This window comes from Megalobrama amblycephala, linkage group LG10 (genome assembly GCF_018812025.1).
Source record: "Megalobrama amblycephala isolate DHTTF-2021 linkage group LG10, ASM1881202v1, whole genome shotgun sequence".
Lineage (NCBI taxonomy): Eukaryota > Metazoa > Chordata > Actinopteri > Cypriniformes > Xenocyprididae > Megalobrama > Megalobrama amblycephala.
In genome coordinates, this window is record NC_063053.1 from 35,819,673 (window position 1) to 35,891,761 (window position 72,089).

General features: G+C 37.9%; 2 protein-coding genes across 3 annotated transcripts in view; both read right to left on the reverse strand.

The window, feature by feature from the left end:
• Nucleotides 1–2,756: 2,756 nt before the first annotated feature.
• fam83b (family with sequence similarity 83 member B) lies at nt 2,757–45,782 on the reverse strand. Its single transcript, XM_048205912.1, has 5 exons — nt 41,881–45,782; nt 31,478–31,968; nt 11,677–11,841; nt 7,290–7,414; nt 2,757–5,789 (listed from the first exon to the last, which is right to left on the reverse strand). The coding sequence occupies exons 2-5, from the start codon at nt 31,919–31,921 to the stop codon at nt 3,746–3,748; spliced, it is 2,778 nt and encodes a 925-aa protein (XP_048061869.1). The 5' UTR covers nt 31,922–31,968; nt 41,881–45,782; the 3' UTR covers nt 2,757–3,745.
• Nucleotides 45,783–61,708: 15,926 nt separating this feature from the next.
• LOC125277503 (muscular LMNA-interacting protein) overlaps nt 61,709–72,089 on the reverse strand; it is a 54,936-nt gene continuing 44,555 nt past the window's right edge. For both annotated transcript variants that reach the window (XM_048205913.1, XM_048205914.1), the window contains exon 12: nt 61,709–64,513. In XM_048205913.1, coding sequence (XP_048061870.1) covers nt 64,334–64,513 — 180 coding nt within the window. In that variant the 3' untranslated portion in view covers nt 61,709–64,333. The remainder of the gene's footprint in view (nt 64,514–72,089) is intronic.

A 72,089-nucleotide genomic window follows, 5' to 3' on the forward strand; every position in this document is an offset into this window, starting at 1 on the left:
ATAAATACCCATTTAGCACATACCAACCCAAGTAAAGGTAAATATCACATAATAACTTTACCAAATAAACTCAAACAAAATGACAAAATCACAGAATATATGCTACCATACCTAACATATTACAGTCATTTACCTAGAATACATGAAAAGAAAATACTCAAACCAACAAAAAGATTGAATGACATAACAATATAACATAACACAAAAGATCCCCTCTAACTCAGAACATGATGGTTCATTATCCTCTCTAACTCAGAACATGACACAGTCCAACTTCCTCTGACATAGCACAAATTAGGGGATTGAAGCACCGCCTCCCCCTTTGTCTGCTGCCACATAGAATGCGGCCGCCACTCCATGGACTCAGGTAATCTAGGACTCGGGTAAAGTTAATCAGCAAAGAATATAAGTGTGCACCCTTCTGTACATTCAAGATGTTAATAAACTGTTAACTTGTTAAATGTGTCTTGTGTTTTTCTTGTAATAAGGGGATTCAAATAAAAGTAACAAACCATATTAAATTAAACTAAATTAAACATAAAATCAAACACAATGGTAAGGCTAAACATGTGAGGTGGGCTATGCACCCGTCACAACAAGTGAGTGAATTCAGACACTGAGTGCACCAGAAGGGTTGCTGCTTTTGCATAGTTTGTGCTTGCTGTTTAATAAGCATTGCAGCTTCAGTAGTAATGAAAAGATTTATCTTGAACTCTGTCATGAAAGATAGTTATACGCATGTATAAACCTTAATTAAACAATTTAATAATCAAAGGAACTTATACCTGTATGATATTACGCTGTGCCCACATTGGACTACAGTTTTGGAAAAATGAACGGATGGATGATTCAGCTGCGAGCTGAATAAAAAGGAAAAATATATATTACTAGTGTGAATCTTGAGACAAAACAATGGCAGTGACATATTTTAAGATACATTAAAGGGTTAGTTCACCCAAAAATGAAAATCATTATTTACTTACCCTCATGTTGTTCCACACCCGTGAGACCTTCGTTCGACTTCAGAACACAAATTAAGATATTTTTGATGAAATCCAATGGCTCAGTGAGGCCTCCATTGACAGCAAGATAATTAACACTTTCAAATGCCCAGAAAGCTACTAAAGACATATTTAAAACAGTTCATGTGACTACAGTGATTCAACCTTAGTGTTACGAAGAGACAAGAATACTTTTTGTGCACCAAAAAAACAAAATAATGACTTTATTCAACAATATCTAGTGATGGGCGATTTCAAAACACTCCTTCATGAAGCCTTATGAATCTTTTGTTTCAAATCAGTGGTTCGAAGCGTGTATCAAACTTTCAGTAAACGAGGCTTTGTTATGTCTTAAGTGTTTTGAAATGTTTAGAAAATTGAATGGTTCACATGACTGATTTGAAACACAAAATTCGTAGCACTACAATTTGGTTGTACAATTTTTGTATGCTTAAAAAAAATGTAGAATTAGCTTTTTCCAAATTATAATTTAAATGAATACTATGGGGAACAGAATAGATACACTTTTCTTATTAAAATGTTTTACCTCTGAAGAAATTAAAAATAAATTTGGTAGGTGTATTTAACTACTATGTGCTAACATTTAAATTAATCATTTGATACAATGCACTTACTGTGTACATACATGTTTTTACATTGTACTTATATTTGTAATTTCTGTAATTACACCTATAACTGTAATTTAATCTCTCCCAGTTTGAATCTAGATTAAAGACTCATCTCTTTAGCCAAGCATTCACATAATGCACCTCATAACCTTGTACTCCAGTTATCAAATGTGTATGACTATCTATTGCTTGAAATGTTATGAACAGGATCTACCCTAGTTATTTTCCATTTGCTTTTCTGTCTCTACCTCGGGATGCTCATCCTGAGGTAACTAGAGATTACACCAGCTCCAGTTGGGATCCAGCCTATTGCGAAGATGACTCAACACCTGTGAAGAGATGATTCCAACCCCTGCAAGAATCAACATGCACCAATGCTAAATTATCTATATATTGTAATCATTATGTTCATTAACTTTTCATAATTGCTTTTAATTAGATCATTGTTTTGTTCTTAAATTAATACATGATTTTAGTTAATAGCATGATTTGTATTATCTTAGAATTGTACATTTCAGACATGGACACATGCACACATTCACCTCTGATAACAGATTACAAGTTGTAATGTAGAAACATTACTTTATCTGTAAAGCTGCTTTGAAACGATGTGTATTGTGAAAAGCGCTATACAAAGAAATGTGAAATGAATTGAATAATTACACTGTTGACCTTCCCTTACACCATAACCCACACTCAAACCTGCCCATACCACCAAACCTGTCTCTAACCATACCTGTATCCACCCTTAATAGTGTACAATTGTAATACAATATGAACACAATAATAATAGTAGTTAAAGACTCCTAATAAAAAGTGTGACCATAAATTTGACACATATGCTTAAACTTTCATGTGCACATGAGATGAAGAATAAAAGCTGTTTAGCTTTTGGCGTAAATCGTCTAAGTGGATTGTCACATGACCAGCCGAATCTTGGTAACTGGAGACTTTTGCGTTTGTGTGATGTTGTATCCTCACCAATAGGTGCCAGTATAAAATCCAGGACATAATTTTACTTGTTTGCCGGTCAACTCAAATAGCTAATAAAAAACTAAGTAAATGCATGTTTATCTTGTAGTAAAATGGCAGTATTTATAGTAAAAGGGAGCACTTCATAAAACAGTTTCAAGTTAAATCAATTTCATGTCCATTCATTTATTTCATACCCTGTTAGGTTACAAGCAACAGTGATCAAAGGAAAAAAAAAAAAAAAAAAAAAAATGGACCTGACATTGTAAGAGAACAGCATTTTAATATTTTTTGTCCTTGATATACTTTACTATACATGTGCACTTTGTGAAATTAGAGCCATTAATTAACATATCTTAAATACAAAACAATACAAAGACAAACAATACCATGACCTATAGTGCAAAGCCAGTGCAGTATATGCCAGTATGGTTAGTCACCCTTAAAGATACCTAAGCACCAATTACCCACAAACCAGCATTTATTTATCTTGCATTTGTTCCAGCATTTCAATGTCAATTTAACCATGACAATCTGGGTTATTTTGGGAGAGCTTTTTTACAGGCTGAAGTGCAATTTAAGATTGTATGGATGGTTTACTAAAGCTTTTAATCAGACCATATTAGACGTTTCATCCTCAGTTAATGTTTTATAATTGCATTCATTCAAGTGACAGAGATTATAAAGCCAGTCTGCCCATATCCCCACTCAAGACATCCTTTGCCCTTAAGACAAATATTATTATTAAAAAATACTAGTACAAAGAAACAGTGTAATAGTCTTTGCAGCATTTTCCACCAGTTATATTGCAAACCTTCAACACTGGCATTAGCAATAATGCATTCAAGTAAACAGCACTGTTCTACTTTTTAAAAGCCAAAGTGTCTAACGTTTTGGATCTGAAAATACTTTCTCCTGTTCAATTTAATTATGCAGAAACAATTTACACAAACCATTTAAGCATGAGCATCTCAACTAGTCTGACATAACAAGCTTGGCTTAATCAATGGCATAAGTTGGAGGCAGAAATGTCTGACCAATGGAAGGCGGATGGTAGTGCTTGAGAAAACTGTTTGAAAACAATTATTTGTGCAATTTTTGCATATCCATTTGGTCAGTCTAGTGGTGCAGAAAAGGCACATTTCAGTACTTATTCTTGTGTATTAAATTTCCAACCCTTTGCATGAAACGGCCAAATCTGTTGTCTTGTCCCTGTGTCTGCTGGTTTGTATAAGTGTTATGGTTATTCATTGGTTGTCTTCTTAGAAAGACAGTATTCCTTGTTTTCTCATTTGCGTGGCTCTGCGCAGACACATAGGCAGGCTGGCCTGCTGTGGGACGCGTGCTTTCAAATGAGCAAAGCGGCTCAAATCTGCTATACAGCCTGTTTGCTGATACTTGTTGCTTTGGCAACAGATCTGATCTTGGTAGTGTTGAGTCTGTCTTCTCTTTCTGAGCAACAACCGAGGATTGTGCCTGTGTTTTGGAAGCCTCTGCACTTGCAGGAGGGTGAGACGGATGAAGCTCTTCAGTGCTAAAACGAGGCGCAGATGTTTCTCCCACCAGGCCGGGAGAGTGATTCTCAGCTCCAGGGATCTTCCCATTAGCTCGCTTCAGTCGGCTGCTCTCAACAGACTTGGTGGAATTGGCAGTGCTGCCATGGTCTTTCTTGTCATCATAATCCGAGAGAATGGTATCCGTGCTGCTTCCCATTTTGAGACTTTGTGCATTCTTTCCTTTCGGTGAGCTGTCCCCCTTCTGAGGGATGTTTAGAAGGGATTTTATTTTCTTAGTGCTCCTTTTCAAGAAGCGTTGTGATGATTCACTGTTTGGTTTCGAAGGCTGACTTTCCTCTTGGTCCAGAAGCGATTCTGACACAGTTCTCACAGGAGGCTCTTGCCATAAGTTTCCTGAGGTAGTTGTGTTCTCATCTGCCTTTTTGAAATCATCATGTGAGACGGACCTCTGGTCCTCTTTGAAATTCGGAGTGTACGCTCCATTTCTGGGATTCTCGTTTGCAGGCACATTGCAGTTTTTCTGTCTTCTAGGTAAAGATGCGTACATGTAACTGGAAGGCCCGTTCATGTCACCGTTGTATGTATTGCACCTGGGATCGGCCACACTGTGCCTCTTGTATCGGTCCTCCTGCAGGTAGTCACGCTCCTTGTTTCCAAATCTACTTTTGGCTCGGTTTAAACTTGCATATACCGAATCCCTTCCGGAGCTATATGACATGTTACTCCCTGAGTTTTCTAAAATCTGTAAACTGCGCCTCTTTAGCATGAAGTCATCATGCTGTGCTGTCTGATTCCACTGTGTTGAAGAATATATCTGAGCATTTGACTGAATTCGTGCTGGATCGTGATGGGAGGACGCTGAATTATTGGAGTAGCTGTTCGTCTCTGGTTGTTCCGGTATGGTGGACGTGAAAACAACCGATGACCTGAGGCGAGAATGTTGTGGAGGAGCCAATTTATTCTCCTCGTATTGGTCTAGATAATCGTAGTTCTCTCCATAAGGTGCATCGTTGTCGTTGTTGAGGTAAGACTCTATCCTCCATGTCCGAAGGAAAGACTTAGAAGTACTTGCTAAACTGGGCAGGTTTTGCCTCATGTTGAGAATTTGTTTGTCATGGCCATGGTACGATTGGCGCATGTTTGAGCCTCTGAACATCGGGTTGGTGACGTAACTTTCATACTGGTTTTCCGCATTGTTGGAGAAACCGCCGTAACGACTGGTCTCTGCTGCCACATTCCAATTGCTACAGCCATACTTGGACAATTTCGACAGATATACAGGCTCCTGGCGTTCACCTGCGTAGCTGTGTCTTTTGTAAAACTCTGATGTGTCTTGAAGGAATCGAGCATGCGGTGTAACAAGCGGCCTTTCTTCAACCTCTCTCAATGTCGAAAATCCTGACCTCCTTTCACAGGCTTGCCGGTAAACAGCGTCAAGTGTGTGCCTTAAATGATCTTTCCTTTCAAAGGGGTTGGTGGAATTAATCAAATAGCCGTCCATTTTGCCATTGGGCTTCATCTCACACTGGTTCACGCTGGCAGTCTGAAACGGAGCTGGGATTGTCGATCGAGCGTACAATGTCCGGAATTCCTCGTCATAAGTCTCCACTAATTGGCCAGTTATAACCTGAACCATGCTGAGGTTGATCTTCTCGTAGGACCACATGAAGCTGCCAAACGAGAAATGAAGGTAAATATAGCTATTAAATTCATTCTTAGCAACATATGCAAAAGTTTTGGAATGCAGTTTATCTTGGGCAAGGTATACTTGATTGTTTGTTGACATGTGTTGAATGTTAAGTGCTAAAAGTTTTTTGAAGTCCTTATAAAAGTGGTCCAAAAAGTATTTGGTCACTTACACACCATTTATAAATGGCTTAGGATTATATAATCATTTCAAATCATGTGTGGTTTATTTTAAAGAAACCAAATGCACAATTTTTTAACAAAAAACCTTTTGAAGTGGAACTATGGAAGCGCTTCTGCTTTAGCCAGTGTCTGAAGCACGTGTTAACACACGCCAACCTAATGGCCAAATGTATGGATGCCGTGATGTAGTGTAGCGGGTCACCAAGTCCATAAATAGATGGCAGAAATGCATGTCTATATCTTCTTTGTCTTCAGAAGCCATATGTTTGAGCATGTGTCTGCCTTCAATCCTGTGTGTTTGAGTTACATTTGTCAACATGTCAGGGTTAACACCGCTCGGGCCAGTGGAGAAGATCCTCACAGCTTCTGGAATGCTTTGGTGGTCACAATAGACGTAATGCAGTCACCAAGCAGCGCATTTCGCATTGGATTATAGATGCTATTACCCACACTACTAGGAGTGTAGCATCTTCTAAAGTTCTTGCAAGGGGTGGACCTTCACAGGATGTTTGTGTTTGCAGCAGGCTGGTGCTTTCCACACACATTCATCAGGTTCTACAGTTTGGATGCGGATTCAATCCCAGGATCTCGAGTCCTTCAGGGTTGACCCAAGTCTAGTCTGTGCTTAACAAGCGTCTGTGTTCATACACAGCCTTGTGGGCAGGCTCTGTTACCTTGGGCTTGGAGACATTGGTACTGAAGTTCCCAAAATGTCAACGTCATGATGCAGTGTCGAAGTTCCACTTCGTACGTCTCGGGTTACAAATGTAACATGGTTCCCCGAGAAGGGAACGAGATGCTGCTTTGTGTTCCTGCAGTTTACACCTGTGCGTCTTCTTCAGACAATTAGAATCTGTCAATGTGCATTTCTGCATTCTATTCATGGACTCTATGATGCATTGCACTACATCAGGATGTCTATACGTTTGGCCAGTGAGATGTGTAGACGTGCTTCAGACACAGCGGAAGCGTTTCCATAGTGTCAACTCAATGTGAAATGTTAGCAGAAAAGATCCTTAGTTAATTAGGATGAACTACAACTGTGATTATTCTTCTAGGGCATCTGAACCTGAGGCGAACTAATGTTGATTTTAAAACATGAATAAATAAATAAATTAAACAATAAAAAAACTACAAAAGCAAAGATAGTTCTGAAGAAAGTTCTAACATCAATATGCAACTTGGTTTGATTTTTTTTTTTTTTTAATCTAATGCAATGTAAATGTGACATTTATTATGACAATAATTTTTTTTTGTTGTTGTTGTTGTTTCAGCTAAATAAATAAATAATGCTGCCTCACCTGTATGATCCATAAAACACTTTTTGGCAGTCAATAAGAAGAAATTTCTGCTCCATTGCTCCGTGAAACTTTACTCCAGATCTGCAACAGTATTCTTGTCCTTTCACTGTGCGGATCCTCATATTCTGCATTCAAGAAAAAAAATGTTTAGATGCATTTCAGCAAGAAAACAGGCAAATATATAAATATCCTTAAATCTGAAACAACATCTTAACTTTTTTAATTCAAATTCCTATAAAAAAGCATATTACATTTTGGTTATGAATGGTTACGAGGACAAATAAGTCAAGTCAAATTTAATTGTATAACACATTTATGAGATATATCAGTGCCACAGCCTGTATGTTCAAATGCAATTTAAAAGAGATTTAAATATAGTCTTGTTCAAAGAGAGTTCTCAAATTATTAATTATTAAAAAAGTATTAATGAAAATATGATTGGTTGTGTACATAATCAGTTTTAAAATTAGTTATAGTTTTCATCAAATCAGTTCCCTGTGGATAAAATAAAGTCCCACCCTACATTTTTTCCCCCACTGAATATCCTATATTATATTACTCATGCCATGTTTGGCGTTTCATGTTGATTTAAAGAGAAATTACACAGAGATAGACGCTGTCATGTCTGTTTTTATCAAAAATAAAGCGAAAGGCAAACAAGCCTCTTTACTGCTTTGCAAACAAAGATAATGTCAGTAGTTCTGTCTGTTGAAGCCCAGGGTTAGTTCTTATCACTGCTGCTAAAGCGACAAAGCTGTTAAAGTTTATATGTCCCATCTGTTTGACTACTGTACATCTGCACACCCAAACCACACTGACGACAATGGGCATGTCATGTTGTTCAACTGTAAAATTAAAGTTTATTGGGTCTACAGTAAGGAAAGTCTGTTGGGCAGCTGTGAAAATGCCTCTTGTTAGAGTGAGAAATTGTATAGAGAAATGTAAAGCTTAAAAATTAAATCAACCATAGAAATCAGGATCTGCTTCAGTAGCTGTTGCTGCTGTTAAGTGACCTTTGAATATACTGAGGAGACATTTAAAAATGACAGTAGCAGAAAAATGCCTTGATGATGGCACGTAATGAGGTGTGGTGAGAAAAATCATAATTGCCACTTGTTTTTCACATAATAATAGTTCAAATGCTCTGGGAAGAAGTGGGAGGGACAGTTTGCAGTTCATAGCTTCTTTATATGGCTCGTCATCAGTGAATAATTCAAGGCATCATCACATTAGACAAGAAAGTGCATGCGAATGAAGCGTTAAGAGATTTGCTTACAAAGATCAAAAAAAGTATTCAATAGAAATCAATCATGTAGAAAATATTTTATAATTTCCTTTTGGTGGTTATGTATGTTTAAGTTTATCAAAGAATGACTTACTGAAAACAACTTTAGTGTACTAAACAAAGAAATAAAAGAGAGATAGAGGAGGGATCTGTGAAAATAACAAGAGCAGAATGACAGGTTTGTAGATTGTTGTTGACGTTTTGTTTTTCTGGTTATGCGTTCTGCCAGTCAAATCTTTAAACTGACATCAGCCTCAGCTATCAGCCTTAAGGAGAATATAATGCAGATAAATGAGAAATCTGGTCACACTCTGGAATCAAATATATATATATATATATATATACAGTATATCTAATAACAAAAATGTTGACCTTGATACTTTGACATGTATGTCTGTTTTTGCGCCATGTTCTGTTTGTCACATGTTCTTTGTTCTTATTTATGCTAATAAGCAACTAGTTATAGTGAGAATTTGATCCTAAACTAAAGTGTTAATGTATAAAATATTCTCTATGGCTCTGAAATCTGTCTGAATACTTAACATTCCCAAGATTTAACAAAATTCTTTCAATTTTCTTTTTTTTTTTTTTTTTACTTGGCAGAGAATCAGGTCTATATATATATATATATATATAAATTTCTAGTCACACTACTTGAACTACAAAAATCAGCTTTAAGTGGGCTGTCCATAAAACGTGGCAAATACTCACATATAGACAGTGCACAGATCTTACAATGACAAAACACCATCATGACAGTGTAGTATTTGTTCATGTGCACTCGTCTCATAAATAGGGATTAAAGTGAGTCAACTCAATCAAGATAAACCTTTCATGCACAGCTTCATGCATTAAGCAGTGCCTCAGTGGTGAACCTTGATAGAGGTGATATATTTGTTCTCGTGAGCAGAATCAAAACAAGGGAATGAATTAGTACAACATGGCCACGATTTCCTAAAACAAGGGAATGGATTAATAATAGTGGAAATGAATTCTTAGTGGCCATGATTTAAATAAAACAAAGGAATGAATTCTTAATTAGTGGCCACAATATATAGGGGGAGAGTGGGGTTAGATGAGCCAGGGGCAAGTTGACCCACCCCCTGTATCTTGGCAAATGTTGCATTTGTATTGTCATGTGATCATATATTTTGGAAGCACCCATCATTTCTGCCAGACTGTGAAATGGAGAAACACATGGAAGGCACACATTTACTTTAAAAACTGTTTTTGGCTTGTCAAAGTAAAATTTTCGCATAACAGATGTTACATCAAAGCAAATTTATCCAGGTCTAAAAATATTTATGATGCATATTGGCGATTTACCAATGTATAAATCCATGCAAATCATTTAGTTAAATATTAGCCTGAATTGTTAAGCAAGGTATTTTTTTTCTTAAATGGCAACTACGGGGCAAAGTGAGCCAAATGCTGTGGGTAAACTGATCCAGCGGTTCAATGATATCCCATGATAAGGCACTGGAGTTAATGGTGTACTCATTTTTCCTGCATAACTTCCTGCATAGTTACATAGTTAAAGGTTTACCAGTTTATTTGATTTGGGACAGTGTTTAAGTACACCTCTTATGAGAATTAGAAGATGCTTTGCACCAGATTATAATCATATATTTTTTTTTCACCTGTAGTTCCTAATGGTCTAACATGTTCAACAAGCTATCATGGCAAGAATCGTTTGACTAAAATGTTTATTACACAGCAAAATCCCCAGAGTTAAATCGACTCTGCTCAGAGAACATATGGTCCCTCTTTACATAGAGTTAAAATAACACTGAAGCAGAGTTAAAGTTAATGAGATAATATGCTGTTTGTGGAGTTGTTTAATCAGATCCTGAGAGATTTAATGTCTTTTATTTTCAGTTGATTTCATCTAAGGCTGTGGCTGGAAGTCATTTGTAGTTATTAGTAACTAATTTGTAGTTAGCAGGTGTTCATCACTAATGCTCAATCATAACTTAATTAATCACTTAATTATCTCATTAACTTGAAGTCTGCTTCAGTGTTACTTTTTCACTATATAAGAAGGGACCATATGTAATCTGAGCAGAGTTGATTCAAATCTGGGGATTTTGCAGTGTAATTTCAGTGACTTTCATTTTTATTCAACAAACTCTCCGTTTAGTCTGTTTTTGCAGAGGTTATAACTTTGGTGTTCAACTAATTGTTTAAGAAATGCAAACAATTAAATTCACTGAAATTTAAACTTCATTTGTTCGGTTTTATGTGTTTTAAGTTAACTTTAAGAAAAGAAATGTGAGTATTTGTAAAAAGAAAACTGATTATTATATTATTTTTTAAAAGAGGTAAATTATCTTAATTTCACATGGGTTTGATTCAGATTCAGTTAGACGGTCAGTTTACACCCAGATGGTGCAACTTACTCACTGACTTGGATTACTTACCCCTAACCTGGGGCAAATTGAGCCACAGGAACACTTTTTGAGAAGCCATGTTTTTCGAACCCTTTGTCATAGATGCATTCTGATCATTTAAATTGATAGGAAACATCCTGAAATTAGGATTGATATTTTCATTGTACTTCTGCCTCATTTTCCCTTATCTTGAGAACCACATAAGTTAAAAAAAGGGGCTCATCTTTCCCCACTCTCCCCCTATATATTTGTCCATATGGGGTCATTTTGTTTTCTAGTAAAGATGAATGGAGTAAAACTGTTAATATATTAAATTATGCTTTTGATAATACTTTATTTTGATTTTCCATTTTGAAAATAGTAACTTTGCAACTACATGTCAACTAGCAGTCATTAGAGTATTAGTAGACTGTCTGCTTAATATCTGCTAATATCACTTTATTTTGTTGCTCCCAACAGACTAAGTACATGTCAACTTATTCTACTAACTCAAACCAAACAATTTAATACTCTAATAAGAATAAGGTGACAAAGTCAACTAACCTATAGTTAGCAGAATGTCTAATGTGGACTATATTGATAATCAATCAATCAATCAAATAAAGTGTAATCGTGCTTTTTTTTCCTTGGGATGGAGGGCAGTTTGATTCTGACTTGACTTGAAGCAGCTTGTGACCTGTGCATTAATATACAGTAGAATACAGACACTTACCCTGAGTTTTTGGAGTTGGATGTCTTGTTTATCTATCATAGTGAGAAAGCTTTTGAAGTGTTTATGGTCGAGGAGAATGTAGACAGGAACGCCCCTGACTGAGGCGTCTACCAATTCTTTAAAGATGTCCACATCTGTGAAAATATCCATTGCGATTGCTATGACCTGTATAGACATAAAAATGAAAACATAATAGAAATGTCAGCCTCTGAGAAATTCTGGACATTACTTTCAAAAGCAGTCATTCTCTTTCTTAAATCAATGACATCCCTGTCTGTTACACAGAGCTGAACAAAGCAGAGGTGTGAAGCAGAGGTGTCAGCCCAGAAGCTGCTTTGCGTTATTAAAACGGCACCCTTCGTTTTTCTGCATATTCAAATAAATCACATCTAGGTCAATTTCAATAACTTTAAAGGTGGCTTTAATGAACCCGACAGGGTATATGCATATTCTTGGGCACTGTGCCCAATATTAAACAGAAGGAGTCGGGGAGAAGACTTTTCACTTTGTACTATTAAAAGATTTAGTAATTTGTCTTTCAGGAAGACCAGCATTCCACATTTCAAGACTTGACAGGTTTAATCTGTTCCGTTAAAGCTAAAGGACAGTGAGTCTTAGCATAAGCTGCATGTCACCACACCCTGTAGAACATGCACTGATAAACAAATGATTAAATAAGAACTTCTACAGAATTTGATAAGACCATGTCAGTATGAACAATGTTGTATAACACACAATCTTGATCCTATTCTGACAGTTTTGCATTTCAAATAAAGCAATAGATGGAGTAAAACAGCAATATGTCAAATATAATCATGTTTTTCCAACAACTGGGATAAATAATTAGCATCGAATGAGTGAATCTCACAATAACATGTCCAGAGTGTCACGGATTGGCTGAAGATGAAGATTTATTTACAAAAACAAAACAGCATAACCCAACATGAAGATAATTCAAACATTCTCATTAGATTCTTATTATAATATTTACATGTATAGTTATACTGTAATAAGGACACCTTAAAATAAAGTGTAACTCAATGTACAAACATTTAAATGAATCATTTAATACAGTGCACCTACATACATTTTTACATTGTAATTATATTTAAAAAATATCTGCATATAATTGCAGCTGTAATTAATTTCTGTAATTGCATCTACAATTAGACTGCTGAACCTTTCTTACGCCTTAACCCACCCTTAACCTACCTATACAAGCAAACTGTCCTTACCCACATTCCACCTCAATATTGTTTTACAATATGTGTTCTGATTATGGTCTTGAACATAATATTTTATATAATCCTGATAAGAGTGTGGTTATGATCTGCAGAACTAAGGAGGATAGAAGTATAAAATTTCCAATTTTCAAGTTGTCTGATAAGAGTCTCACTGTGTGTGCAAAAGTAAAATAACTTGGACATTTCATCACTGAACGCATGACAGACTATGAGGATATTGAAAGGCAACGCCGTATGATGTATATGCAGGCGAATATAAGTACGTTTAGTTTCTATTTAGATGAGGTGAAGGTGTCACTTTATAAAGCATATTGTACAACAATTTATACTGCTCATTTGTGGTTCAACTATAGAACATCTAGTTTACAGAAGCTGCAAGTAGCTTACGATGCAATGAGAATTTTACTAAAGAAACCTCGATGGCATAGTGCAAGTGAAATGTTTGTGAATGCAAGAGTAATCACTTTTAAAGCACTGTTACGAAATCTTATGTATAGGTTTATCTGCTGGTTAAATGCTTCTAAAAATGATATTATTGTGGGTCTATCTATCTATCTATTGTGGGATTTGTACTACACGGTATCAGTCAAAGCTGCAGAGAAATTGGTATTGTATTTTGTATCTCTTTGTGTGGTAGATGCTGTGGGCTGTATATGTTGTCCTATTGTCTTTTTTTTTTTTTTGGACCTTGGGTCTGTATTAAAGATTTATTGATTGATTTATTTGATTGAATACATCAACACAATATGTACACTTAATTAACATTACATTTTTTTAATGTAGATACATTGCAAAGACATAGTGAAGTCTCCTAATATAAAGTGAGAACACATATGCTATAAGGTAAAACAAATATTGATATATTCAAACAAATATAGTCAGCATGGTTGAAAACAAGACGAGGTGAGCAGAATCTATTCGCAGCAGTTAGATTTTATTAACAAAGACTCAAAACAGGAACAGAACAACCATTTTAACCCGGCAAGAACAGACAGTCAACTGAAAGAAACACAGAGTACAAACAAACCAATTAACGAAATTAACAACAGGTGCGCATAATAATTAAATGAACAAGAAACCATAGAAACGAACAAAAACCCAGGAAACAGAATTGAAAAACCAATACAAAATGAACACAAGCAACATACAGGTGACAAAAGCAAAGTCCAACAGGAAGGAAGGGAGCTTAGGTTGAGAACGCAGGGCAGGCATGAGGGAAGACCACAGTGTGGCAAGCAGGGCGAGGCCGAAAGCCGTGGGAAAGGAGCGAGGCCAGTGGAACGAGTGCTAATGAGCGTCACCTGCGAGCCACACCGGCCGAGAGCCCCACGGAGGAGCTCTGGGCTGGATTTCCCGAAACCTTCTTAACTCTACGTCGTTCTTAAATTATACCTTAATGTTAATACATGTTTCCCGAAACGTTCTTAGTTATTTATACCTTCTGTAAGTCATACTTCCGTAAGGTTGGTCTGGAGCACTCTTAGCTATACCTTATCACTGTTGACTGTTGAATAATTCTGAAGCTGTAATACACCCAGTGTTTGATTAGGATTATGACAAAGAATAAAATGCAAAGATTCACTGCTAAATTCAAATGTGCTTTAGCGCTGATCCAGAGACAGACGCACGCTCCGCACTTGTCATGCATCACAACTATTCAGACATTTAAATACACATTTGAATTAAGTAGGCTACTGCATAAAAAAGACATTTATAGTTTGTTAAAATCAAATTCCATACACTGATGTCTACGGAAGCTGCAACAATAACCCTTTCAATTATATAATTTGACAAAGTGTTTTATTCATATCAGATACACATTGTGTATGAAACAATAAAGTTTACTCTATTCTTCTCCCAGTTCACCGGCCACATACTTTTATGTATTTCGGGGAAGATTTTGTAAATCCGACAACTCTGAATTGCCGTGCAACTCATCGCGCGATAAAACGGTTAGTTCCTGTCGTTGATTCTGATTGGATTCACATATAAATCACGGCTATGACCGCTTCACCCAACGGTTCAACGGTGTATCACTACACAACACCCTTAGCAACCACTCTTAGCAACGTAAACTGTATGAATTGATATTGTTCACTGAAGCTTACTGTATTATGTTGAAGAGTATTATGAGAAAGACAGGTCAGTCCTACATTCATAATAAAAAATCTGTTTAAATGTCTGATGTATTATCTTGTCCTTTTAACAGTTAAGGGGTTTTCCCGTGGCTGACAGCGCTAGTCAAAGCATTTGTCAGTTGCGTCTTGTTCCGTGTTCACAAAAATTTCAATGTAAAAGTCTTCACTACTTTCTGACACAGTTTTTGCCGCCATCATGCATTGATACATATGTTTGGCTTTAATATTTGTATTATGTGGTAACCGTTTTATAAAAGCAATAAGGTACTCGAGGCTAGTGCTGTATCGTGAATAAGTCACGGCTGAAGGGGTAACTCCGCTTCGTGTCATGCCTAACAATGCCCTTCAGCCGTGACTTATTCACGATACAGCACAGCTTCTCGTACCTTATTGCTTACTTATACCATGGTCTGTCTGAATACAAAAGGTTCACATACTTTTTCTTGCTACTGTATATATTTGAGGAAAGAAAAAAATGCACATGGCTGAAATGATCCATTTTATAAAATAAAGCAAGCCCTGAATTTTGCTCATTCTGTACGCTCTCACATTTTTCAACCTTTCCTAAGGATATCCTGTTTATACTTAGACACACAACAATAACCCATGTGTTTTGCTACATGTACTTTTCATTTATGGTTCACATCGAGGGGACTCTCATGCATTATTATTCAAAGTGCCTCCTCTCATCCTGCACCTTAAGGAGCCATTCAGCCTTTCTAATGTACTTCTTCATGTGTCATTGAGATACTGACAAAGCATCATCACTGCCAGGCACAATCAAAGCTATTATATGTTTACTGCTTTAAAATTCCTCTGAAAACACACGTACAAGGAAAGCGTTTCCAACTCTTGGAAATAAAAGTACACACTTATTATTGCAATTATCATGATTTACAAAGCTTCCAGTTTAATTTTTCACACCTGTTTACACTCTATTATGCAAAAACACATCAACACATTTACTGAAGTAGTTGGTAAAACTCCTGAGAACTTCACAAAACACACTGCTGATGTGCTGCTGACATATTCAGTTGCATAATGTTACATTCTATTGTCTATAAATAAAACCTTTAATTTCATTGAAACTTGGCTTGGCAAAGGGTAGTATATCAATCGATATCATTGTGGCACTGTAGATGAGAACACCCTCCCCCCCCACCCCCCACCCCAAACACACCCTGAGAAGATACTGTATACATCCTTCAAGTGTTTCATTACTCTAGGGAGAACATGTAATCAGAACGCCAGAACCACACGAGTCAGTTCATTCAACACACTGAAATTGGTTTGATAAATCCACTTCCCCCAAGAGATCTCCTGTGTCACCTATTGTGTGTGGCACTGCACTGGAAATAATGACTTGTTGAAAAGTGATCCACGATATACTAAGACTTCCGACTACACGCAAAATGCCTTGCTTCTTGCAATAAAAAAAATAAAAAATTATTTAACATCACTTATGTACTGTATCATTCATATCAACTTTAAATTATACCAACAGAAATCATTTCAACTCACAAGTTACAGATATTCAAAATCACCACATAATGAATTAATTCATTTAATAACTTGAATTAATTAATGAATTAATAATAAATAATGAATTATACTACTACTAAAAAGCCAAAAAGTATAAAGCACTCCACTGTGCACAAGATGGAGCAAAATGCGGAAAATGAAGTAGGTTATACCCGGTGGATTTAGTATTTTACATACAGTACAGACATGTAAATGTTGGCGATCTCATCTGCTTGATTCTTTATATCATCTCAAAATGTAAACAATAACATCACTCAGCAATATATTAAAAGTTGTATATATAGTACATCCAACCTTGCCTGCAAACATACAGTACACTCACATAAAGCCATATAGCAAATATGAACTGCGTGATTGTTTATATCATCACAAAATTTATAAAAATAATAAATTTTGATATATAGTACATATAACTTTATCCAAATAAAGTATCATTTAGGGCAATGTATGATGTATTCTATAAAGAAATCTGGTAAAAGTTTACAATACGGTCCATTAGTTAACATGCATTACCTACCTATACCTTCACTAACAATGAGCAATACATTTGTCACAGTAGGCTATTTATTCATCTTTGTTAACATAAGTTAATAAAAGTAGAACTGTTTATTGTTACTTCATGCTAACTCGGGTCCATTAAATAATATTATAAAATGGTTAGTTCCTGTCGTTGATTCTGATTGGATTCACATATAAAACACGGCTATGACTGCTTCACCCAACGGTTCAACTGTGCATCACTACACAACACCCTTAGCAAGCACTCTTAGCAACGTAAACTGTATGAATTGATATTGTTCACTGAAGCTTACTGTATTATGTAGAAGAGTATTATGAGAAAGACGTGTGAGTGAGTTTATTACCTGCATTTGAACTTAGCATTTTCCTTCAGGTCAGTCCTATGTTCATAATAAAAAATCTATTTAAATGTCCGCTGCAATATCTTGTCCTTTTAACAGTTAAAGGGTTTTCCCGTGGCTGACAGCACTAGTCAAAGCATTTGTCAGTTGCGTCTTGTTCCGTGTTCACAAAAATTTCAATATAAAAGTCTTCACTACTGACTGACACACTCATAAAGACAGTCTTCGTCGCCATCTAATGATGTAATAATGTAACTTCTTTTGCTGTTCACGGTCAGGGACTATTTTTTCCGGTGGAAGGAAGCCTTTTAGTGAAAGTTTACTTCATGAAAGTTGCATTGATACATATTTTTGGCTTTAATATTTGTATTATATGATAACCGTTTTATAAAAGCAATAAGGTACTCGAGGCTAGTGCTGTATTGTGAATAAGTCACGGCTGAAGGGGTAACTCCGCTTCATGTCATGCCTAACAACACCCTTCAGTCGTGACTTATTCACGATACAGCACAGCTTCTCGTACCTTATTGCTTACTTATACCATGGTCTGTCTGAATACTCAATTCTGATTGGCTGGAAGGTGTGCAATAATTCCAGTCAGTTGAATCACTGTTTCCATTGACACGTACACACACATACTGTATGTTACTGACTTGCACACAGAGATGTGAGATCACGCTGCACACACACAGAAACAGAAGCACAAAAACTTGTTGTCAATTGTGCCCCATGGCTTTTATTTAAAAAAATTAACTTTGCTACTGAATTGCTATATTATATTACACAGCAAGGAGGTTGTAACGTCGCTGTTTTTGAAGTAATTTAACCTTACTAAATAAAAGTTAATAAATGTAACCTTAGCGCACTACTTTATCTCTGTCTCTGATTCAAAGCAGATCTAACGAGTCGTAGTGGATGAAAATAGCCATCGTTTTAACTCTTCCAGTCAGATTAGTGCTGCAAACATCAATGATAGCTTTAACTTGCCAGTGCTGACAGATGACCATGGTATGAACGGAAAGATAATTTAATGTACAGCAGGCCATGGATTATTCCTTACTTAAAGGATTAGTTTAATTTCAAATGAAAATTAGCCCAAGCTTTAGTCACCCTCAAGCCATCCTAGGTATATATGACTTTCTTCTTTCTGATGAACACAATCTGAGTTATGATCTGAGTTATCCTGATGCATCCCAGCTTTGTATTGGCAGGGAGTGGGATCAATGAGTATGAGCTGAAGAAAGTGCTTCCATCCAAATCCATCCATCATAAACACACTCCACACAGCTCTGGGGGTAAATAAAGGCCTTCTGAAGCGAAGCGATGCGTTTGTGGTAAAAAAAAAAAAAAAAAAAAAAAAAATCCATATTTAACAAGTTATGAAATAAAATATCTAGCTTCTGCCAGACCACCTTCCTTATTCAAATTACAATATAAATAAATAAATAAAAACAGAACTGGCATCATGTCAGTTAAGCTTTTTCTGTAAGTTGAATAGGGAAGGTGTAGGACGTAGCATAAGCTTTTTGAACTTTGAGAGTTTAACACTTTCTAAGTAGAATACAGAAGGCGGTCTGGCAGAAGCTAGATATTTTACTTCATAACTTGTTAAATATGGATTTTTTTTTTTTTTAAACAGATCGCTTCTCTTCAGAAGGCCTTTAATAACCCCCTGGAGCCATGTGGAGTACTTTAATCATGGATGGATGTAGATGGAGACACTTTCTTCAGCTTGCTCACTGCCATTTTAAAGGTCAGATATTTATTAATATTTCTCTGATTGTGTTTATCAGAAAGAAGAAAGTCATATACACCTAATATGGCTTGAGGGTGAGTAAAGCTTGGGGTAATTTTCATTTGAAAGTGAACTAATCATTTAACAGACTTTTATTTTTTTTAATTATGTATTAATAAGTGTTGAAATTAACATCAACAAAGATTAATAAATGCTTTAGAAGTGTTTTTCATTTTTTCATTTTAACTAATGTGTTAATAAATGGAACCTTATTAATGGTTAGAGATAACAGCCTGGGTACAGCCTACTGTTTAGAGAGTCAGACTTGTACCCTGAAGGTCATGGGTTTGAGTCTCAGTGCTCTCTTCCACTCTCATTACCCACAACTGAGGTACCCCCAATCACTCCCCTGGTGCCGCAGCAAAAATGAGTGCCCACTACTCAGTGTGTGTGTGTGTGTGTGTGTGTGTGTGTGAGCACTTGGATGGGTAAAACGCAGAGCACAAATTCTTGGGTATGGGTCACCATACATGGCTATACATTGACTTGTCAGCAGTTATGGTCATAATTATTGGCACCCTTGGTAAATATAATCAAAGATGGCTATGAAAATAAATCTGCATTGTTTATCCTTTTGATCTTTCATTCATAAAAAAGGCAAAATCTAAAATTTCATTGAAGTAAAACAAAGAGGGGGTGGGAAGGGGGGTCACATTATGAAATAAATGTTTTTCTCTAATACATCCTGGCCACAATTATTGGCACTCCTAGAAATTTTATGAGCAAAAATATCTCTGTAGTATATTCCCATTCATATTTATATTTTTTAGCACACCAGGGTGACTAGGAGCATGAAATTTTCCAGCCATCCTAGTTTCACAGGATTTTAAATATGAGGAAACACAAAGGCCAAATCCCCTTAATCATTCATCACAAGGAGTAAAACCAAAGAATATAGTTCTGATGTGCAGCAAAAGATTGTTGAGCTTCACAAAATAGAAAGTGGCTGTAAGAAAATAGCTAAAGCATTGAAAATCCCCATTTCCACTATCAGGGCAATAATTAAGACATTCCAATCAACTAAAGATGTTACAAATCTGCCTGGAAAAGTGTCTATAGCGTCCTAATGTGCGGTGAGGAGGAGAGTTTGAGTGGCCAAAGACACTTCAAGGATCACAGCTGGAGAACTGCAGAAAATAGTTGAGTCTTGAAGTCAGAAAGCCTAAAAAAATATCAAACAGCACCTTCATTACCATAAGTTGTTTGGGAGGGTTTCAAGAAAAATCCTCTGCTCTCATCCAAGCACAAACTCCATCGTATTCAGTTGTCAACTGGAACTTCAAAGAAGATTTATATGGTTCTATGGTCAGATGAAAAAAAAAGGAAAAAAAGAGCTTTTTGGCAGCAAACTTATCAGATGGGTTTGATACACACAAGGATAAAAGGTACCCCTAAATATACTGCTGGATTTTTAATCTTTTGGGCCTAGTTTTCTGCTGGACATCTTGTTCAGATACATGGCATCATGGATTCTAGCAAATACCAATAAATATTAATATATCAGTACATTCGATACTGGCCATCATGTTTCGATATATATATATATATATATATATATATATATATATCGAAACATGATGGCCTCTGCTAGAAATCTTATGATGGGCCCTGGTTGGATCTTCCATCAAGACAATGATCCAAAACAAACCTCAAAATCAACACAAAAAAAGTTTCTGCCATGGCCATCCCAATCCCCTGACCTGAACACTGTAGAAAATGAGTGGGGTGAACTGACAACGAGAAGCACCAACGTGAAGCTGGAAATCTGGAGAGATTCTATATGGAGGAATGGCCTCTGATCTCCAAACTCATCAGGCATTATAGGAGAAGACTAAGAGCTGTTATCTTGGGAAAAGGAGGTGGCAACATTTATTGAATAAAATGGTGCCATTAATGGATTTGTATTTGAGAAAAAACATTATTTCATAAAGAGATTTCCCCACATTTTAAATTCTTTTACTTCAATGAAAGGTTAGATTTTCTGTGTTTTTTTTTTTAAATAAAAAAATCAAAATGATTAACAGTACAGATTTATTTTCACAGGCTTCTTTGTTCATATTTACCAAGGGTGCCAATAATTCTGACCATGACTGTATGGAAGCTCGCAATTCAGCAACTCGTTCAAAATAAAATCGTTTGTTCAAAAAACTCAGTAATTTAAAAATGTTTTAATACAAATTGTAGATTATCATGGTATAGAAAATAAAATGTTTAACACATATTGTATTCATTATGAAACCTTTCAGAAAGCAGATGTCTCACTCACATACTGTATGGATTGGGAAGAAACTCAAATTATTCAATTATATAATGTTTAAATTAAATTAAATTATATGATCACTTTGTTTTTTGTCATTTCTTGTCAAGAGCATAAAGGCTGGTCAGCGCTGCATTTATGAGATCACATGCTGATGATATTGTACACATCTATCTCAGTCCATCGGTGTGTCATGTTCAACAGAAGCTATTAGATGTGCTCTCTCATTATTAGAGCCAGAGCTTTAATCATCTATCATAATCCAAATACAAAGAAGATTGTATTGCCCAGAAAGAAGACATTGCAATCTCACTTATAACTAATGAGCTCCACACCCCAGTAGAAGAGCTTTCTTTGCAAGACAAAATGTTTTTTTTTGTTTTTTTTGTGGTAAAGCTGGCTTCTCATGGGCACACCTAGATGTTCCTGGCACTCCTCTCTCATCAACTGCGAAGGGAGCAATCATTTCAGCATTGCATATTGCACAACTCCTTTCATTGTTTGCTCTGTGTTTGTTCAGCACGGATTAGCAGCCACTGTTGCTGGGGAAAGACTTGTGTAATTTGTACATGAGTGAGAAAATGATGTACCTGGCCTTATCACTTCTTTAGCAAGAGTTCAAGATGTGTGGGGCTGCTTTCAAAAGCCGTGACTTAAAGGAAATCAATCTAGAGTCTTCTCTGTGATTATGAGGGATTCACGGGGTGAACTGGCAGGGCAGTGAAAATGGTTGGCACTTTTCCTATACTCATGTGACATTGCACAGGTTCAATTCTCTGACAGACAACAATGCTGGTGAAAAAAAAAAAAAAAATCAAATCAAACATTCACTACATTGGTTTCAGAGCCAGTTTAAGGGTTTAAATCTAACCCGAATTAAAAAAAGAAAGAAACAAGAAATTATATTTTTTTTACATTGTGACATTATTTTCATGACAATTAAGCATTCAACATCCAGTGCTCATTAACGTAAATCACTACCATGCTCATTACCATAAAAAGCACATTATTTCAGTCCTGTTCTGTACGTGCATACTATGTAGTCAATACAGTAATTACAGTAACTAATGTCGAACTGTGATAAGTCAATGTAGTTTATCTATATTACTCAGCACTTTCTTGTGTAAGTGCACAAGTCCACTTGTGTAAAGTGCAACAAAAAAAATCTAATTTGCATTAAAGTTGGTAAGAAATGGAAATTCATGCACACAATCTAGTGTGTGTGTTTATTATTATTATTATTATTATTATTATTTAATTTAGAAAGTGTTTAACCATTGTATCAGAAGTCACCATACTACCTTTCATAAATAAATGTATAATTTTTGATCATTGTGACAATCTAATATCATCATGGAGAACAATGGGAATAAAATTAAAAAAAAATCAATCTGCCTAATTGTCATGAAAATGAATTATGACCATTTTTTTATTTTTTTTTTTATTTATTTTTTTATTTTAGAGTGAAATCTAAGCTGGACATATTTTCTGTCACCGTCTCTCACTAACAGTTACTTAGCAATGCTGGGAACAAAGAATATTGAAGTGTAATCAGCTGAATATAAGGACTTAATTCTACAGGTCAGGCTTGCCAAACCTTAGCTAAATATATCCAATTGATAAGATAGAAAACAATGTATCTAAAAATGGATTTTGTTTCAGCAACAGAGTACTCTAAAGCTCTGTTTTTTTTTTTTTTTTCATGAAGTGTACCAACATATTTTATTTATAAAGACATGTCTTTAGGGAAAAAAATCACTTTACTTTCAAGGTAGAAACTGTCTTCTAGGCTGAAATATGTAAAAAAAAAAACATGTTTATATGATAGGTGATTCCAGTGTAGATCAAAGACATACAGTTTATCTCTAAATTTAAAAGATCTTTGCTTATATAGCTTTGATCTGTTACTATTAGACCCTGAAGAAAAACAGCAAGCTACAATAACAACTCACTCTCTAGATGATGGCAAGAGACTTTATTTGAAACGATTTAAACTAACATATTACATGAATTGTTATGACCAGCCTAATGGTTAATAAATTCAGCATTTAGCTTTTGTATTTTGTGGTGGCCCCCTTTGTTACTACATTTATTCTTTTTACCATTTTTTTCCCATAGGCATTAAAAAAATTACCAAACCAAACATGGCACTCATTCCATGATGTAATCAATAACAAACATTAACACAATTGACTTTAAAGGGATACTTCACCTCTGGCAAATTGGGCTTTTAATAAAACTTGGCTGCCTATACAGTAGAAAGGCAGAGGGGGAATTTGAAATTGACTAAAGAACTGACTAAAGAAAATAGACAAAAAGGCTGCTGTCTTCCCTTTTGACAAATAGGTAGGAAAACTTAACCCAGCACCCATAATGTACTGAGCATGTTGTCGTCCAAGGCCACTCCAACCGGTCTGCTATGGGTACACTTACCAGAGTCAAATACCACCCTGCTTTAGTAGGAAATAATTCTTAGCAAACTTTTAGTCATAATGGTATTGACTTGTATTGTTCCCAGGTGGAAGAATTCAAAGAGTAAATGCTTAGCAGGAGTGAGTTACTTTCGGTTTCAGTGAAGGATCCAGCGAGTTGTAGGCAGTGGATAAAGGCTGCAAAGAATTGTAAATATGGAGAGAACACTGTGACAGACAATCTGAAAAACCTCCTTGTTTGCTGTCAACTTCAAACTAGATGACCACAAACACAGTGTTTTAGGCCAAAGGGAGAGGAAAAAACTGAAATAAACTGCCATTCTGTCATTTCCGCCTGAAGCGAAACGCTGTCACATACAGGTAACAAAAGCTGTTGCCATAATGTTCCATTTTTACCATAATGCTTTTTAAAGAGTAGACATATTAAGATACAATTTTCAGTGGTAAACCTACCTTGACAATAATTGTTCTCTTAATAACCCTCTGTCGATCTGACTGTTCGTGGCGGGGTTTCAAACATGTGGACATGTAATCTGCAGTTCCCTTTCAAGGGAACTTGCGCTGCATTGTCATAACGACACTTTGGGGAATCCCTTCAGTGTAAGCTCTCCTGAAGGCGTGTGCAACTTTAGTCCAGTTCTGATTGGTGCTACGTCATCCCGTGACGTGTGGCGGCGGAACGTGGAAGCTATAAAGGAGTTGGCAACACAGCTGTTTCAGCTTTCTGTCTTCAGCAAGTGCTCTGTGTGAAACTGTCTGTATTATTTGGTGTTGTTTGTCCCATAGGAACTTGAAATGGGGGCAAGGCATGCACAGTCAGCTCCTGAGGGTGCTGGCTGAGTTCAATGAGAAATACCTCGACACGTACAGTTGTGCCCTTTTTGGGTGTTTCAGCCTCGCGCCTGTTGACTTGCTTCTCGAGGGAAGAAAGCCATATGTATTATAACAGCTCGAATCTTGCATTTGCCGAGGCAATGTGTAGATTACAAGACTTATAAATAAGCAGCTTAGATTGGTGTGTCTCTCTTCCCTACACTAAAAATACATTTGTGAGATGACGCGATCTATGTGTGGTTGCTTAGGAGCATGCACTTTCGATAGTTTTAGGTCCTGTTGACTCTCTTCTTGAGGGAAGAAAGTCTTTTGGTGGGGATCTTGTGCTTCAGGGGAGCGTTTGAGATGGCTTTGGCCCTTTCTCAGCTCTCAACCACTAGCTCCAGCACTCATTTTCAGGATCTGGAAGCCCGCTCTGCGGCTTCTTCCAACCCAGACCAGCTCTGAGGAAGTGGACATCCTAAGCAGCAATGCGGGTGACTTGGGTGACTCGCCGGCCCTTTCTCCACAGTATGAGGAGCTTGTGGAAACAAACCTTAATATTATCTGGCCGGCCGAGAACCAGGAAGCATTCAAAAAAAAAAAAAAAAGATAAGCAATTCCTGTAGTCAGTATTACAGCCTCTACATTGGGGTTTTGCCATTCTTTCCAGATCTCTGCACTGAAATGTTGAGACCCTGGAAGAAGCCTTCTCCTCATGTTTCCCCACAGTTATATTTATTCATCAATTGTGGGGCTCAAAGAGAACAGCTATGGGATGATGCACAGGGTTGAAGAGACATTACTTGCATATCTCTCCACTGACGCTGTGTCTTCCCTGGAAACCCTGATATTTCCCACCAAGCCTAGTCATATATATTTTTTGACGGTGGGCAAGGCGTATAGTGGAGGGCTGCTGCACCCAGCCATTTACGTCTGGCTCCTCATACCGGCACAGAAGGACAGTGTTGTTGCTCCCAACGATCTCAGGGGTTGAAACAACACTCTTAGCCGAAGCTCCCTAGGAGAAATCGGATCTGAGGACCGTTATTCTCTCTAAGCGGGCTTCGGGAAAGAGGTCCTGACAGTCAAGTCAGGCCTCTGAGGGAGCCCCTAGTGAACTATACCCGCTCCTCCGTCGAGCCCTCAGGAAATTGAATTGTCAACCCCGTCGTCTATGGCGCTTCCAGTTTGGGTCTTGTTCACCAAGGTTCAAACATATTTTGACTACAGTGGTGGCCCCGAGCAGGCACAGGTTATGGAGCAGGAAGTTCAATCTCTTCTTATGAAGGAGGCCATAGACATTATCCTCCCCCAGAGAGAAGCACCGGTTCTACAGCTGGTATTTTATAGTTCTAAAAAAGGATGGAGGGTTACTTCCCATCATAGATCTTCATCAACTCAACCGTCCTTTGAGGAGATTCAGGTTCAAGATGCTGACGATACCTCTTATCATGGGTCAAATCAAGTCCAAGGACTGGTTTGTCACATTAGATCTAAAGGATGCTATTTACATATCTCCATCCTTCCCAAGGCCCAGTGTTAGGAGCATCTTGACATCGAAACATTGCATCAAAAGATATGTCCTGCACAGGATGGGGTGTGGTCATGGAAGGCCGCTCAGTTCAGGGTCTGTGGATTGAGCATCATCTCTTGTGGCATACAATTGCAAGAGATGTCTCGTCGCCCAGTGTGGCTCTCCCTCTCTCATCCAGCTCCTTTGGGACTGGACACCATGGTACAGACGTGGCCGAGGCTTCGACTGTAAGCATTTCCCCCAGATTTCTCTGCTCCTGGGAGCTCTAGAAAGAGTTCGCCAGGACAGGGTCCGTCTACTGCTGGCTGGCCCGAGTTTGGTTTTTGGACCTGGTAGCCCTCCTTGACAGCCTCCTGTAGGAGATTTCCATCAGGAGGGACCTCCTAACACAGGCGGGGGGCTTGATATTTCACCCTCGGCCGGGAATGTGAAAACTGTGGGTCTGGCCCCTGAAGGGGATCAGTTCCTAAATTCAGGTATCTCTACTGAGGTAGTAGAGACCATACTCAACTCTAGAGCTCTCAAGTGGAGAGTATTATATGGTGCAGGAGGTTCAATTTGTCCCAGTCAACTGCCCAGTGGCTTCAGTGCTGGAGTTCCTCCAAGAACTCTTTTTCTCCCTTGCCATACTTCCTGCATGCCTGGGAGCTGCTTGCTTCAGATGAGAAAGCTGAAACAGCTGAATTGCCAGCTCCCTTTATAGCTTTTAGATTAAGGGGTAACACTTTATAATAACGTTCAGTTATAAGTCATTTATGAATTATTAGTTAATGATTAACAAATCATTTAGGAAACATGGCTATACATTCATAAATGATTCATAAGTGATATGTTAATATTTTATGAATGTTTTATTAATTCAGTTATGAGACACGTGTTATGCTAACAATTTACAAATGTGTTGTAAGTTATCTTAAAAAAATGTAAAATCATGAAATAAATGAAACAGATCATTAGTAGATACATTATTTATCACTTTTAAATCATTGAAGTATTTATGACAAAATTGTTTTAATATCATTATCTCAATAAACAATTGTTAATCATGAACAAATGATGAACAAACTATTAGTAAATGATCAGCATATGATTTATTGATGAAGTTGTAAGCTGGGCAGTGTTCAAAAGCACAAACATGCAGGAATGCTAAAGCACTATTTTTAAGAAGAGTAATGTATTTGTTTTGAAGTGGATGAACATTTATAAATGCCTTACAGTCAGGTGATTATATTAGTACAGTGGATTATATTAAATCCTTTCACTCATCAGCACAGACTTGTGTTCTGTGTGGAGTGTGTGGGATCTAGTGATGAAGTCAACCTCTGATCCGGATTTACCTTCCACTGAAGCTCACATCAGGTGCACAGCAGTTAAACACTCCATGTGTGTCTGAGAAGACAGCTGTCTATACCCTCACCAGTCAGCACTTACACTGCACTACACACTACAAAGTGTTCGACACCTGTTATGGATGATGTGTAAAAGCATGAATAAATCATTTACAAAGCTTTCTGCATCCCCTATTCTAAAGTGTAAACTATTCTTCACTTGTAAATGTGTTACATATCATTTCATGTAAATGTGTTACATACAGACATTTCTTACCTGTTACAAATTATTTGTATATGTATACAAGTCATTTATAACGCTTGATGGATTCATTTATAACGAGATGGATCATGTAACAGGAAGATCTGCAAATGATATGTAACACATTTACAAGTGATGAATAGTTTACACTTTAGAAAGGGGATGCATAAAGCGTTATAAATGACTTGTATACATATACAAATAATTTGTAACAGGAAAGAAAGGTCTACAAATGACACGTAACACATTTACAAGTGAAGAATAGTTTACACTTTAGAACAGGGGATGCAGAAAGCTTTGTAAATGATTTATTCATGCATTTACACATCATCTATTACAGGTGTTACACACTTTGTAGTGTGTACTGCAGTGTAAGTGCTGACTGATGAGGGTATAGACAGCTGTCTTCTCAGACACACATGGAGTGTTTAACTGCTGTGCACCTGATGTGAGCTTCAGTGGAAGGTAAAACTGGTTCAGAGGTTGACTTCATCACTAGATCCCACACACTCCACACAGAACACAAGTCTGTGCTGATGAGTGAAAGGATTTAATATAATCCACTGGAATCTCCTGACTGTAAGGCATTTATAAATGTTTATCCACTTCAAAACAAATAAATTACTCTTCTTAAAAATAGTGCTTTAGCATACCTGCATGTTTGTGCTTTTGAACACTGACCAGCTTACAACTTTATCAATAAATCATATACTGATCATTTACTAATAGTTTGTTCATCATTTGTTCATGATTAACAATTGTTTATTGAGATAATGATATTAAAACAATTTTGTCATAAGTACTTGAGTGATTTATAAGTGATAAATAATGTGTCAATTAATAACTTATAAACCATCTACAAATGATCTGTTTGATTTATTTCATGATTTAAACTTTTTGTAAGATAACTTACAATACATTTGTAAATTGTTAGCATAACACGTATTAATCATTTATGAATGTATATTATCATGTTTTGTAAATGATTTGTTCATCATTAACTAATAAATTATAAATGACATAACTGAATTAATAAAACATTCATAAAATGTTATATCACGTATTCATAATTTATGAACATATAGTTATGTTTTGTAAATTATTAGTTTATCATTAACTAATAATTTATAAGTGACTTATAACTGAACATTACTATAAAGTGTTACCAATAAAACCATTAATAAAATAAAATAAAAACTGGGGGGTGAATCCAGAATCCCCCATACTCTCAGACAGGGCTCTCCAGGTCCAGGATTCAGAAGCAGTGAATTAGGGTAATTTCATGTGAAATCCAGCTCTCCTCCACCCCTCCACCCTGTTGTCCACTCTCACTATGTCCATGTCTTCTTATAGTTTCTCCTCTTGCTCTTTCCACTACACCAGTGTCCTCCACTATACTCAGATCTTCTCCTATCCTCCTTTTTTTCTTCCTCCTCTCTCCTCATAAATGATCTCATTCTGTCTGTTCCACTCTTCCTTTCCTTCTCATTACACCCCTTCCTCTACCCACACCACCACCTTTACGCTTACACCTCTTTATTCTCTTGCATATTTTCTTGCTCTATGTATACTTTTCCCTATTACATAATGCAATTGTGATAAATGCGTAAACATTTGGGAAAACTGCATTTCCTGTGTTGTGTATAATTAATCAAGCAGATATCATTTTGGGGCTAATTGAAAACATACCATGTGCATTTGATAATATGACAAACTTCAGAGTTTAGTTTGTTGTGTTTGGACAAATGGTACATAAATGTTTGTGATTTGTGAAAAGCCAATAAAAATAGCTGTGACTGTTTTTTCCTGATATATTAAAGTTTTGGTTGGATGTATGAACTATTATGAAAACATCTGAGAATTTTGTGCATAGTGTTTTGAGAAAATGATTCACATGATTTGCAATTTGTGTGAAATGAATGAAAATTTACAATCTGTTTAGGACAATTACAAAGTGTTTAGATCACTGTTTTGAGAAAAGTAATCAAAAATTTGGAAAAACATGTCAAATCAATTGAGAAAAACTGTAATTAAAACCCATACCTTTTCAATAAATGTGTTTGACTTTATGCAATGCTGCATAGACAGAATTGGTGTATGACATCAAAATACAGCAACAGTGACTCAAAAGCACAGCTCTCGCGATTCTTGATGTCAAACGCCAAATGGTCTGTGCAGCACGTTGGCTTCTTTACATTTTTTTTTTTTTTTTTTTTCAACTGCTTACACACATTTTCAAAACTTTGCCTCTTTTTATCAAAACTTTATACACAAATCCAAGAATTGCACACACAAAATGCAAAATGCCTCACATCTCTTGCAAAATGAAGCACTGCATTCAAAATATCACAAACACATCTCAAAAACAAACACATGTCTTATTTTGCAAACACCTTTGCCATAATATTCTATTTTTGGATATATGATATACACATTTATTCAAAATCTAAAGCTCTTCTTTCATGAGCTCCTGTGTACATTACTGTACAAGACTGAAAGTAATTGGCAGAGAGATGTTAAAAAATTAACGGTAAACACAAAAGCAAGAATGAAACCAAACTATTTATTTGTTTACTGTAAGCATTTGCGGTTGTGAATACAGTATTACACAGTACGAAATAAAAGAAATACATCAACCATGTGTAGTTGGACAGACACAATGGTTGCGTTTGAAAAAGGAAATCAAGATACTTCCTGTTAGATTTTTGTGCATTACATAGAGAATTGTGTGTTGCGTTTTGCAAAAAGTGTTTTCATGAAACTGAAAACTGAGTTGAAGGCCGAGAATTGGTTCCGGTGTTTGAGGATGTTCCTCAAACTGACGAATAAGGATTATTTGTAGCGCAAACTTAAGTTTTGATATGTTTTGTCTTTTTGAGTGGAACTTCCCCAAAACAGTAGCAGTAGGTCAAAAGGTGGCTAGGTTGTTTGACAACAGTTTTTGCTTCAGGAATGTGGGTAGTGTCGGTCTTTTCAAATTAAACACTGGCTTGTAGCTTCTACAGAAGCATTTTTCCTCACTTAAGCCTTAGTGCTCATGGCAGGCCTGTCTTAAAAATGTTTAAACGTTATTACTAAAAATCAATTTCTCTATGAATAAATTGAATGAAACACCCTGTGCACTCGATTAGCATTTCAAAGATGTGTTAATTTATTTATCACATGCTCAACAGGGTGACAGTGAAACGATTTTTCTGAAGAGTGACCTTGTCAACATGCTGCACGATCTTTGATGGTGGAAATTGGAAGGTGTACATCTTACAGCTTATTACTAAAACAGTGTCCCTGAGGAAAAGGGCACGGATCAGCCCTTGTGGGCTTTGAACCCACACCATTTCAATTACCGAACAAGGCCGCATTTCAAAAAAGCATTGTAAGCCTAAGTAGATTTTACAACTATTGGCACCAATAATCTCTATGATCAATTTAGCTCACAATGCTTTTGAGAAACGCCTAAGCTATGTCTGCTTAAGCATGCAGCAGTGTGTTTCTGAACTCTTAGCTTAGTTCTAAAGCACATGATCAACAGAAGGACTGGTTTCAAAGAGGCGTTTATTTACACCCTTTTCAGCATGCTGTTTTATCAACATTACCTGCCTGGCATCCTGTATTTGTTTGCGGATCACTTCCTTGATAGTGGGGCTGTTTTGCCTCGGCGGGTGGAAGAGTAGGTCTATGCTGGTCTCGAGCCTTCGGTGCAGGACTTCTGGCCAGCCTAACTCCAGGTTTGGCGGATCAGTGTCAGAGTGAGTGGGCCAGTACGTACCCGTGGAGGAAGTGTCATCCTGTGGGCAGTCCAATTCCTCTTGGTTGCTTGCGGGTGGCTGTACAGCGCTCTGTGTAATATGGTTGATTTCGTCCTCAGAGAGGAAACTGCATATGCCTTCCTCTTTGATGAAATTTTGATAAGAAACTTCTCCCTCTTTGACTAGGCAGTCGATGGCTAACCGATACGCTTCCTTGTAATGCGGCTGTATGTAATCTTCTGCCTTGAACTCTCCCTTTGAGGAGGACAGCAGTGAAAAATCGGATTCCATCACGGTGTTGATTTGGATTCCTCAAAACGCCGTACAGCCTTTGCTACCTAAGGAAAAACACACACCGATGTTCAACTAAGACAGTTCTGTATATCAATAATATAACAACTTATCTAGGTGCATGTATAATAGTGTCTTGTATAGATAGTTTGTTGCAAAATACATTTTTGCTTGGAGGTTTTTCTTGGCTATTAAGGCCTGGTTTTCCAAGCTTTGCGCATTTTTAGCTTTTTGGTTTCAGCTGCGCTTGCACAGTGCTGTAGGGATAACATACTTTTGTAAGCCAAAACCCAGAAACTAGTTGCATTTTAGCTCTTCCTGTTCCATCATCCTGAAGTCAATGGATTTTGGGTTAAATGGGAATTTGGTTAAATGCCCATGCTAACTTTCTGAGAAAATGTTTCTTAAGAAAAGGAAGCTTAGTGATGGTGATGTTGAAGTCATGTATTGTATTGAGGTTTTAAAATTATTTGTGAACATTATTATGTGTAGGAATCATAAACTTTTGCTGGTCACATAGCTTATTTGCTGCAACAATCCAAAAGCCAATTATGTTATGACAACTTCAAATTAAAATTATTTTGGTAACACTTTAGTATAGGGAACACATATTCACTATTAACTACAACTTTTCCCTCAGTAATCTCATGATTTACTTCTTATTAATAGTTAGCAAGATAGTTGTTAAATTTAGGTATTGGGTAGGATTAAGAATGTAGAATAAGGTCATGCAGAATAAGGTATTAATATGTGCTTAATATGTACTAATAAACAGCCAATATTCTAGTAATATGCATGCTAATAAACAACTAGTTAAAAGACCCTAAAATAAAGTGTTACCATTATTTTCAAACTATGTTGAGTTAGAGGAATGCAATCTGTAACATTAAAAAATAACTTAAAAAAATGTGTTTAAGTTTTTGCACATTAAATACATTTTTAATACTCAAAAAATGAAGTCGCTCCAACTACTTGAGCCCTGGAACCAATTAATCTGATCTATTTCGGTTAAAATCCACAGCTATCATACCACATGCTTATTTTAACTTATTTAGCATGTATATTTAATGAACAATTAAGATATTACTTGTCACTGGCATTAGCGCAGTCATCGCTTATAGAGTCAATGTTTACCTTCATGTGTCTACTCTTCAGCACAATGATAACCACAAAAACTTACAACATAACAGATATGTCGAACATAACAGCATTAAACATTAAACCAGTCTTTCCCTTTACTAAAAAAACTAAACAAAACACTCATTTCAACATTCACTCTCCTTATCCAGTCCTATGCAAAGCATGCAGAGAATTAGAAATCAACTGGCCAATTTCTAAAGTTGTCAAGACAATTTTAAGTTACTTATTTTACTTTTTTTATTATTTGAGTTTAAATTACACACAGTATTAAGCTAATGATCAACATTGTCAACTAAACCAAACAAAATAATGTTTGCAACTTAAAAGGTTAAATTAAATCAATAAATTAGAATTTTTAATATGTATATGTAATTTTTAATATGCATTTTTAATAGGTCCCTAAATTATGCTTTACAGTGAAGTTTTATTCCATACAATAACTCACAAAAAGCAATATATGCTGTAGCTTTGAGCTTGAGGTCCTGTCATTTGTCCCAACTCTACAACCTTCATGGTTTCATTATTTTATTTCGTTATTTTACCATAATCATTTGGTTTGAAATGATGGATCCCACACATCAATACCATCACTCTGGACTATACTTGGGAGCTCTTTATATTGATGTGCCTTTAAAGACATAATATCATAAGCCTTTTCCTTTCTTTTGTCCAGTAAAATCCTCCCTCCCCTCAACACTGCATGAACCCAAGTTGCAGTAGAAAGTAGAAAATCATAGTTCACGTCTGTGAATATTAGGCCTTAGTCTGGACATACAGTATGTCATGCAAAGCTCCATGCTTCATTAGGAAATATGTCAGAATAGGTAAGAAAACTATGTTGGGCAAGCCATTACATTTGGCCTTTATATATGGTATTACTATTACTATTTACAAATAATTAGTAGGTATTATTAGTAGTAGTATCTCTATCAAATTGCAAGACACAGCTGGTTGTGTGATTTCAGCATGGTGGCCCTCACAAGGTAAGTATACATGTTCTATATTCTGTTCATTATGTGTCAAACTTTTGTTTAAATGAGTGCACATTTAAAAAGATAAGTTAATAAAGTCTCCAGATGTACCATGTTCTGCTGATGATGAAACTCTGAGTGACTCACTGTTTCTGTAATGAGAAAGCTGTTCTGTAATTACTTTTCTTCGACTGAAAATCTGAGAAAATGTTAACGTTGCATCACTCTGCTTTGTTACTGAGTCAGGGCTTCTCAAACAACATGAACATTCGTTTCCAACTCAGTAAGTTCTGTTTGCTGGGTGCAGGACAGATGACCAGTTGACCATCTTTAAATGTTGCCCACTAAGGAGGTCTATAAAGAAAATACAGTTATCCCTCAATGGTTGCTCAGCTGGTGCAGAACCCTCCGCAAGGCATTTCTCATTGTCACATTGGCTGTAATTGGCATCTGCTAATTACTCTGGAGCTGCAGGGGAATCACGTCATGACAAACCTGATTTGCCAATGCCACCAAACCCTTCACTAGTGACTATCCTGATCTGTGAAATCCATTTCATGCTTTTAAGAGTCGGTCACTAAAAAACCTGGCAAAACATCTACTATAATATAATGTTATATTTTCGTATTCGAGTCTTTAAAAAAAAAAAATAAAAAAAAAAAATCATCTAGTGGCACAGAAATGATGAAACTTCACCTTCAAAGAAACAAATTAAGACTTGTTAATGAAACTGTGGGCAAGTCAATAGACCGTTGATGTGGTGTTTGTCAACATTAAGGATTTGATAGCATATTGTGGAGTAAATCTAAAAACAAATTAGTGCATATGAATAGAGTTCTTGAGAAACAACCAGATCATTAATTTCTGTTTGCTGTGGGCAGGAGAGTGTCACTTTATGTTAGTGTTTTGGTTTTATTTCCAAGGGCACTTAGTTTGTTTATCATCATTTTCTGTATTTGTTTTCTTCCGTTGCTATGATTATTCATTGTTTCATTGATTCACACACACCTATTCCTAATTTTTCTTCATTAGTTAGTATATAATGCCCTGTTTCGTTGACTCATTGTCTGGTGTTTTCTATTTTATGCACGCTGTTACTCATTATTTGGATTACTGTGTTGAATTATACTCTTTTGTTTTTATTTAGTAAAGTTCAGGTTGCATTTTATATCCGCATTATCTTTCCTTCATCATCATCATCATCTATACACTCTTAAAAATAAAGTTTCCAAATAGGGGTTTTCAAAGCAGTGCCATAGAAGAACCATTTTGGCTTCCCCAAAGAACATTTCAGTGATCAGTTCTTAAAAGAACATTTTTTTTTCTTAGTGCGAAGAACATTTTATTAATCGAAAGAACGTCTCAGGTTACGTATGTAACCATGGTTCCCTGAGAAAAAGGGAATGAGACTCTGTGTTGAACACTATGGGGAACGTCACACATGACCCAATGTCTGAAAACCAACTATCCAACAACTCCAATCCCTATTTGGCCGGCGACAGCCTATGACGTAATAAGGCACGACCCGGAAGTATAAAAGGAGTGCCTGGAAAACAAACATTATCTATCATCTTGAGGGACTGTTCTGCAGGCAGGCAGCCCGAAGCATGGCATGGAAACGCAGTCTCGTTCCCGGTTTCTCAGGGAACCATGGTTACATACTTAACCTGAGACGTTCCCTTTGAAAAGGGAATTTCAACTCTGCATTGAATGCTATGGGGAACGATATACCCACGCCGCCACGCTTAAGGAGAGTGCATGCCAAAAGATGGCTAGATAAACTTCAAGCAGTTTCGAATGAAACACCAGATAGCAACTCACCCTCAGGTCACACAAAGGCTGTCAGTGACAGCATTCCCTACGGCCAACAGCCCAAGCTGAGACTCAAAGAGGCCTTCCATGGAAAGCCTACCAAGGCCACTAAAGGCATCTGGGACCAACTTTCCTTAAAGGGAATGTGGCCAGGGAACTGAAAGGAGCCCCAGCCAGTCACTAGAGGGGAACGAAAGTCACCCCCAATGCCACCAGGGAGGCTGACCTGGTCTGATGTAGGACAAACTTAGTCTTGGCCAACCCTGTCTAAATACAGAATCTCCATAACGCATTCTTCAGAGAAGAGAGCAAGTAAGAGCGACTGAGAGAGGGGCAGTAAGCAACTCAAACCCATGCGTAGAGACGGGCATCCTGGAGAGCAGAACTCAACTGAGTGCTATAAACCCTCTTATTGAGGGGAGTATAATACACTCATCCTAGGATCTACTCAGCGCTTGATTATTTGCACTGAGGAGGCTGTGCGCTTAGAGAATCCTGATATAAGAGAGCACAAGGGAGCACTGGTCCTCAGTGGGAGGTGTTAGGATGTACCAGCGACCAGAGGTGTAGGAAAAAAAAGCAGAAGTGCAAACATGTAGTTCTCCAAGATGTGCACAGTAGCAACAGTCAAAAAAAAAAAGAAGAAAAAAATAAAATAAAAAGGAAATAAATCAAAGTTTGGCTACGCCATAACATTGAACAGACAAAAAACAAAACTAACAACTTGGAATGACAAATGGGATGTCACAACGCCAAAATTAAGGCTACAAACATACAACTACATAAAGATGGTATAGTTTGCCGGCATTTAGTGTATGTATGTGTAATGGTGGAAAGAGTTTGTTGTGTACCCATGCTCAGTCCCTTCAAAATAAAAGTCCTAGGACACAGTCAGTCTGTGACAGGAGGCCTCATGGAAGCCTTCACCAATGATCAGCTTAGGAGCTAAGCACTATTACACAGGCAACCCTAGCAGGGAAGTACAAAGCTCGACCTAATAGGTAGACCATACTGTGGGCACATAACCATGGAGGCCAGAAAGGGCCTACTCATGATAATAGTTCTATGTGGAGTAAGACTCACATAAGCTAGAGTACTTTGTCACAACAGTAGGACAATCAATGGTGGCCTGCGAAGGCCACCTTGGACACCTATCTTGCTGGAAGCAAGAAACATGACTTCAGTATACAGCAAAATGAGACTGTGAAGTGCCCACATAACAGTCCACCTAACACAATCCAACAAGCAGTGCACTGAGTAAGAGGAACCCTTTTTACTCTTTAAAGCAAGAGGAGTACAACATACGCCATCACGCACTAAGGAAGGCCCCAAGAAGGGCCTATGACCTCAGCAGACACGTGGCTTCAGCTCGTGGCAGTGTTTCAAGCACCAGGAAGGACAAATAACCGAACCATAAGGAGGTTAAATTATCACATGGGGCCCTGGCCAACCAGAAATGTACTCAGTAAAAATACTTGAAACTCTCTCAGTGAGAGGTGTACACTTATTATATACACCAGTATGTTCAAAAGGTAGCCCAGAGGGCCTAATACCTGTAAGACATACAGCGTTAGTCTAGTGGCCACATAAAGACTGGTATCCTGGAGTGCTATAAATCTTGAGGGGAGTATAATCCGCTCATCCTAGGATCTACTCAGCGCTTGATTATTTGCACTGAGAAAGCTGTGCGCTAGAAACCCTGATTCAGGGGAGCACAAACCAGCCTAGGGCTGAACCTCAGGAGGAGGCCTCATGAAGGCCTACCATCCATGATCAGCTTTGGGAGCTAAGCACTATTATACAGACAACCCTAGCAGGGAAGTACAAAGCTCATCCTAACAGGTAGACCATACTGTGGGCACATAATCATGGAGGCCAGAAAGGGGCCTACATCATGATAATAGCATTATATGGAGCATGACTCACATACGAAAATCATTTGGCAATATTAGAAGGATATTCAATGGTGGCCTGTGAGGGCCACCTTGAACCCCTGTCTTGCTGGGAGCAGGACATATGACTTAGTAACAGTAGTTAAACTGTAAAGTGCCCACATGACAATCCACCTAACACAATCCAACGAGCAGTATACTTGGTAAAAGAACCTTTTTACTCTTTCAAGCAAGAGGAGTACAATGTACACCAACACACACTAAGGAAGGCCTTGACAGGCCTATGACCTCAGCAGACACATGGCATCAGCTCGTGGCAGTGTTTAACCATTAGGGTTCTAGGAGCAAAAATAGAACCAACCTAGATACTAGGTAGCTATTTAGCTCAATCAGAGTAGAAACCCAGACTCAAGGAGGCTGATGTAGTTAAACCAAACCTCAGTAAGGTTTTACCACAAAAAACTCATCCCTGAGAGGTCAGCCACTCAGAAGAGTACTTGGTAAAAGCACCTTTTTACTCTCGAGTGAGAGGAGTACATAACTGAACTCCAACATGCTGCACCGGAGGCCCATAGGGCCTACCCTAGCAAACACGTGGCATCAGCTAGTGGCGACCATAACCATACCAACCATCAGGCCATGCAATCAGCGATTTAGTTTCTGAAAAAGAAAATGCATATTTCGCCACCATACTCCACAAGAGGCCTGCCTAAGGCCTACTCAAAGCAGGGGTGGGGTGGGGCAGATGGTGGTACTGGATTCACAAGCATCCTGCCAGCATGTCAGCTAAAAAGGAGGCCTTATGGGGTCTTCAAGTTCAGCAACAAGTGGCGTTCAGCCCGTTTGAAACATATAAACACAAACTGTGCCAACATGTAAACTAAAAAGGAGGCCTATTAGAGCCTACCATTTCAGTGACACGTGGCGCCAGCTCGTGAATGTCAAATCTATGTGAGCAAGAAAAACCAAAGCTGCTAACTAGAAAGAGGCTAAAGACATAAGAGCCTGCATTCCAAGTTATAAGCAATATAGCTGTTATCAAGATCACTAAAGGGAGCTAATAGAAACCAGACAGCAAAATCAGTTCTAACACTGAGTATGCAATCCAGCAGGTGATGCACTCAGTGACACAAATAAACCCTAACTGGGGAATATTAAAATAGTCACCAATCTCTCTAAATAGAGGCTAATATCAAAAAAGGCCTGCTATTATGAGAACAGGTGCTAACCTGTGGCAGCATAAATAAGCTCACATACAAATGTAGGACAAAAGGCTAGAACTCAAACCAAAACACAATGCTTTGAAATACATGCTATCCTAATATGATAAACATTCTTTCCAAACAGATTCACAAATCTGTGCTGAGCCCTAGAGGACGGAGGCTAAAAAGCTAGCGCTTCCGTCAACTCAAACTTGAATGGATAATCAAGTGGCTCAGAGGAAAAAACATTTTTTCATAGCATGAAAGGTTGTAGAAACTGGGGCCTAGCATACACTGATAACTTATCTACGCAAAGATAAGGGCCTACCACCTGAGAAAAACAGCACCAGGGAGTCTAAAAACAGTCTACAACCTCAGTTGTTAACTTACCAATTGCACCTACATAAACAAGGGAACAATGGGCATACGGCCTAACAACTCCCTCAGGAGAAGGCCAGAACTAGGACCACTATACCACCTGACAAGGGATAGTATATATGGGGTTAACATATAACACACCTAGTCTAGCTCTAGCCTGGCCGCTAAGCTACGGGCCTTCTTACAGGGCCACAAGCCTAGTGAAACCTGGGCTTCACTCCAAATCTCATGGATAAGAGAAAGAAAGCGAAGCTCACAAGCAAACAATGTCAGGTGGCCGATTAAAGCCGACCTAAACATACATATTAACTGAAGTGACGAGTGCTAACTCAAACTACTCTAGAAAACAGCAGATGAGAAGCTACTCTAAACAACAAGTGACTAAGAGGCAGTCATTTTGTGGCCTGCACAATACATACTCTAGCCAGTCTTTCAACTTCAGTTTGCCCAAAACCCCCCCTTTTTTTTTTTTCTTTTTTTTTCCTTTTTTTGACTACATGCTCAGAAAAACTATACAGGAAAAACAAGGTCTTATTTTAAACACATAAAATATAGACCCTCCTGCAGCTCAAAGACCGAAGACTCCTAATTTTCACATGAAAGGATAGAATCTAGGGTTCTTTTTAAGCCTAAAAGATCCTCTCATTATCAAACTGAAAAAGCGGGCCGACAGAAATAATCACTATGGGCCCAGCCATCAGTCTGACAATAAGAAGCATCTGAGCATGATATATGTCTATAAAATATATACATGCATATGTAAATATATATACATACACACGTATATATAGAGAGAGAGGGTAGATATAAATTCGCTCACAGACAAACACACAGACGGCGCCCTCAATCACAGTCTATGCGCGCTCCTCTCCAGACAGAAATTTGTATATCAAGTGTCAAAACCTGGGACACGGATGAACACACTCTCTTGAACGTTTGTAAGGCATATTAAAGAATCCCTTACCAGAGTCGATATAGTCGCGATCAGACAGAACAGACCCGAAAGATGAAGAGATACTGTTTGTTTTCCGGGCGCTCCTTTTATACTTCCGGGTCATGCCTTATTACGTCATAGGCTGTCGCCGGCCAATAGGAATTGGAGTTGTTGGATAGTTGGCTTTCAGACATCGGGTCACGTGTGACGTTCCCCTTTTGAAAGGGAACCTTTTTTTTCCCACCATAAAGAAGCTGTTATGCAATGTAAAGTTTCCATTGATGTTAAAGGTTCTTCGTGGAACCAGTCAAGAACTTTCATTTTTAAGACTGTATGTACCAAGTAGGAACAGGCGAACAAAACTGTAACAAATGCATTCAGAAAACCATACACTAGAAAAACTTAATGCCATTAAAAGGTTATTTCCCAGAAGCTGTCAGTATTCATCATATTTCAGATGCATCCCATCAGGCATAATTAATTCATTCAACTTGACTTGACTTGATCAGCAGGTGCTGAGATCACCACAGGCCTAAAGCAATCACAAGGGGTTGGCATTTAAGCCATTCTGAGCCCCACCTGCTCTGATTAATATGATGACTGATTTTAGTTAACCAAAACTGAAAACTGGGTGTTAAATAACTAATTTTGTGTTTCTGTGAGAGGAACTTGGAAAACACTTTAGTATAGGGAACATGTATTCACTATTCCCTCAATAAACTCCTAATTTACTGCTTATTAATAGTTAGTAAGGTAGTTGTTAAGTTTAGGTATTGGGTAGGATTAAGAATGTAGAATATGGTCATGCAGAATAAAGCATTAATATGTACTACAATAAGTACTAATAAACAGCCAATATCCTAGTAATATGCATGCTAATAAGCAACTAAAATAAAGTGTTACACTAAAGTTTCACTAAACACTTCATTTTGAGAGATTGCAGGCAAATTTTTATGAAAATGAAAATGATGTCACAGTGCAGTTTGTGAGAACTGTGTGGGAGAGAGTCATAATAATGGCTGTTACTATCGCACAAAGTTTGTTATTCATTTCTATCTTGAAATATTGATGTACAGTTCTTCAGTGATAGAATTTGTCTAGAAAGTGAACTGATATGTGTGCAATAGCATGTAAGAGTGACAATAAAGTACATTTGCCATTTAATATGATATTACATTTCATCGCATTCCCATATACACATACATAAGAATGCGCATACAGGTATATTTGTATTCAAAAGATCTTGAAAATTAATTTCACTTGCAAAAGCATGATTTCACTAAACACTTCATTCAAAACAAGAATAATAAAAAAGTTAATTTTGAGAGATTGCAGGCAACTTTTTTCAAAGATTTGTTCATCTAAGAGACCATAAGACATCAGCACATTCCAAAGATAAAACCAGAACTAAAATCCATGTAAAAGATTATGCATCTGTGAGAACCATAGTTTCATGCAATGACATTGTGCTTAAGTACTGAAACATATCTTTCAATACGCAAAAACAAAAGAAGCAGATGTATAGCAATGTAACCTGTCTGCAAACTACCTCTAAAAACTACTAAAGCACCTACTTCAGTAACATTGAGTGTGACATCTAAGTCTATGCCATTTGTAAAAAGTTACTTACTTAAGAGAAAATCATCATGCAGTGTCTCTTAGCATTCTTATCCCGTGTTGTACCAGTAGAGATGAGGTATGTCTCAAGCCGAAATGGATTGGTTAGTCTCAGGAAAAAGAAAAGAAAGAAAGAAAAAAAAAAAAAACCTGAATGTGTTTTAACATGAGAAGCGCTGAGAACCTGGTGAAGGGTGGGGACTCAAGTTTTCACATGCAAATAATAATAGCGTCTCACTGGCCAGAGGCAGTAAACCTGTCTGACATACCGAGGACACACCTCTTCCCCTCTATCTTTCGTCCTGTGTGTCTATCCTTTCAGAGAGTTCATAGTTCACTGAGATAAAGTTGACAGTTTCTATTTCTGACAGATTCTATCTTCTTCTCACTGACAGAAGCGATGTTTTGTAAATGTGACGCGTATGACTTCTTTCTCGCTGTACTGAATCAAGTCCTTCACGGTGTGTAGGAAGGCAAAGCATTCTAATTTTGGGAGCTTACTGAGAGGAAACCTTTTTATGAATTAATTCATTTATTTTTTTAAAAGCATGTTTTGATTTATCAACACAATCCTGATCTATTTTCTGTGAATTGTCGACTCTAAAGATCAAGGAGTCTGTCAAAAGGCTTCTGGGATATATATGTGCTTGCCATAAATGATCGCATTGACATCAGTGGGGTGCACTGCTGATTCAATGGTCTTTCATGTAGAAAAACACAGGGAGTTTTCATGTGGGTGTTTTTGTTATCTTCCCCCCATACAGGCTCTTTTGCAACTGAACATTTCATAATCCTTGTCATTGTGATGATTCATTTGTAGGACTGAGAATTGAGAACAGTTTGAGAACATTTATAAAGAAAATAACTGAATGATTTTCATGACGTTTTGTTCCGTTCTCGATGTAAGACACTATCGATGTTTCATGGAACTGGTATTCAGTGTTTTAGCTCGAAGCAATTGTTTTGTCTTGAGGGATCTGGTGCTGTAAGAATGAAATATAAGAATTTCTGCTTGTGAAACAGAAATCAGTGTAATTACAAACTGGTTGTACATGTGACCAGGGCTGAGCACAGTAAAAACCCTGAATTTGGCAGCAAACATCAGCTGTCTTTGATAGACATGCCAGACCAGTATCCACATAACTGGGAAAAAACCCTGGTATTACCTCATCTTGCTTAGGAGAAGCATTCTTTCATTCACAGGCACAGGTAAGTCTTGTCAATGTCACAAACACACCAGAGGCCTTAAGTAGTACTAGGCATATCATTTGGCTGCATTGTTCCGGTATGGCTTGAGGATTTCAGAAGCAGGTGCAGTCTTTCAGGCCACATTAGGCACATTAGCACATTCACAACAGGTTTCTGTCCCTTAAGGTAACTGCATCACAGTTGAGTAATGCTATCCGAAAGGGAAAATCTTAATGCGAGCAGCCCACGCTGTAATATACGTCACCTGAACTGTATCGCGTTTCGTGTGGGCTTGTTCCAGCAGGCATCCCTTCAATAGTGTAGATGACAGAACACAATCTTACTCATCTGCCTAAATGTGATTTATTTCAATGTTTGTGGAGTGTTTATCTGAGTTCCCATGGCTCTAAAGGATTTCCAATCATTGATAACAGGCAGGATAATGTGAGGAAAATGAGCTGAGCAAAAAATCCTGGCTCATCTAAAAACTCACCTTAATGCAAATGTATTCATAGTTTTGTCATGAAACTCTAGATGGTGCAGACTGATAGGTTCTGATCTCAATCTGCTTGCAATCACATCATTCGCTATAGAGCACAGCTGATTAGTTCCTGCTGTATCAGTAGCCAATGAGCTCGCTGCTCAAACTTCAAATTCTTGGTCAGCATTTGCTGTAGCAGATGCAGCATGCTTTCAGAAAACCTCCACCTTCCCCAGCTCCACCTGTATCAATCTGCTAAGGGTAATTCACGTATATTGTACAGCAGCAGCGTGTCTTACTTGCTCACAGCAGCGTGTTGTGTATGTATTGACAGTAGCAAGTCCTGCACTTGCTCTACAGCAACATCAGCAGCAGCATAGCAGGTCTATTCCACCAAGACTAAACATATCAACACTGTCATATCTATTACCATGCCAAACACCCCGAGAGTTGTCATGACAGAAACATACAGTATATATATCACCTTTATAGATTTTTTTTTTTTTTTCATGTTCCCGGTATCTGCTGGGAACATGAACCATGTCTGTGTCATATTTCACCACAAAATCAAAAGGAAAGTAATGCAATTTTAAAGTGAAATGCCATGAAAATATGTCATGATATATGATGTTTCCATATGTTACAGGGTTGAACTGTGATTCTGTTCATCTTGAAATATTTATGTACAGTTCTCCAGTGTTCTAGTTTGCATAGGTAGAAATTGAACTGATATGTGTGCAATGGAATGTGAGAGTGACATTAAAATGTATTAGACATTTAGTATGACATAAAATTTCATTACAACAGATGCAATGAAGTGGTATGTCAGTAAATGCTGTGTAGCATTTTGTTTATAGTGTGGTTAATTGACCAATTATTTTCTTAAATTTAAAATGGAAAATGTTATGCAATGTGATAAACAATCCTTAGAACACATATTGACAGGACAAACACACACCCTGTTAATAACATATATACACAAAATGCTACACAGTATTTACTGACATCCGACGTTTTTGCATCTGTTGTGAAAATCTATACATATTGACCTACATGATGAGTATGAATTATATGTGAAGGTCTATATGTACATTTCTGTAGTTTGCTTCGGATGAAAACATCTCCTGAATCAAATATGGGTGTTTTTTCAACTATTGCACTTTTAACAAGCAGTCTGTAACCTTGCGGAACAAAGCTTTTAATTGCCATTTTTCTGTGTTCTATGATTTTATTCAGCATTCACACCTAATAGAATGTTCACCCAGCTAGAAAATAAAACAACACCAAAATTCTTTTTTTTTTTATTCTTTTATAGTTCAAAAATCTTTATAACACAGGGCTGTTTAATTCTTGATTCTGATTGGTTGATGAGCATTCTAAGGTGTGCAGTTATTTTCCAGTAAACACACAGCTCAAATAATTCCAGGTCTGTCAAACGCATTACATTTCCATATCACTTCGCCAAATTATTTCAAAGGTTCTTTGTGCCTATAACAGCAGATGAACCAAAACACACAAAGACACTGACCAAGCAAACAAATATGACAAACAATAGGGTAAAAATGACAGACAATTTCTTTGTTTTTCCACACTGGACCGGACAGGACCGGTGGAGGATTTAGAGCAGGGAGACTGGACAGAATCAGCAGAGGAAGAGGGTTGTCGGGTTGGACCAGCTGAGAAGGACAGACCTCAGGAGTTGAAGAATGAGTGGGAACACACACCAGGAAATTTGTTTTATCATGGTGGATTTAATTAACATCTCAGTACCCTATTTCCCCAAGATGGTCTTCAAGGGACATTTTGTAATGCCAGCTTACTGGATTTCTCTCCCTGATCTTGGCCACAAAAATTGCTCCTTGGTTATGGCCTGGAAAGCCCTTCCTCATCTGCAGGATCCACACTGGATTCACCATCTTTCTCCTCTACCATGGTTAACAGCTGCGCCAGATCACAACCTCTGCTGGCTTCTTCCTGGTCCTCGGCTCTAACTTGGTCAATCTGCTTTGCCTGTTGACCTATGTTCTTCAGTTCAGCCAACATCGAGATGTCTCTTGCTTGGCTGGCATGCCAGAGGTCACCAACTCTGCTGGCATCCCAGAGGTCTCCAGCCCTGCTGTCACTCCAGAGGTTTCCCATTCCACTGGCTCCACCATGGTCTCTCACTCAGCCAGCCACACCATCTTGGTCTCTATCTCCTCTGGCTCCTCGAATGAAATTCTCCTTCCTGCACCAGGCATTCCAGGGGTCTCCATCTCTGCAGACACTCCAGAGGTCTCCTGTTCTGCTGGCTCCTCTGTGGTTCTCTCCTCCGCCGGCTCTGCCTTGGTCATCTCCTCCACTGCGGTCATGGTCCTGGCCCTCCTTCCCTCCCCCTGGGATCCATCATTACCTCCACCAAGGCAGTTTAACATTGGCTCTTGTCTATGGTGCCAGGTGTTGCCTAGTGAGGGGGTTAGTAATGTTTTTTTTTTTTTTTACATGTATTTTCTTCCTTGTTTCTGTATCACTACCCTTGTGTTTTTTCCTGTGTTTGAGTTTGTTGCCAAAGTTTTTATTTTCCCACACCCGTTTCATGTTTACTCCTTGTGTGTTTATAGCCTTTTGTTTTGGTTTGTTGTTGTCAGTCATTGTCTTAACATATCTTAAATTTGCTAATGTTTAGCTGTTGTGTTTTTGATTGATTTGGATTCCTCCCTTCATTGGTTCACCTTTTTGTTTAATAAAGTGTGATTAGATCCACGCCATAACTACTAGAATGACCCATTTATAAAGACAGCTTTATTCATGAATGAATCAGCTAATGAATAGTTTTAATGAATGATTCTATGACTCACTTATTAAGAGCAATCACCTATTGGCGGTTTCAGTCACATATAAAAATATCTCATGCCCAAATACTGTTACAGTTGTACTGGTTTGAAGAGATGAGGCAGGTACGGATTTCCACAATACACAATACTTTAATCCAAAAGGCAAGGAGAACCAAACATACAACGTAAACATAACATTAAGTAACATTTAAGACGGACAAGGAGTGAAGGGAGTGAGTGCAATATAAAGGGTGTGCTGATGAGAGAGTCCAGGTGCAGGTGATCCGTGAAGCTGAGGAGCTGACGAGGGAATTGAGTGCAGGTGAGGAGACAAGAGGATCATGGGATTTGGAGTCCGGGGGACAGGGGATCCGTGACAGTACCTCCCCCTCCCGGTAGGCGCGTCCTCGCGCCGTAGGAGAAACACCGGGGAGGGGGGGGTGGGCGCCCTGGAGACCTCATGCCGGTGCAGGGAGAGGCATGGGTAGGAGTGGAGGTCTCCAGGGCGGGTCCATGAGCCATGGCGGGTCAGGTACAGCGGGCAGCCATGGCGGGTCAGGTGCAGTGGGCTGCCATGGCGGGTCAGGTGCAGTGGGCGGCCACGGCGGGTCAGGTGCAGCGGGCTGCCATGGAGGGTCAGGAGCCGAAGGCGGCCATGGCGGGTCAGGAGCCGAAGCCGAATTGCCGACGATCCCAGGTGGCGGTGAGGATCCGGCGGGACAGGGCGATGCCGCAGGCTCAGCCGACCGAGGCGCAGGCGGGGCTCCAGAAGGCCGCAGAGGAGCCAGAGCGACAGCCGACCAAAGGGACGCAGGAGGGAGTGAGGAAGCCAACGGAGCGTGAGGGACGAAGGGACGAGGTGAAAACCGAGGAGTGCAGTCCTGAAGTGAGGGAAGGCCGACGAATGACTGATGCGGAACCGGGGGAGGATGGAGCTTGGCGGAACTGGTGGACTGATGGGCCACGGTGGAGATGAGGGAGGTTGGAGCCAAGGGGGACCAACGGGCCGAGGTGGAGTCCTGGGTGAGGTGGTTTGAGGTGGAGGTGCAGTGTGGACATTAGTGGAAGGAGGTGGGAGAGGGATGCAGGGAGGGAAAACAGTCTTAACAAAGTTCATAATTGGAGCAGCTGGCTCGGCGGCGGAGGCTGGCGCCGCTTGCTCGGCGGCGGAGGCTGGAGAAACTGGCTCGGTCCAGAAGTCTATTAGCCAGGCCGCATCATCTGGCGGCTTGCACAGAGTTGGAGCGGCAGGCTCGGGAGAGGCTGGAGCGGGCTCGGGAGAGGCTGGAGCGGGCTCGGGAGAGGCTGGAGCGGGCTCGGGAGAGGCTGGAGCGGCTCGGGAGAGGCTGGAGCGGGCTCGGGAGAGGCTGGAGCGGGCTCGGGAGAGGCTGGAGCGGGCTCGGGAGAGGCTGGAGCGGGCTCGGGAGAGGCTGGAGCGGGCTCGGGAGAGGCTGGAGCGGGCTCGGAGAGGCTGGAGCGGGCTCGGAGAGGCTGGAGCGGCTTGCTTCCTCCTCCTCCGCTTTCTGGGCCCAACGGAGGATTGTGGGTCCAGCGTAGACCAGGAAATCAGTTCACTGGAGGGATATGTGGAGGAAGAAGGAGTCTGACCAACTGGCCTGGCCACCTCGGTTTCTGGAGGGACTGGACGGGATTGACACATATCCTGAACCTCATCGACACAGAAATTAGAACCGTTTAAACACAAAATTAGATTAATGGTTTCGCTCAAGGAAAAAGAATTTTCAGGTTCATCGAAACGGATAGTGTCATCGTCCAGTCCGTCCAGAAACAGGGTGTTTAAAAGCGCATCTGACCAGTTAGTCAGGAAAGCAAGCTCTACAAACTCCTCCACATACCTCTCCAGTGAACGTCCCATCTGGAAGAGCCCGATGAGCCGATTAGCCGCTGATGTAGATGTGAGAGGCTGTGGGGGAGCAGGAGCCACGGGAACAAGGAACAAACCCATGTTGAATTTGTGGAAGTCCAGTCGGTTTTGGTCCGTCTTTCTGTTACAGTTGTACTGGTTTGAAGAGATGAGGCAGGTACGGATTTCCACAATACACAATACTTTAATCCAAAAGGCAAGGAGAACCAAACATACAACGTAAACATAACATTAAGTAACATTTAAGACGGACAAGGAGTGAAGGGAGTGAGTGCAATATAAAGGGTGTGCTGATGAGAGAGTCCAGGTGCAGGTGATCCGTGAAGCTGAGGAGCTGACGAGGGAAGTGAGTGCAGGTGAGGAGACAAGAGGATCATGGGATTTGGAGTCCGGGGGACAGGGGATCCGTGACAAATACCAACACATGCAGTCTTTGCTCTTGATCACTTGTCTACTTACATGACGAATTTCCTGTATTTGGCTCAAATGTTCAAGCGGGTGTGAAGAATGCAAATGTGTGTAGAAATTTTGATTACCTGATGGGACACACTTATAGTCTTGCAAAAACTGCAAGCGTTTACAGAGCTTTTTTTAATCATTATTTTCAGTACTTTGCATTTTAAAATACACTTCTAAATGTCTGTTCAGTGCTCGCTATGTAACTAACAGAAGACACAATTTTAAAATTGTGGTGCTTCTTTAAGTGATAAAAAGCAGTTGCAAATGATGTACAAAATACACATAGCCTATAAATTATATGCAGTATATAATTAATTATATTTTCCTTGATATCTCGCGATTTCGGGGCATGCGAGTTGCTAAACATAATGCATGATGGGGTTTGTGTTCAGTGTGCATTAAGGGCACTGCACTTGGGCATTTTTAACACATGGGACACACTTGCACACTTACTTCCTGTCACGCACATGCCCTCTCAAGTGGCCAAGACCGTAAGTGTGAGTATTTGGACTGGGCATCTGTCTCAAACACACACTTAAATGCTGAAAAAAACAGCATATGCTGGTAAGGTAGGTTTTGAAGCTGGTATGCTGGTTTGAGATGGTTTATGCTGGTCCAATGCTGGTCCATTCTGGTCCTATGCTGGTCCATGCTGGTCCTAAGCTGGTCCAGGACCAGCACGGACCAGGACCAGCTCAGGACCAGCTTAGGACCAGCATAGGATCAGCACTTGACCAGCATAAACCAGCTCAAACCAGCATAACAGCTTCAAAACCTACCTTAACCAGCATATGCTGTTTTTTTAACAGGGTTGCTCGAGTCTCTGTTTCTTGTTCTAAAATGACATTTTGAAATTAGCTTGTGATGGCTTAGGATGAAATTTGGGGTATGAAATTAGTTCTACACACGATCCTTTTTAGGGGAATAAGTGTATTTATGCAAGTTGGTATCACAAATAACACAGATACTGGCTTAAATATTTCATGTCATGGTAACTACACACTGGTATGGTGTTGTTAAATTTCAAGTTGTGTTTGCAGTACACCTCTGCAGTCAACATCCTTTTAAAGAATATCTACAACCCGCATCTGTTTTTCTATTACATAAAGAAAGCGTTATTGAGCTGTTTTGGATGTCTTTGAGAGATAACCTTATAATCGGGCTTAACAGCTCGTTTTGAACAAAATAAAGTGGAAACAACTTTTAGAGTCATAGCTCTGAATAAAAATTGTGCTGAGGTCATATGAATCAGTCTTCAAGAGTCTTCATTTGCACTCACCGGTGGACTGCGGGTTGTCCAACCTCATGTCCCTTCATGACATTATGAACCAATTAAATTCTGCTCAGATTTGCCCATCCAGCCATTTCTACACCACAAAGAAAATAAGCAACACATATTTGGTACCTCTAGGCAGACTTTTTGTTATGCTATCTCAGGATTACAATTGCAGGGGGGGGAAAAAACACATGCTTGAGTGCCAATTTCAACTCATGTGACTACAGGAAATACTGGGTCTCCTGATTGTGTATTGCTATGGGCCACTTATGTTGTATTTATGTCCAGACAGAGATAGTTTCTGACATGCTGCATGGCAGGTGGGTGCCGTGAGTTCAAATCCCAAATCCTCACCTACATTACAATATTGCAAACTGCCATATTTTTTATTGAATCAAATCAATGTATTTCTTTAATCAAAGTTCGTTTTTTTTTTTTTTCTATTCCTTGTTCCCTGTCTCATATGTTTGTCGAATGTATGTTCTCTGAATATTTATTGCTATCAACTTATTTTAGTTAAATTAAAATGGTATAGCCATAGTAAATCCAATTCAGCAACATTTCATTAGTTCATTTTAATGTCTTTTAACTGTAAAAGGGATAAATAAATGATGACAGAACATGACTTGTCTGATAAATTCACCTTTCTTAGAAGAATATATCTTGACCTTACTGTTTTTTTTTCTTTTTTCTTTTGATGAACAGATTTCTATCTGTGAGTCACTCACAATGTGAACTTCTCTCATCTGTTCGGTTTCAAAATGTTCAGCAGAGTGAAGGATGAAATTATTTATTTGGAGAGGGACCATGAATTGAAATATTAAAAGTAACTGCACCACATAGAGCAAGATTTGTGAATTCTTTTTTTTAATGGCCAAAAATACAATGAATTAATTATACTGTATCCTACATCATTCTTTTGAAACTGATGAGGGCCTCTAGAATAAATTTCCATAACAGAGCATAACGGACCTTTGCCAGTTCAACTGCTAAGCCTTTTATTAAAGATAACATTTAAATCTAAAATCTTAACAGAACTGAATTAATTCTTATTATATTCAAATATAAGTTTAGAATATTCAGTATTATAAACTGTAACTGTTATTAACTTTCAACATTGCTCTTTAACTGGCCATTTTCTTTTACATTTCTAAAGTATGCATCTGTCTCTGCATGCACTGAGAGATTGGACCAACCTGGTGGTGTATCGGTGATGACCCATGGTGCAGATTCAGATTCCTCTTCAGTGTAAATCCACGGTGCAGTGGTTTGGATATGTACGTTTTATCACATCTTCCTCAGGAGAGGATTTGTGAATAGCGGCAATAGAGAACGTTCCGTTTTGGATTTGGTTCCTGGGACTCTTAGTTTGTATGTTCTTTGTTTCCTGTTTTTCCTTTGTTCCAGTGCTCGGTTAAGCTACTGACACTGTCCTATTGCTATTTTTACCGCAACACAATATAATATACATTGCCACATTGTGCAGCCTTTGGTTGTAATTTTCAGTCGAAGGTCAACAAGAGAAGTGATCGAAGTCTTTACTGCTTTACTAGCGATAAGAGGATAAACGAATGGGAAGTTGTGCACAATGTGGATGAATAAAACTTCCTAACTGCATCTCTTCACTTTAGCCTTGATGACTTTGAGGCTTTTTATCTGTTGTGTTATGTTTTGGTGCAATGGTAGTAACGCATACAGGTCTTAATATCCGCGGGGTTCCTTTTAAAACCCGATCAGCCTTTTCAATTTGAGCCAGAGCGCAAAATTAGTCAGGATGAAAACATTGAACACGTGCAATGTCTCTGTGGCTATTCGAACTACTGTTGTATGATTGACGTGTTAAAATCGTCTGATCACCTGAATGCATACACACTTAAACGTGCTGAGAAGATGCTACTTGTGACGGATGTTAATGAGTATATACTCGCAATATTAATGTATTTCACTAATGATCCTTTTTCGATTTTTATTTATTTACATAGTATTAATTTGTCCTCGAAAACCTTTATCATTTTGTTTTGTATCTTTATTTTGCTATTTTTTGGAAAAAGTTTTATATCTGTATTGCGTGGTGACGTCATTTCGGTTCAGCCCGCGCTGCATCCTCAGACCGCGTCTCAATATAGGCCTGTAAAAGTCAATAATATGCAGTAATATTATTGTTCACAGTGTTATAAATGTATTAGAAAGTGTTTTATGAATGGATGGATTGGATTTAATAGTTTTATTATGGAGTACAACGCTTAAAGTATGTGTGTGTGCGCCAACAGAATGTGGTGATTTTAACGAATTAAATAACTGCCTTTAATTTGTGTTGGTGAAAAATCACAGATGAAACTTTGTCTTATGCTGTACTCTCTTTAATCCATCCAGTTATGGTTTATATATCTGTAGCCAGAATTAGGCCGGTTACACTACAGTTTATGCGATCACAGATATCTCGTGCATCACGGCACACACATGCTTTGAGGCAGTCTGTCTCAGTCGAGATGTGTTAAATAGGCTTACCTTCGTCAGTCTCCACGACAGGTGCTGCATTTGGTTAAAGAGTACACTTATATCCATCGCCAACTGTAAGCTCTTTCAGCTGTGGTCTACTAAAAGCCTCAAAGGCACCAGGGCTTGTGAAGAGAACAAAGACACGGATCTTTAGGAAGTTTTATTCGTCCACATTCTTCACAACTTCCCATTTGTTTCTCCTCTTATCGCTAGTAAAGCAGTAAAGACTTACATCGCTTCTCTTGTGGCTCATCGACTGAAAATGACAACCAAAAGCTGCACAATGTGGCATTGTATATTATATTCCGAGTTGTGTTGCAGTAGAAATAGCAATAGGACAGTGTCAGTAGCTCAGTGAGTGCAACCATTTGACGTCATCGACGTAGAATGCACTGTGCACCTAAACAAAATGGTGCGGCCCATTGTCCAAATCGGTCCAAATATGTCATAGATTTTTTTAAAGGTGCCGTAGAACGTCTTTTTAAAAGATGTAATATAAGTCTAAGGTGTCACCTGAATGTGTCTGTGAAGTTTCAGCTCAAAATTCCCCATAGATTTTTTTTAATTAATTTTTTTAACTGCCTATTTGGGGGCATCATTAAATATGTGCCGATTCAGGCTGTGGCCCCTTTAAATACTCGTGCTCCCCGCCCACAGAGCTCGCGCTTGCCTTGAACAGCATAAACAAAGTTCACACAGCTAATATAACCCTCAAAATGGATCTTTACAAAGTGTTCGTCATGCAGCATGTCTAATCGCGTAAGTATAGTATTTATTTGGATGTTTACATTTGGTTCTGAATGAGTTTGATAGTGCTCCGTGGCTAAAGCTAACATTACACACTGTTGGAGAGATTTATAAAGAATGAAGTTGTGTTTATGAATTATACAGACTGCAAGTGTTTAAAAAAATGAAAATAACAACAGTCTTGTCTCTGTGAATACAGTAAGAAACGATGGTAACTTTAACCACATTTAACAGTACATTAGCAACATGCTAATGAAACATTTAGAAAGACAATTTACAAATATCACTAAAAATATCATGTAATCATGGATCATGTCAGTTATTATTGCTCCATCTGCCATTTTTCGCTGTTGTTCTTGCTTGCTTACCTAGTCTGATGATTCAGCTGTGCACAGATCCAGACGTTAACACTGGCTGCCCTTGTCTAATGCCTTGAACATGGGCTGGCATATGCAAATATTGGGGGTGTACATATTAATGATCCCGACTGTTACGTAACAGTCGGTGTTATGTTGAGATTAGCCTGTTCTTCGGAGGTCTTTTAAACAAATGAGATTTATATAAGAAGGAGGAAACAATGGAGTTTGAGACTGTATGTCATTTCCATGTACTGAACTCTTGTTATTCAACTATGTCAAGGTAAATTCAATTTTTAATTCTAGGGCACCTTTAAATAATGTAAATCTTTCATGGGTTTTCTACTACATATTTCAGTAAGAGACATCATTTATGTTATATTAAGCCATACAAGTCTTAACACCAGGGTTCCCTTTAAAAAACTAGGCAAGAAATACCAAGATGACCTACTACTTCTGGCAAAATTCTGAAGTGCACATATGATGGACAATTTACTATCCCATGAGGCCATGGGAGAGGATTTGTGAACAGCATTGACGTTGGTAGGTCACATGACAGTGTGACAGCATGGCGAATGTAGTACGTCTGGACTACATTCATACTATATAGAACATACTTTCTAGTGGTCACAAAGTAATTACTTATTCAAGTACCTAATCAGGGAGTAATGCGATTTTGGACACAGCCCTATTTTTCTAGTTTAGATCATTGTTAAATCTGTGTATTTATACTGTTCAGTTTATTGTCCAATATTATGTTTCCATTGGATTGTAGCTGTTGCGTTTCCCTTCTCATATGTACCTTTTTGAGTTTATCGGATATTTTTGTTATTTTTGTTAAATAAAGGAAAGTGCTGCAATTAGATCCTGTCAATTTCAAAATGTCAAATCCATTTTCCTCTGAAATGGTCCTTGAAGGGAAATTTTGTGATATTGTTGAACTGGTGCTCATGATCAGTGGATCCTCTTTCACTGACGGGGAGGTTGATGGAGGCCAGACACAGAGCCAGGTTAAATGTTATTCCCAGAGCTTAATCCAGCTGCCTTATTCATCCCAAAAGAAGCACTGATCATGTTTGACAACCTGGAAAAGCTTCCCACCCAAACAATCAGTTGAGGTTTATTCCTCCCCACTGGTCCCGCCTGGCTTGTTAAACTTGCAAATTTCGTACCGGTTCCCTGGCCCTTCCTCTGGTTCTGCCCAGCCGTCTTTCTCCTTCCACCTCCACTGGTTCTACCCATCCTTTTTGCTCCTTCATCTCTTCTAGTTCCACCCAGCCTCCTGGCTCCATCTCTGGTGGTTCTGCCCAGCCTTTTTACTCTTTCGTCTCCAATTGTTGAGATGGATAGCAATCTGATCACTAAAAAAACTCTAAGAGGAGGTGGTTTGAGACCGTCAATTGTAAATACAGGTGCTGGTCATATAATTAGAATATCGTGAAAAAGTTCATTTTTTTTTATTGTAAATTATTTTTAAAAATGAAACTTTCATATATTCTAGATTCCATACATGTAAAGTAAAACATTTCAAAAGTTTTTTTTTTATTTATTTATTTATTTATTTATTTTTTTTTTAATTTTGATGATTAGAGCGTACAGCTCATGAAAGTCCAAAATCCAGTATCTCAAAATATTAGAATATTTCCTAAGATCAATCAAAAAATGGATTTTCAAAACAGAAAAGTTCAAGTTCTTTAAAGTATGTTTATTTGTGCACTCAATACTTGGTCGGCAGCACATATTACAGCAAATGACTTGCTCCTAGCACAAATTACAGCATCAGTGAAGTGTGGCATGGAAGTGATCAGCCTGTGCACTGCTGAGGCACTATTGAGCCTTCAGATCATCTGTATATTGTTGGATCGACTGTTTCTCATCTTTCTCTTGAAAATATCCCATAGATTCAGGGGTCAGGCATGTTGGCTGGCCAATAAAGCGCAGTAATATCATGGTCAGCAAACCACTTGGAAGTGGTTTTTGCACTGTGGTAAAGTCCTGCTGAAAAAAAGGAAATCAGCATCTCCATAAAGCTTGTCAGCAGATGGAAGCATAAAGTGCTCCAAAATCTCCTGGAAGATGGCTGCATTGACTTTGCACTTGATTAAACACAATGGACCAACACCAGCAGATGTCACGGCCCCCCAAATCATTACTAACTTCAGAAACTTCCCACTAGACTTCAAGCAGCTTGGATTCTGTGCCTCTCCAGTCTTCCTTCAGACTCTGGGACCATGATTTCAACATGAAATGCAAAATTTACTTTTATCTGAAAAGAGGACTTTCGACCACTGTTCACTGTCCAGTTCTTTTTCTCCTTAGCCCAGGTAAGATGCTTCTGACGTTGTTTCTGTTTCAGAAGTGGCTTGGTAGTCCTTTTCCTGAAGATGTCTGAGTGTGGTGGCTCTTGATGCGCTGACTCCGGCTTCATTTGATTCATTGTGAAGCTCTCCCAAGTGTTTGAATCGGCTTTACTTGACAGTATTCTCAAGCTTGTGGTCATCCCTGTTGCTTGTGCACCTTTGCCTACCCAATTTCTTCCTTCCAGTCAACTTTGCATTTAATATGCTTTGATACATCACTCTGTAAACAGCCACCACATTCAGTAATGACCATCTGTGACTTACTCTCTTTGTGAGGGTGTCAATGATTGTCTCCTGGACCATTGCCATGTCAGCAGTCTTCCCCATTAATGTGGTTTCAAAGAACAAGAGATACCCGGAATTTATACTGTAGGGATGGTCATTTAATGAAACTCAAATGTAAATATTCTAATATTTTGAGATACTGGATTTTGGACTTTCATTAGCTGTATGCTCTAATCAACAAATCAAAAAAAAAAAAAAAAAAAAAAAAAACTTTTGAAATGTTTTACTTTACATGTAGGGAATCTAGTATAAATGAAAGTTACATTTTTTTTTAAATAATTTACAATAAAAAAAATGAACTTTTTCACAATATTCTAATTATATGACCAGCACCTGTACATCTGGTTGTTCTAGCCACATACTTAAACTTTATTCTCCTCCCTTACAGCATTAGTATACACATGGATGAGACACATGGATGGAGCAATTCAAAGAGTCACTGTTTTGATGTATTACATGCAAAATTCCCCTGTAAATATGGGAGTTTCCAACCTATTTGCATGTGTGGTTATTTGTGTAATTATTTATATTAAATCACCAGCATTTGTTACAGTTCACAATCACATTAGCAGCCTTTAATTTGGATCATAATAAATTAGTATGCAAGAGTTTAACCTAAACTAATTTGGCTGTTTAAATAGCAGAGCTTGTGTTGTTCCTTCTACACAAGTGGAAATGTAAAGATCTGTCTGAGCTCAGACTTAAGCTCTAAATTTGGCTCAACCAGGTCCATCACGCTCTGTATCTTCCTCTTTATCTGTCGACTGGCTTGCAGCAGCGTTTTAATTTAACACCTCTATTGACTGGCCCATGAATTCAAGAGACTGTTTCTTATATTGTCTATCTTCACTATTCCACAAAGAAAGTGAATTTCTACTTAAAAGGACAATAAATGAGATGGACTGAATACAAGCTCATTAAAGAGGGTGTAAATACTTGAAAGACTGTCCTTTATCCATCAGAAAAGGTTCACTTAAAATGAGACATTTTAAATATCAGTGACATTTTTGTTATGGCACTATGGAGACATTTATGTTGTTAATCTGGTCTTTTCAGGCACTTGAGCTGCCGACCGGCTTCAGTGTCTAAAGGGCTTGTTATGATACAGACAGTTCATGAGGGCTAATGAGAACTGAAAACACTGGAGATTCACGTCCGCTCAATAAACCCTTCCAGTAATTAGATCAGCATTACATGCAAGGGAGCTGCTTAAGTGCCATTACATTTTTTCTTAAAGACTTTTTTAAATTAAAACATTAAGTATGTTTGTTGTTGCTATGATTTATCAGGATTTTTACAGGAAAATGATATAGCAATTATATAATTATATCAAATTATAGCAAAACTTTACTTTCACGTGGGCTGCCATCATGATCTTTATGTTGTTGTAGTTCACATAATTCTAAAATTTTTTTTTTTTTTTTTTTGGTATTTACCATCTGTAAAAATAGGTTATAATTCAAACAGATTCAAATAATAATTTACAATAATTCATTGATAAACAAACTTTTATTTCTGTAGTTCTGCATGTCTCAAGATTCATTGTCTACTATCTATAGGGCATACAGTACATGCATATGCTGACTTACAGGCTAGAAATGTGAAGAGCTCACTGATGTATGCAAATTTACAAAAAATCAAGTTTACAAAACAACAACAATAACAAAAAACGACATTACTGCTGAGTGATGTCACATGTTTCAGCTTCAAACTGGTTTTGAGACTCTTATGGCCAACCTGTAATTAGCACAAAACAACCAGAGTCCTTTAACATTGGTTAAAACAGCAAAGGAATGTGATTAGGTTTGGCAGTTCAGACTATGAAGACTTAAAGTGTAGATTTTGAAGACTTAAAGTGTAAATTTTGAAAATCAGTTGCTGTGAGTATGGGAAGGCGTCGCTGCTCAGTGTGCACTGAAGTGGTGCCAGGAACTGTTGGTTTTTAATTTGGTCAGGCAGGTATGGGATTTGGCCCGCCTGGGTCCTGATTGCTTGGGTGGGCAATCACGAGCCTGAACAACTGCGCACATCACTTGTTTTAAGCTGTGTAATGACTGAGAAGTTTATGAAACCAGTAAGGTTTGACCCTGTGGAGAGCATTTGAAAAAAATCCAACAGCAAGTCAGACTCTTGATTCAAGTACCCTATATTGGGAGTGTTACTTTAAAATATATTCCAGTACTAATGACTAATCACTTAGTCAAAATTAAATCTGTGACCTATTCAAAATACCAACATAAGAAAGGAAACTAATTTCTTTGGATTACTATCAGGCCACATATGGTTTTTTATTTCTCATTTGCATATCATGTCAAATTCACGATAAATGTTAAAGGCAACCTATTATGCCCTCATTTACAAGATGTAAAAATGTTTTAGATCATTTCACGAGTTCGTTTCCTCATAAAATCTTTAAGCTAATAAGGTTAAGCGTATTTGGCTTGCTGTCCGCTGTGGAGGGGCTCGAGGAAGCAGCTTCAACTCGAGCTTGGATATACCCCCCAGGGACCACTAGTGCATGGAAGAGGAGTACGATAGATGAGATGCCTAATTTATGTGGTGGAGTTGGGGAGGTGGAGGGATATCGAAACAACTGATGCCAGAGCAGGGTGAGTAGCTGCTTATATGCTCTGGATGTAATTGAAAGATTAGGGTTCCCTCCTCTTGAGATTATGTTTGAGTTTCACTAATTGAAAGATTAGATGGGTTCACTCCTCCCGAAATTACGTTGTGAACTTCACTTATTATAACACGCTAAAATTGACACTTTTTGGCTGTGAGCAAAAACGCACTGTTTTTGAGTGTGTCCCTTTAAATGCAGATGAGCTGCTGCTCCCGGCTCACTTTCCAGAAGAGGGCGAAGTTTACAGAACTCGTGCTCCGGCATCCCAGTAACAACAAAATAGGACAATCTCACGCACTCATTTGCAATTTTAAACTAGCAAACTCTTGTTTACGATAATTCCAATAGCACATGAGTTCAGCATCTGGATATGATGTTTGAGCACATATTGATGGTGTAGGAGCCATATTATTGTTTATCCGAACTTATTCAAAATGTTATTTTTATTTATAATTATTAAGTATTGCCTTGTATGGTGTCATGATCATTACTGGGAGTGCCCTTGTCTGCCACTAGAGGGCACTCCAACCCGGACTCTTGTTTTCACCCTTGGACTTCATTTCCCATAACCCACTTCCCGGACTCATTATCCCGTTCATTGCACCCAGCTGTTTTGTGTTTCATCATTAGTGTCTGCCTATTTATACCCGGTTTGTTTTCTGCTTTGGTTATGGTGTTTTCATGTATGGTTTTCCTGGTCTCTGTCTCTGTCTCTGCCTCTGTCTCGGTTTTCGTGTTTCTTGTTTTTTGTATGGACTGTCTTTATGGATTTTGGCCCTTGCCTGTCTGTGGATTACGTTCTGGATTTCCCCATTAAATACTGCACATGGATCTTACCAGTTTGTCTCTGTACAGTCCGTGACAGATGGTTGTTTTGTGTTTTTGTTGGTACAAGTTCTCTATAGGAGGTGGGGACTAGGTGGCGCCATTAGCATATAACGGAGTTGTGGCGTGCACACAAGAAAGAGCAGAGGCCATGAAGTTTATGTTTGTTTGTTTGTTGACTGAATTTACATTTGTTTTGAGTTTTAAAATTAAAATAAAGAAGAAATGCACTTTCAGCCACTTTATGGATTTTATTGAAGAGGAAGCACAAGTCAAACACTGGTCAATTGCGTTTCCTATGTGGTAAACAAAGAGGAGTCTTTGCTGCTAAAGATGGTATTGATCCATCCTTCAGAATCAACCTTTGTGAAAATCCAGTTTAAAATGATTGGCGCAAATGTACTTTACCTCCTTTCTTCTGGACATTACCTTTAAAAATTAAGAAATTTAACCACAATGTCCTCAGTGACTCAGATGGCAGGAGTCTACGGAGACTCTTATCTGCATTTGTACATCCCAAAACACATCATATGTAATGCCTCTTTGTCACAGATATTGTAAAACTCAAGCTGCTACAGAAATGGATCAGGGCAGTGTCTATGTTAATATGGCAGATCATCATTGTTTGTGGGTGGGGCTTCTACCTATGACTGTGCCATCATAGGGGAATCGAACACCTTATAAAAGTGAATTTTGCCTAATAGGTCCCCTATAAATTCATGTCACTTTGCAAAACAAAAACTTAAGACCAGGGTGGTTTGTGTACAATGCCTTAGCCAACTGCTTTACCACCATCACTGAAATTTCCTGACATTGTCTTTGTCACACATTAATTTTTCGAATAATGTTGGGTCAACAATGTTCCATTAACGTTCCGTTCCAGATTAACTTGTGCTAACTAATAGATTTGAGATTGAATAACTGTCAGATTAGCTCAATTGCATGAACAGAAATGTGAACAGAAACCTTTACATGAACTATGTATTTGGCGTATACACTCTGTTTGCTCTGTAAGCCAGCATTATTTAAAAAACTACTGTAAATAAAAAACATGGCATCTGAGGGCTAAATGTCTATTTTTCTCTATAGTTATGCTTTCAAGTTCTAGTTCTGTTTCCATTTTCCCCCTTGTTCTGATTTGCCTGAGATCTGTTTGCTAGTTAAGCCCGGGATACACTGCACAATTTTAGCAATCCTATCATTACAAATCACACTGTGCGACATGGATCTATTAAATTTGGGCACGACATTCATGTAGACTATGCAATGTTGACACCTGTTGACTCGTAGGCTACGATGCAAGTTTCTAAAGAAGAATAAAACATCATCAGCATGCGCTCATGGTAAACAAAACACCATGTTGAATCACACTTTGGCAGTTTTTATGTGTGCTGAAAATGAAAAGGAAGTGGGTAAATAAGAAGGGAAAAGAGCTTGAGTTAAGCAGTTTTAAGTTTTAGCACCATGTCGCTTTGATTTTATGTCACATTTTCATTGGCTGGTCAGTAGACGTAGGTCGTAGCAGCAAAAACACTGTGTGTGATCATGATGAATTTCTGACACTGCCAGAAAATGATCGTAGGCTATCTATGGTCGCAAGACCAGGAAAACGGCCGTCTTTGAATCTCTCTGACTGTACATAGACCACCGATTAAGAGACACAATCACAGAAATCACCACAATTGTTTCACGATGGCAACCTTTCATCTGGGACAGCCAAAAATCGTGCATTGTGTATCCCTGGCTTTAGTTTCAATGGTTATTCATTAGTTCCTCACCTGTTCTTCATTCTGTTGATTACTCTCTGTGTATTTAAACCCTTAGTTCCCTCTTCCATCACACTCCCGGGGGTCATACTCTGCCATCATTTTTGTTGCACATTGAGGGATTTATTCAGTAAATGTATTTCCATTGTAGTTTATGTGCATGTCTTTTTAGTGGATAAAAAATAATCCACAATTAATCACTGTGATGCCATGATTTAGGCTATTATTTCTTTGCATTCTTCTTTGCACTGTTCAATGAATGAAAGGACATGATTGAATAGGTTTGCTTTATTATCTTTATTTGTCATTGTACTGAGTCAGTGCACAGGCTCAGTTATTTTCTTGGCTTATAGTTAAAACATTAAAACCATTAAAAAATAATTCCCTTTGACTAAAATTACTTTTTAAAACACATCTAAACTGTTAAAATTCCCTTTGAGTAAGACACAAATTAAAACATGATAAAAACATTAAAATGTTAGGTACCTGATGTGTCATAAGAATGGGCTAGAGGTTTAAGCAGGAAGTTTTTTTTTATGGCTATTCTAAAGGAAGTGATTTGTTAGAGGGGACATAGAAAAAAATGTTCTCCTGATCAATGTGATTTCTGTCATACTCAATGCTTTTTACATTAACTAAAATATATCCACAATTTCAAATTATATATAGAATTTATTTTATGTACATATAGTTGATTTATACAGTGACAAGAAAAGTTTGAGAGTATAGCCTTTGAAAATATATGGATTTCTAGTTTAGTTTAGTTTTGGCATGTTGAACAAGCTATGTGTGCCTGAGTCAATATGGCCTAAACTTACATCAATAGAAATGTAGACTTTGTGTGACTGAACATCATGTTGACCACCAAAAAATTTATAATCTGTGAACGTCCTTTGGTCTTTGATAGAGTAAGAGAATAGGTGTATTTGCTTTCACAGTGGTTTATTTAGAGGGAAAAGGACACCAACACCACAAGCTCTGCCCAACTGTGAATGATGGTGGAGGAGAATCATGGTTTAATGCTGCTTTGCTGCCTCAGGACCTGGACACTTCACAATCATTGAAGGAACAATCAATTCAAAAGTGTATCAAGACATTTTACTGGAGAATGTCAGGACAGCAGTTCATGACTTCAAACTTTAGAGAGGTTGAGTGATGCAACAGGGCAATGATCCACAGCACACATCAACTAAAGAATGGTTTAAAAAGTTTTTTTTTTTTTTTTTCTCCCCTTGAATTATGACCTTAGGCCAACTAAAATGGTGTGACGTAGCTTAAAGAAGGCTGTGCTGCCAGGACAACCCAGAAATACAGATAAACTGAAACAGATTTGTGAGGAGGGATGATCCATGATGGCTCAAAAAGTCTTATAAGCAGCTACAGAACATGTTTGGTGGAGGTTTTGCTGCTAAAAAGGCTCTACAAATGACTAAATTCAAGGGTTCACTTACTTTCCCTGCTCTACTAAATGTATTCAATAAAAATGTGAAAATACAATTACTTTGTGTTATTAGTTTATTCTATTAATTGGTAGTGAAAATTACGATCAGATCACATTTTATGAGTAATCAACGCAGAAATCCATATATTTTCAAAGGCTATATTCCCAAACTTTTCTTGTCACTGTATTAATCATCTGTATGTACATAAAATAAATTCTATATATAATTTGAAATTGTGGATACCTAGTTAGGAAACCCTGGACTAGAGTATAAAAATCAGACAGACAAATATTGATTGGGCCGATATTGATTTTCTCAAGGCACCACCATTAATGCGGCTTTTGACAGAACTGCATATCGGCAGTAAATGGTTTAAGTAATCAAATCTATTTGATCAGACCTATTCTTTGCTCTAAATGAAAATTGATTGTGAGGTCACATATGAAATATGTTTGGGGGGTTTTTTGCAAGGAAAGGTGATTTTGCGTTGAGTGCTTAGAGAAAGAAGCCGTAAGAAATGGATGTCAAAACACAATGAACCTAGACAGCAATATAAATTGGCATGATAATAAAAGTTATAATATGAACTGTATCATTTTATGTTCAAACAGTACAGAGAAATGTCTTGGACATGGCATTTATTATTAATTGAATTGAAAAGGCTACGTCATATCACTTCGACAGTGTAGATGTGATGTGGACAGTAAGGCCATTTTCAGAGCAATCACTCTTTCACTGGATTGCTGTAAGTTCACTAAATAATTACATGTCTGTTCTTTAAAGGCTCTTGTTACTGGTTGTTGTTGTTCTTGTTCTAGGTTTAATGTTACAGAAATGAGCCCAGCTATCAAATGGCCACATTTTACAGCAAAATCAACAAGAAAAAATGAATTAAAAAATTGAAGCCTGTTGTTTGTATAATTATTGTTATTATTTAATGATACTTAAAGAAAATTGGGTTACACTTTATTTGAAGCTTTTATGTATAATGCATTATAAAGGTATTCATAATGTAGGTTATGTAATGTATTATGTCTTTTCATAAATAATTGTAACCAAAGTTCAAATGCATTAATATCATATGCATTTTTTGTTTGTTTGTTTTTTTACAAATTTCTGTCAGCAAAACATATTTTCTGATTTGATTTTGGGATGAAATTCCACATTCTTGACACATTCTTGATGAGGTTCTGATATTGTTCTCTGGAGAGTATTAGAGTTTTTGTCAATAATGTCAAATTGCCTTTTGATTTCCCACCATGAAGGGAAAGTCCACTTCAACTGATTATTGAGCTCACGTCACCATACATCATTTTACTATTCATTCATTTAGACAAAAATGACTTTGTGCACCTTTAATTGTGGATTGAATAGTTTTTAAGATGCTGGACGTGTGCTCCATTGAAGAGTCATTTTTATGTCTAGTCACAGTTACAATCAGATCAGGCTCCTTTGTTGGCATCATATGTGTGTCTCCTGGGTGTTGATGGAGGGAGGAACATCTTGTGTGGAGATCCTGGTCTGCGTGATCAGAGATGTCAGTCTGGTTTTACAGTCTCCTTGTCGCTCTCCACAAGCTGACTGCTGGTCCGAAGCTCCTCGACCATCTGCTTGGGTTTCACCACATGCACTGCTGACAAACTGAAAACACATGCACTGGTTACTAATGGTATGCGAGCGGTGGGTGTGAAACTAAAGTTTATCATCAAATCACTGAACCAGAACGGACTCACAAAACCTTTGTTTTGTTTTTTTTTACAAAAAGAAAAGCTTATTTTAGGGTTTTGCAACTAAATTGGTAGCACACCACCCACTCATAAATTAATCATGCCATAATGCAAATAATAATAAACCTGGGATAGATTTCATGAGATTGACACAAACATACTGCTCTTAAATGATGTTATTGACATGGCAGTACAGGATAAGTTGATCAGTTCTGATGACAGAACTGTGGTGGTGATGATTGCAAATGGTAACACCAGGATACACCATAATATAAGGGCTTTTCACATTTTAAATAGTTAACAGTGGTTCGTTCTAAAGCCTGGGTGAACACAGTCCTGGGTTCTCTTTCTGTCTGTCATGTTCGATGTTGTATCAACTGACACAAGGGGTCTCACTTGGGTGGCATGCTTTGACTCATTCGATTTTTGTTTCGGGGCTGAGTGATTGCCTGTATCAGAGCTATCACTCTTCCAATTCATCTAAAAGAGCACTCCCTTTTGCAGAGCATCTCGTTGCTCAATATGGAGTTGGACATGATGGCACATCTTACAAATAAGAGTGCACATTTATTGCTGAACTGCCTGAATACGTTCAGGGGGAAGACAGCCGTTCCACTGAAACAATTTCAGAGGCTGACGTGGTAACGCAGCTTGGATTGATGCATATGAGACCGCTTCAGCACTTGTGAACATCACACCGATGTGTCGCCAAACTTTCAGCCTTTGGTCAGACATTGCTTTTCAACAGGCAGTATTGCCCTTAGAACAAGTGTCCAGGCATGTTGTTGTTACAACAGATGCCTCCAGAATGGGCTGGGGTACTGTATCCAATGGGCACACCACCTGGGGCTCCTGGACAGGACCTCGACTGCAGTGGCATATCAATTGCCTGGAGTTGCTGGCAGTGCTGTGTGCCCTGCGCCAGTTTTGGCCTGTGCATCAGGGCAAGCACATGTTGGTCCGGACGGACAATGCTGTGATGGTTGCATACGGCTGATTTAGGTCCAGCTGATTTATAGTTGATTCTGGGAAACCAAGGTAGACCTGTTTGCTTCCCAGGAATCCTCCCACTGCCCGCTCTTTTAATCCCTGACCAAGGCACCCCTCAGCTCAGACAGGCTTGCACACAGCTGCCCTGGGGCCTACACAAATATGCATTTGCCCCAATGAGCCTGCTTGCACACACTGTGCAAGGTTAAGAAGGACAAGGAGCATTGGTTGTTGAGGTCTTGATGGTTGCACCTTACTGGCCCACCCAGACCTGGTCCTTGTGACAACCCCTCCCTGGTGGATTCCCCTGAGGAAGGACCTTCTTTCTCAGGGAGGGAGAACCATGTGGCACCCTCGCCCAGACCTCTGGAACCTCCATCTGTGTCTTCGGTACAGGAAGTAGAGGACTTAAGTGGCCTACCACCAGTGGTATCACTCAAGCCAGAGCTCCCTCTACTAGTTGAGCTTACAGTGAAGGCTTGAAAGTGTATGTTGCCGCCATTGCTACACATCATGTTGCAATAGACGGTAGGTAACTAAAAAAGCACAACCTGATCATCAGGACTGCAGGCTGGGTTACACCTAATACCTTTGTGAGATTATATAATGTCTGGGTGGAGCCGGTTTCTTCCCATGTGTTGGGCACAAACAAGTAAAGTACAGTAAGACTGGCTTGGTGTCTCGCTTGCAGCACCATTCTCCTCTAGTGGGGATGCGAGTGCCCTCTGTGCTCTCCACGAGAGTTCCCCAGCTGTGGCAAACCCTGAATTAGAGTATTTTCCAGAATCCTCCAGCAGTCGGATTCTGTGAAGGAGTTCAACATCAGGCCCAGTACTTGTGTGCATGCCCGGTCGGTCAGCCCCTGTACTGGGCTAGGTGCCCCATATGTAGTGATTCCTTCCTGGTGATCCCATAGGTGTATTCTTCCACGGTACCGTTTCCCTGTCAGTAAACCCATGTCTTTCCCTTGGCAGATCTTGCTCTGCCCCTTCTCTGCTTCTGTAGTAGCTCCATCCCTTATCATGTGGGAGTTACAGCAAATATTTTACGACATAGCGAGGGCAGTTGCCAACGGGCCGGCCACAGCTTGCCAGCATCAGCGTCGCCAATACTCGTAACACAGTTCAGTGGTTATGATTCTTTCCCCTAATGTCAGTCGACATAACGTTGAACATGACCGACAGAAAGGGAACGTCTCAGTTACTGTCATATGCTCATTCCCTGATGGAGGGAACGGAGACGTTATGTTCCTCCTGGCACAACACTGAACTATGGCCAGGACACAGTCTCAGCTCATCAGCACAAACCTAATGAGTCAATGCATCTTATGTACCTGTATGTACAGGGAGGCTCTAGCATTGTGCATCCTCGTATTATATATATTACCAACTGTGCTATCAAGTTTATCCTGAATCGACTTTTCCGACTAAGAATGAAAAGGTTTCTTCACTCCAATTGTCACATTTTCTTCACCATTTTACATTTTGCCTCTCAAACACTGAATCATAGCCTTTTGTTTATACAAAACATTTCTGTCACTTTCCAAAGCATGGGAATATAATGCATGCGATTGGCTGTTGGTTGCTAAGCACCAACTTGTAACATTCTAACACCACATCATTTCACACTGCATATGTTTGGCATTGCAATGCAAGGTTAACAGCACAAAAGTTCCATAACCCTGGGTAAAATACAGTGCTAACCCCATTTCAAAATTACAAGCTGGGTTAAAGTGGGGTTTAGAACAATGATAACCTGAGGTTAGGTGCAGAAATCCCTAATTAATTACAATATTCATATACCATGGTATTTACATCAAAGACTACCATGATACTATCAATATGTTTAAAAAAAAAAAAAAAACATGGTATTACCATAATGCTGTTTTGTTAGTGATGTGAATAATGTAAGTTTAAATCATTTTCTTTCACCTCTCTATATTATTCTATAATAACGTAGATAGAAAGAATAGCAGCAAAACAATACATAATACTCTTTCTGAAAGATTCCAGAAGAAAACAGAAGAAACATGAACACACAGAAAGAGTTTCCCTCTGATTCTTTGAAAAAAATAAAAAAGATACCTCAGTCAGGAAGGAGGGTGACACTGAGCACGGCTCTCAACGCTCATTCTAAGCCAATCCACAAACACTTAATCAGCTACAGACAGATCTTGAGAGAAGCTAAGCACTCAATATCTCGCTCTCTAGTGGCCGGAAAATATCAACCGCCGCCAAGGGCCACCAGATTCATTCGAACCCTATTAAACACTGTCCAGTAATGGATAATGAAGGATCTGGGCATACAAATAATGGGAAAATTTTTTCTATCAATGAGGCAAGATTCGGATAATCAAGAAATAAAATAGAATAAAACCATTTGTGGGAGGCTATGAGCTACTTTGCTGATCTTATACATGTAGATACATTATGCATAAGTTCTCTGTCAAATTCAGTTTTCTAATATAATATTCACCAGTTATTCTTGAATATTCTCCACCTACTTCAAGTCAGTAGGCATTGTCTAAATGGACTTTTCAGCAATCTGATGGGCTATAAATCATTCTTACCCTTACCTCTCCATCTTATCATTCATTACAGCTACCAATTTACCTGCTGTTTATTGTACTCCCTCTTGTCACATGTCATCCAAGCCATCAATTAGGTATAATGAGATCACATCTCAACTACAGAGCTGTACAGGGAGCTGAGCTCCTCTTGGTCAAATGGGGCTCTGATATTGGGAGCTTTTCATGTCACAATTACAATTACATATTGATTTCCATGTCTGTGCCATAATGACAGCTTTGTGGGCACAGAAATATAATCATAAATATAATCATAAAGACTCAAAACATCAAGACATCATTTATTAGCATTTACCATAAAGATATGTTATGTTTGTGTTTGACGTAAAATGTAAACTGATGTAAAATTGATGTCTCCAACCACTGTTAAACATAACCCTGGTACTGTGACAACAGTATTTGTACTTTATATAATTGCATGTGAATTATAATTAATAAAACAATCTGTCGTCTGACAGTCTGAGGTGTCGTTGTTGGTGGTTGAGTAGATTCCATATATAAAGTGCTTTGAGTGCTGAGAAAAGAGATATATAAATGTATAAAATGCTATATATTTTTTTTATTTATAGTAATTTATATAGCCCCCCTTTGTTAAGGGACTCATAATTCCATTTCTGTTTGTCAAATATCTTTATTTATATACACTGGGGGTCACAAGTTTAGAATAGTTTTAAAAAAAAATTGAAAAGTGTCTTTGCTCACCAAAGCTGTTTTTATTTGATCATAATACAGTAAAAACTACGGAAGAGGATTAGGGTCAAGCAATAATAAAAAAAATAAAACCATCTCGAGATTAAAGTTGTTACATTTCGAGAAAAAACTTGTTAAATTTCGAGAAAAAAGTCGAGATAAAATGTTGAGAATAAACTCCTTAAATTACGAGAAAAAACGTGTTACATTTCCAGAAAAAAGTCGAGATAAAATGTTGAGAATAAACTCGTTAAATTACGAGAAAAAACTCGTTAAATTTCGAGAAAAAAGTCGAGATAAAATGTTGAGAATAAACTCGTTAAATTACGAGAAAAAACTTGTTAAATTTCGAGAAAAAAGTCGAGATAAAATGTTGAGAATAAACTCCTTAAATTATGAGAAAAAACTCGTTAAATTTCGAGAAAAAAGTCTAGATAAAATGTTGAGAATAAACTCGTTAAATTACGAGAAAAAACTTGTTAAATTTCGAGAAAAAAGTCGAGATAAAATGTTGAGAATAAACTCCTTAAATTATGAGAAAAAACTCGTTAAATTTCGAGAAAAAAGTCGAGATAAAATGTTGAGAATAAACTTGTTTAAATTACGAGAAAAAACTTGTTAAATTTCGAGAAAAAGGTCGAGATAAAATGTTGAGAATAAACTCGTTAAATTTCGAGAAAAAAGTCGAGATAAAATGTTGAGAATAAACTCGTTAAATTACCAGAAAAAAACTCGTTAAATTTCGAGAAAAAAGTCGAGATAAAATGTTGAGAATAAACTCCTTAAATTACGAGAAAAAACTCGTTAAATTTCGAGAAAAAGGTTTCGAGATAAAATGTTGAGAATAAACTCGTTAAATTACCAGAAAAAAACTCGTAAATTTCGAGAAAAAAGTCGAGAAAAATGTTGACTTGTTAAATTACGAGAAAAACTCGAGAAAAAAGTCGAGATAAAATGTTGAGAATAAACTCGTTAAATTACCAGAAAAAAACTCGTTAAATTTCGAGAAAAAAGTCGAGATAAAATGTTGAGAATAAACTCCTTAAATTACGAGAAAAAACTCGTTAAATTTCGAGAAAAAGGTCGAGATAAAATGTTGAGAATAAACTCGTCAAATTTCGAGAAAAAGTCGAGATAAAATGTTGAGAATAAACTCGTTAAATTACCAGAAAAAAACTCGTTAAATTTCGAGAAAAAAGTCGAGATAAAATGTTGAGAATAAACTCGTTAAATTACGAGAAAAAACTTGTTAAATTTCGAGAAAAAGGTCGAGATAAAATGTTGAGAATAAATTCGTTAAATTTCGAGAAAAAGGTCGAGATAAAATGTTGAGAATAAACTCGTTAAATTTCGAGAAAAAAGTCGAGATAAATTACGAGAAAAAAACTCGTTAAATTTCGAGAAAAAAGTCGAGATAAAATGTTGAGAATAAACTCCTTAAATTACGTTAAATTACGAAAAAAACTCGTTAAATTTCGAGAAAAAGGTCGAGATAAAATGTTGAGAATAAACTCGAGAAAAAGGTTAAATTTGAGAATAAACGAAATTTCGAAAAAAGTCGAGATAAAATGTTGAGAATAAACTCGTTAAATTACCAGAAAAAAACTCGTTAAATTTCGAGAAAAAAGTCGAGATAAAATGTTGAGAATAAACTCCTTAAATTACGAGAAAAAACTCGTTAAATTTCGAGAAAAAAGTGTAAAATGAGAATAAACTCCTTAAATTACGAGAAAAAACTCGTTAAATTTCGAGAAAAAGGTCGAGATAAAATGTTGAGAATAAACTCCTTAAATTACGAGAAAAAACTCGTTAAATTTCGAGAAAAAGGTCGAGATAAAATGTTGAGAATAAACTCGTTAAATTTCGAGAAAAAAGTCGAGATAAAATGTTGAGAATAAACTCGTTAAATTACCAGAAAAAAACTCGTTAAATTTCGAAAAAAAATCGAGATAAAATGTTGAGAATAAACTCCTTAAATTACGAGAAAAAACTCGTTAAATTTCGAGAAAAAGGTCGAGATAAAATGTTGAGAATAAACTCGTTAAATTTCGAGAAAAAAGTCGAGATAAAATGTTGAGAATAAACTCGTTAAATTACCAGAAAAAAACTCGTTAAATTTCGAGAAAAAAGTCGAGATAAAATGTTGAGAATAAACTCCTTAAATTACGAGAAAAAACTCGTTAAATTTCGAGAAAAAGGTCGAGATAAAATGTTGAGAATAAATTCGTTAAATTTCGAGAAAAAAGTTGTTAAATTATGAGAACAAATTCGTAATTTAACGACTTTTTCTCGTAATTTAATGACTTTATTCTCAACATTTTATCTAGACTTTTTTTCTCGAAATTTAACAACATTTTTCTCAGAATTTAACAAATTTGTTCTCGTAATCTAACAACTTTTTTCTCGTAATTTAATGACTTTAATCTCGAGATGGTTTTATTTTTTTAGTATTGCTTGGCCCTAATCCTCCTCCGTAAAAAACAGTAATATTGTGAAATATTATTACATTGAATTGAAAATAACTTTTTCTATTTGAATATATTTGAAAATGTCATTTGTTGTGATGCAAATCATTACTCCAGTCTTCAGTGTCACATGACCCTTCAGAAATAATTTGTATTTATTTTTATTTAAGTCAAAAAGATCATTTCATGTGTCTGCATCAACCTAATCAGACAGGAATAATTAAAGGTAACAAGATCGGCTATTGGAGAAATGCTGAAAAGCACACAAGCAAACTCATGACTGCTGTTATTCATTTGCAAATGTCAGTCTATCTATGTAAATGAAGTACAGCTGCTAAGATTAACAGCGGTCAACACCACAGGCATTACTGCGCTCATAGCTTGTCTAGTTATGTTGTCACATTGACAGCTTGAATACATAAACAAATAGCTTTTATAAACTAATTTACAAATTTAATGATGCTGCAGGCATGCTTTGTCAAGGTGATTTATTTTCTAGAGAATAAAGCAGACCTCCTCTGCATATAGGAAGTGAAAAATTGAATGTTGATAAGCTGTACGCAAAATAAATGTCTCTGCCAAGAAAAGCCTTGGAGTTTCTTTTGGATGAAAGCCATTTTGCTCTGCTCGACAAAATATTGTATGACAGCGAGAGCCCATTAATGTTATTTATCTTTGCAGCCCAAACATCACAAGTTCTTTATAAGATTAGTTCACAAATACTTTATGGCGGTAATGTACAGACAGTGTCCACAAAA

Coding starts and splice junctions, on each gene's coding strand:
- fam83b (XM_048205912.1), bottom strand. CDS start 31,921: ATGGAATCCGATTTTTCACTGCTGTCCTCCTCAAAGGGAGAGTTCAAG. Junction 11,842..31,477: donor AAATACAGGATGCCAGGCAG/GTAATGTTGATA, acceptor ATGTCTATACAG/GTCATAGCAATCGCAATGGA. Junction 7,415..11,676: donor TCCAACTCCAAAAACTCAGG/GTAAGTGTCTGT, acceptor TCTTGAATGCAG/AATATGAGGATCCGCACAGT.